The following is a 62,319-nucleotide window of genomic DNA, read 5'->3' on the forward strand; positions in this document are numbered from 1 at the left end:
GTAATGCAAGATCACCATTATCCATCCTTCTCCTTTTGCCTATATATATAATCTGATTCTTCCTTGCTTTAGATTATGATCTTCTTTGAAAGCAACTGCTTTGTTCCAGGTATCTTTTGGCTTCTGCTTTCAGCAAAGTGCAATTAATTTTGATAAAATTCTCATCTTCTCTTGGAATTTCAAGTGCATTATCTGGTGAGATGTCAAATACTTATTAACCAAGGAAATTGCCATCCAACAAATATTACTTTTAGCTGAAACACATGTTTAAAAAATTGTTTGCAAAGTAACTTCAATAGTTATTTAGTTAAGAAAGCGATTCAGTATGCTGGTATGGTAGTCTTAGGGGTCAGATTCTATGCACTCAATGTACACTGAACACTACTGGTTCTTCATAATGTACAGCATTTTAAAGTTTCAATGACTTAGAAGTGGCTGAAGTCCTCTTGGTCCAGATTTTCTATGGAGTGACCATCTCACATAAATTGGTACCCTTCCCCACCTTTTAGACGAAGAGGAGCATCTGTATTTCAGATAGCAGATTCCAATCAGGGCTCCTTCAAAAACACGGAGCTATACTTCCATCTAGTGCCGAGCTGTTTGAGGAAGACAAACTACCACCTCTTTTCACAGCAATCAGCTGCTAGATTCTAAAATGTAAATGTCCAGAACCACAGATACGGTCAAACAGTAAGTACATAAGATCAATCTGAGGTTAGGGTACCAGGAAGAGAGAGTGCTAGATGGTTAGGGGGTTACAATTCTGGTTAATTACAGTGCCAGGTCAGAAAGGGTGGCAATTGGTTAGGAAACCAGTTGGCAAGGCGGCTAGGTAGGCGATGCCATGTCTCAGGTACATTGAGGTGTGTGGGAAATTTTAGAATCAGTGGTAGCATGGAGGGCAGGTTCAGGGTCTCAGTAGGAGAGTTTATCCTTAGGTCTGGTGGCTGGGGAATGGGGGTTCAGTTTGTGGATAGGGTAGAGATGGATTGAGTCTGGCTGGGAGAGGTGGGCAACAAAGTCTGTTGTGGAAGGGGAGGAGTGGGCAGGTGAGGAATTGAGTCTACTTCTTTATTTCTCGATTCTCCTGCCCCCCCCCCCTCTAATCTTTATATGTTTGCTTTAATCCTTGAGTTTCCACCACAACCTTAACACATAGCATAATGGGCATGAGATTTTGTTGTTTTTTTCTGGAAATCTCACTTGGCATTACATTGTGTTCTAACCATGAAATGCTGAAATAAGCAGTATTACAGAAAAGTCTCTCTCCAAAAGTCTGTAAAATCCTTGAAAAGATTATAGTTATTCTGTATTGATAATGCATTAGTCATAATTATGTTCAGTACATTATTGCACCTTCAGTTGATAACACCAGGTTCTTCGAACAGGGATTAAATAATCAGAGTGTGAAGATTGATGTAAGTGGAATCCAAACAGTCCCACCTATTTTCAAAGTACAAAGTTGAGTTACTTCTGGTGGACAGAAGTAAAGTTTGACGTTTCATAACAGGTTAATGAATTTGTTTCGAAAGCACTGCAGAGCCTTTTATGTCGAAATACTTCGTGTTCATGGCGCGGGGGAGTGGGGGGGGAGAGGGAATGTCTGTTGTTTACGGACTGGCCTTACTCATAATCCAGAAGGACAGCAGTTTTTGTTTTGAAAGGGGAGCACAGTTCTTTCAGTGACAGATTTTGATAAATGTCACCTCTAGCGTTTATAAAGTCTCCTATCGCTCAGAACGCTTCACGGTCAATCTCTGAGGAAGGGTCGCCGGACCTGAAACGTTAACTCTGATTTTTTTTTCTGCACAGATGCTGCCAGACCTGCTGAGCTTTTCCAGCGACTTCTGTTGTTCCTGTTTTACAGCATCCGCAGCCCTTTTTGGTTTTTTACGGTCAGTCTCTTGCCTGGAGAGCAGTGAGTCAAACACAAGCACGCAAACACCATTACGTCTCTACACACACAAAACAACCGCCTATTTACAAAACAACTGCCTTTTAAAAAGAAAACAGCTGCCTCTTTCAAGGACGCTTGCAGGTCAGTAGCCCTGTAACAGCAATCTGCTTTCGAGACAAAGGTGCTTAAACTATATGAAGCAGCACAGTATAATTGCCGCCAACACAGTAGTGCGGATCGATGACCAGCAAGAATGAGAAACAAACCCAAGAAGCTGCACATGAATTCCACCTCACCCCCTCCCCCAGCAAACACAGAAACTGAGCTCATCTTGGCTTTTGTCTCTTGGTCTCTCACTGAGCTGAGCTGTGAGGCACATCACTGAACCCATGAGCTGCACAAATACCTCCCCACCCACCCCCACTCTCCCATCCCAAAGTTTCCAAAGGGTCGGAGAGTAGACTAAATAAATACGGGGGAGGGGCGGCTTGGGGGGTGGGGGGGACAGTAAAGCAGACAGCGGGCAGACAGCCAGACCAGGGCTGCCCGCACTGTTTCTCCAGCAGGAGTTGCGCAGTTTTCACAAACAGAACAAAAACGGCCACAGACTAGTGATAAACATCCTAATTCTCATCATTTCTCTTTTACACCGACACCATAACCACTATTTTAAAAAAAATCTCGGCAGAATATTGCGGATGCTGAACATCTGAAATTTAACAAGAAAAAGCAAGTGCTGGCACTGGGTCTGACAGCATCCGTGAAAGCGGCAACAGAGAAAAGGGATGAAATTGGATTGAAAACGGGTTTCAATGCAGCCAGACCTGATGAATTTAGCCAACATTTTCTGTGACTAGTTCAGAACACCCGGGAATTCGATTATTATGAATTAGCTCCACCAATACCGTGCTATTTTCCACAAATTTATAGCGGTTTATAAAACCAAGAGAGACGTAGACAAGACGAATAGCCAAGGTCTTTCCCTCCGGGGCAGTGGGGTCCCAAAACCAGAGGGCATTGCTTTAAGGTGAAAGGGGGAAAAAAAATTAAAAGAGATCGAAGGAGCTACTTTTTAACACAGAGTGGTGAGGATGTGGAAGGAGCTGCCAGAGATAGGAGCGAGTACAATTAGAACATGTAAAAGGCATTTGGACAGGTACACGGATAGGAAAGGTTGAGAGGGATCTGGGCTTAAACGCAGGCAAATGGGACTAGTTCAGTTCAGGAAACCTCTCCAGCATGGACGAGTTGGGACGGGAGGGGTCTGTTTCAGTGCTTGCCTGGCTCTAAGACTGATGATTCTATTGAATCAACTTACGTTTGTTTTAAACACTTTACTCTGCATGGATTTAAAGTAATACGATTTCTTACCAGTGTTGAGAGCTGAGCTGGTGGAGAGCAGGGCGACCCCCAACACAAGCTGAACTGTCCAGCCCATATCCGAGTGGAAGTTGCTGTGGTTCTCTGTACAATCCGGAGCCTGGCTTTAGATTAGTACCGTTACTGCTCCCTCCGAGCGAGAATCTCCAGACCAACTGATGAGGCGAGAGTCCAGGTGATTCCTTTTCAAAAATCTTTTTGCTTTCAGTGTGGACTGGTGTGGAGTTCCAGCTGCTGTTAGCTCTGTCAGTCTGTGTGTGTTTGGGGGGGGGGGGGGGGGGGGTGCTCTCTCACACTGTTCCTCTGTCACCACCACGCTTTGATTTCATAACTCCGCTATTTCCGGCAGATTGAAAGGAATCCCACCTCCCAGATTCCTCCTCCTCCTCCTCCTCTAGCAGAACTCATAACTCTTTCCAGTCAAAGCAATATAACCGAGACTAAAATATGTCTGTGTATATTTTTTAAATCCTGCAACTTTCAAACTGCAAAATACCCAAAGTGGACCTGCTTTAAATGAATCAGTGTCAATGTGGAGAAGACAGGTACATCTTTTAAGGAATCCTGCTCCATTTCCATGAAGCATTTCATCAGAAACTGATTCGTCAGGATTTGTGTCCTTCCCAAGTCAGATCCCATGTTAGTCAGCCTCACCCCTTTCAGAGCACAGATCTGCCAGTCCCGCTGATTCCTCTGTGGGTAGATACCTGTCAGGTTGTAACCATCCAGACAAGAACTAACCACAATTTTTCCATCCGGTTGAATGTTTGTCCCGCACAGAGACGCCGTTCAGGGATTTTTCTCCCTGAACGGAGCAGCACAGAGCTGGGAATTCCCGGGTTCCATGTTCACCTTTATACACTGAAAGGACGGGATCCTGCACAGCCTGATGAGAGGAATCATATCGAAAGGAGAAGGGTGACATCTTTATGGAAATCCCCAAACCCTGCACAGAGCGAGGACGGGCACAACAGGCTAAAATTAATCAAATAACTGCGGGTGCCGAGGATCTGAAACAAACCAAGACAGAAATTGCGGGAGAAACTCAGCAGGTTTGTCCGCAGATACTGCCAGTCCTACTGATTTCTCTAGCAGATACTGCCAGTCCTACTGATTTCTCTAGCAGATACTGCCAGTCCTACTGATTCATCTGTCTGCAGATACTGCCAGTCCCGCTGATTCCTCTGTGCACTGATGCTGCCAGATGTGCTGAGTTTCTCCAGGCACCTATGTTTCTGTTTCACTGCAGGTAATTGCCTGGTTCTGTCCACGAGATGCTGCCTAGTTGCTGCTTTATGCCTTTAAATCCGCTGCTATCTTCCTAATCACATTACTCATTAATCACATGGGAAAACCATGATTCCTTAACCAATATCACTAGATGCAATAAACATTCAAGTTCCTGTTTATACTGGGGAAAAAAGCCAAAATCAGTAATTGCTGGAAAACTTCAGCAGGTCTGGCAGCATCTGTGGAGAGAAATGAGAGTGTATGTTTTAGATCCAGTGACCCTTGCTCAGAACAGGTTTATGGGATTTAGTTGTGTAGGAATTGGCTGCCATGTCCATCTGAATTACAACATCCACTTTCACTGATGAAACAATTTGCAAGTGTAACCACTGGTGCCACCAGAGGTACAGTAAGTGAGAATTCTGGAATTTGATAGCATCTGATCAGTTCCAGTCATCTCAATTACATCAGACCGAGCAGGTTAGGACAACGGCCACGCCACCCCCCAAAGAAATTCCAGCCAAACTGGATTTTCCTGACATTTCATCATCAGAGGCCCCAGTGTGTAAGTCTGCCAATATTTAAACTAATTTATTTTAATCATTTTAGGAGGGAGGGCTGGTGCTCATTCTGGCCATGGTGGGCATTGCAGGGTCAGGTCAAGGGCTATGTTTAGTTTAGTATGGTCGGGGGCACTGGGTGTTGGGTCTCCAGTGGGTTGTCAGGATTTTGGGAGGGTAGATAGTTCTGTTGTGAGTTAAGTTGTTTGGTCTAACAGTCGTTCAGGAGTTAGTGTCGATGTTTAATTTTTTAACAAGTCCTGTGCTGCTATTAAGCTTAGTGAGCCAGATACCTCTAAAGTCTCTGACTTTCAGGGCCTTTTTTAGAGGGCTCCAGAAGGAGGGAATCTGCCATCAGAAATAGCAATTTGCTTGGCAATTCCCTGGAATTCCACATAATTCTGATGTGTAATTCCAATGTACACTGCTCCAATGACTATCTGGTCGTCAGAATATCAACACCTCTCATTCGCTGCTCCCAGTAATTGAGTTGAATGCCTTGATCCATTCTCCCTTGAATACACAGATTATGTGGAAATGTTTTTTTGAATGATTCAGGAAATAAGTTACTCACACTCTTTTCAATTGATTGTCTCTGGTAGGTTACCTCTAGATGGCCCAGCTCTATTCTGGTAACATTGCTAAAGGTCACGCACAGTTACCTAAATGCTAGGCATCTTGAAAGCTGTTTGAGTCATTTACAATGCTGTTGTTCAGTCTTTTTAACCTTATCAAATGGTTTCCATCCACTCAATAAAGAAAGTTATTTTCAATATCAAACACAGGATTCATGTCACTGAATGATATAGGTAGTGATGAGCCAGTAGGAAAAATATCACAAAAGGTCAGAAAAATAAGATACTTGATGTCAAAATAACACTAAAGTCCAATTTTGCACCCAAAGTTTAAATGTTGAGATGAGAATCTCGCTGGTGGGTGGTGAGAGGGCCAATTTCATGCATTGAAAGCTCACTATTACTAATTCTCCCATCACTTACATGCAATGTACTTTTTGCCCACGTGGCAGAGAAACAAAATGATCAGATTTCCTATTATGAAAGTCTGAGCAGATGCCTAGTGGCCCCAGTTTATTGTTTTGCTGTTCGGGGACTCCATCAGGTAGATTGACCATGGTCAGAGCTAGGGGCCTGTTCTCTGTAAGTCAAGAGGTGTCAACAGGAGCCAGGGCTGTGCTGAGGATGCTGGGGAAGTCAACTGTTAGGATTGGAGGCAGCATGAAGGGAGGATGATAATCATAAAGAGTGACAGCTCAACATATGGGGAGACAATAAAGCATATACAGAGCAAGAGGTTCTGCGTTCGATAAGAATCAGTGCAGAACTACGTTCGACGTAACAAAACTGTATGCCTGAGATACAAAGTGGGAAGATGATCAGTTAGATGATTTGCTTGAGTAAGGACATAAGGAAAATAAGCTAATGCGGTTGACAGTGAGAGCATGGATAAAAGGAACACTGGGGGGGATGTCAAGCTGGACTGAGAGGCTGAGACTGCAACTCATTCCATGAAGGGCTACCCGTGTTGCATTTCATCCTCATTCAAATTGCAAGTGTGCAGTGGAAATGGAAAATGGCTGCCACTATAACCAAAGTGTCTGGCATATGTTTTTCTCTCTCTGGGAGAGGGACCTCCATATTTGTGTGATTTGGACCTTTCAAGAAGCAACAGCATTTAACAGATATCCACGCATCTGTTATCACATAGCACTGACCATGGACTTCTGTATTGACTGAAATCCTGGCCATGAACAATCTTGATCGCCTCATTCTACATTGTAAATTAATCCCAGTCATGGCTTTGAAACCCAGGTAATGTCAGGCGAGTTGTGTAGATGCACCTTAGTTCCAAGACTTACAATCACCTCCCAAGGTTTCACAGTCTGCACACGATCTGAGAGCTGCTCACTTCACACCTTGGACTATAAAATGTCCACACTGCTATCCTATATGTAAAGCTGCCTTTCTTGAGTAATGATGGCGTTGAGGGTGAGGGAGAAATTCTCACTATATGCTACCACACATTGTATCTGTGCCAAATGAGCTGTAGACATGAGGATCAGGTCAAGGTCCATGTAAAGGCTTTGCTGGCTTTTTAGTTGGGGTTCCCACATCCCAGTGTTTGGTGGATGCTGTTGAAATATTTTTTGTGATTGCTGCAACAGCTGAATGATTGAGGAGCTGCTTTGTATCTGATATTGCCCACAGCGGCTCATTGGGACCATCTCCAATGGATCTAGGCACAGAAGAAATGGTCATCGGTGTGGTTGTAAGAGCTGTTAGAGGAATGAATGAGAAACACATGGGTCTGAAGCTCAGGACCACATTGACCCCCAACAGAGGTTGAGCTGCCTCTCAATATGAGATTCCAGCTGTAGGTGGCCTCATGATGTGATGAAGATGAAGGAAACCTACAGTCACTGGTCTTCGATGGATTGCCGTACAGATGTGGGAGGGTTGGTGGCACCATACCCTGCTTAGAGATGGCAGTCGGAATGGCACGTCACGATGTGCAGTGTATCTGTAATGGAACACCTTCCTGCACTAGGATATCCTGTCCACAGCAGCATCATGTGGGTCATGTCTGGGGATTAGTACCGTATTGTGCAGATACAGTCATGGAGTCATAGAGATGTACAGCATGGAAACAGACCCTTTGGTCCAACCCATCCTTGCCAACCAGATAAGCCAACCCAATCTAGCCCCACATGCCACCACCCAGCCAATATCCCTCCAAGCCCTTCCTATTCATATACCCATCCAAATGCCTGTTAAATGTTGCAATTGTACCAGCCTCCACCACTTCCTCTGGCAGGTAATTCCATACACGTACCACCCTCTGTGTGAAAAAGTTGCCCCTTAGGTCTCTTTTATATCTTTCCCCTCTCACCCTAAACCTTTGCCCTGTGGTTCTGGACTCCCCAACCCCAGGGAAAAGACTTTGTCTACTTATCCTATCCATGCCCCTCAATTTTGTAAACCTCTATAAGGTCCCCATCAGCCTCTGACTCTCCTGGGGAAACAGCCCCAGCCTGTTCAGCCTCTCCCAATAGCTCAAATCCTCCAACCCTGGCAACATCGTTGTAAATCTTTTCTGAACCCTTTCAAGTTTCACAACATCTTTCCAATAGGAAGGAGACCAGAATTGCACGCAATATTCCAACAGTGGCCTAACCAATGTCTTGTACAGCCACAACATGACCTCCCAACCCCTGTACTCAATACCCTGACCAATAAAGGAAAGCATACCAAACGCCTTCTTCACTATCCTATCTACCTGCAACTCCACTTTCAAGGAGCTATGAACCTGCACTCCAAGGTCTCTTTGTTCAGCAACACTCACTAGGACCTTACCATTAAGTGTATAAGTCTTGCTAAGATTTGATTTCCCAAAATGCAGCACCTCGCATTTATCTGAATTAAATTCCAACTGCCACTTCTCAGTCCATTAGCATATCTGGTCCAGATCCTGTTGTAATCTGAGGTAACCCTCTTCACTGTCCACTACACCTCCAATTTTGGTGGCATCTGCAAACTTACTGTGCCTCTTATGCTCACATCCAAATCATTTATGTAAATGTCAAAAAGTAGAGGACCCAGCACCGTTCCTTGAGGCACTCCACTGGTCACAGGCCTCCAATCTGAAAAACAACCCTCCACCACCACCCTCTGTCTTCTACCTTTGAGCCAGTTCTGTATCCAAGTGGTTAGTTCTCCCTGTATTCTGTGAGATCTAACCCTTGCTAATCAGTCTCCCATGGGGAACCTTGTCGAACGCCTTACTAAAGTCCATATAGATCACATCCACCACTCTGCCCTCATCAATTCTCTTTGTTACTTCTTCAAAAAACTCAATCAAGTCTGTGAGACTTAGTCCATGGAATTTCTGCTCTGGAAAACCAGAGGACATACCAAGCAACTTGATGGACAATGATGATCTGTGAGAGCCGCAGCATGGCGCTGGGTCAGAAAATGAGGACATTCTTCAGAAGGGACAGCAACTTCAGCCTCTTACAGGGCATCCGGCAAAGTGACACAGGCAGAAAGTCTTCGTGATCCTCATTGAAAGGAGCTGAGTTGTGTGAAATTATCTTTCACTGACTGTAAGTGCTTTGATGCTGCAGAGGCTAGTGTGCGCTGTGCACTTACTGGTCTGATCATTTTATGCTTTGTATATTGTTTAATGATTCTTGACTGGAGGCATATGTAGTGAGAGAAGAAGGTGGCAACTAAGCACTGCGGAGGACCTTCTTCCTGCCTTGCTGGGTGTTCACCCAGACCATGGGCACCACAGTGACCTGGCGGGGCTGGCAAGGTCTGGTGCTGAGGTCCCCTCTGGTGGTCCTGAGGAAAGAGGATGCCCCTCCTCTTCTCCACCTCATCCACCAGGACCCCCAGGTCCCTGTCTGCAAATTGAGGTGTCAACTTGCTTGTGTCAGCCACCTCCAGGTCAATTCTTCCCACAAAAGGCAACTCCTGACCTGCAGCATGTGACCCAGTGCACAGCAAGGCACTGAATGCCAGAAGGTGCTGGCATTATTAAGCAGTGATCCACCATTCCTGAGCTGATAACAACGTGAGTGCAGCACTGTCCAAAGGTGATGGGTACAGATGAGGTGAGCAGCAGAGTATTGTACAAGAAAATTTGCCTGAGCTCACGGAGAGAAACCCTCAATGGAATGCGCCGAAATTGCCACTTAGCTGATTTTTGGTGAAGTTCAGGCCACAGTTTTGAAACATTAACAAATATTAAATGGACTAAGATTTCTCACTTCATTCACTTGCAATTTGATTTAATGACAGCCAGACTTTCCTGCAGCATAGACTTTGAAACTGTGTCTTGAATAAATAGGAAGTAGACTAATGAGTGGCGCAGGAACAGACTGTTCTTCACGCAGTATGTAAACAAAACAAGAGGCCGCAAATGAGCAAGTAATGCATCAATAAAAATATTATTGGTACAAAGCATCTAATGTTTAGAAGGAGCATGATAGAAGTAAGAAGGATTGCTTTTTTTTTTCTGAAGGCCTGGACTTCTAATCTAAAAACAAAGTGCTGAACTGACTCACCAAGTCTGGTAGTGTCTGTGGAGAAAGGAGAGTTAACGCTTTGAGTCAAATACTCCTGTTTAACTGAAAACATTAAATCTGCTACCCATTCCATCAATTTTGCCAGTCTGCTGAGTCCATTTCTAATTTCCAGCATCCATATTCTTGTAATTTTATTTAAGGTTTGTAATAAACAATATAAAGCAAAATATGATAATAATCAAAGACTATGATTTGGGTGAAGTAATTTCTCCCCATCTCCTCACTTCTCTAATTGATTGATCTCTGATCTCTAGACTGTGCCCCCATATTTTATAGTCCTTGATGAGTAGAAGCAATCTTGCAGCATTAGCCCTGTCAAACCCCTTCAGAATCTTGCTTTTTTTTAAAAATGAGGCTGCCTCTGGTTCTTGTTAACTCCAGACAGACCCAACTTACTTTCATCACAGGACAACCGAGTCAAACCAGGGATCAATTTAAGGAAACTTTGCTGTCCCGTCTCGAAGGCTACCTTACCCATACTCCTGTGAGGAAGCAGTTGGAGGAATGGACACAGGGAAGTGGCAGCGTGGCCATCTGCTTTATTTTAAAGACCAACCCTAGACGCATTAGCAGGTGGATTTTAAGATTCTTCCCACTGAACTAACCAGCAACACTCACTCAGAGCTGTGTGGCTGTTCTGAGGTGCTGTGCATACACTGTGCTGACTTCAGAACACTATGTTGCACATGGGGCTTGGTGGTCAGTGCACCAAAAAGAAATTTAGAGGGAACATTGATTCCTAGGCTGTCAGAGAAAAACTCAAAGAGGAATAAACAGACTGATCCAATAACTGCACAAGTAACAACCCCACAATGGAATCTAGTTGCAATCATGTGGTTTATGAGATTGTTACACCTTGGAACTATCACTAGTTTAGTGTAAAAAGAGTTTCATAACCTTTTCTGAAGTCTGCACGACATCAGCTTTGGGTGATATGGCTGTTAAAAATTGTTTCATTGGAAGGTTAGTGTAATGGGTTCACTCTAGAAAATAATGGCAGCAGCATTTGTGTTTACAGTGATTAAACTGTTAGTCTCTAATATCCCAGGAAGGTGTTGAGAAGTTGAATAGCACACAGTTACGCTTTAAGTTATCTGTTTATTCCCAAACCAAATGAAAATTGAACTTTAAAGAATCGCTAATCAGCATTTCTAGCTGGATACAGGTTCCATGTGATTCACATGGTTGTGGAGATGGTTTCTAAGCTCACTGTCAACCTTTCAGACATAGGCAGCCTTACAGATCTTGGCTAGAAGCAGCAGCAAGGAATTGAAAGTCTGTATGGAGGCTGTGAAGAAATGCAGCTGAGTGTGCTGATGATAAAGAAAGCATTGCTGGATTTGGAGATGGATAATAAACAAACATATATACATCAAATATTCTCTTAATGTTCAACTTGTCAGTTTTATCTCAGTATGGAAATACACTCACACTCACTGGGCAAGAAAATGTATCCTCATAATTGCTACTTTGGAAATATCCTGATATACTCAGTATAAATCAGCTTTCATTTCGTTTAGTATTGTCGTTCAACAGATAAGCATTGGTTTCAAATGACATGATTTGTCCCAGGTAGAGATTGCATTTTTATGCTTTTCCTTTCTTTGTTTCCAAGAGCAGAAAGATGTCTTTTAAAACTGTTTTAAAAGTTGTACTTCCTTATTCAGCATTTAAAGTTGACGTTGTCAGACTAAAGTGCAGCCACTGCTGATCACATGATGCAAACTGACAACGAATATTTCAACAGAAATGACCAAAATAGAACTTAGTCACCGTCAACCTCAGACTCACATCCTTTCATTGTGTGGACATTGCAATCAAGAAATGAAAAAGAAGAGAAGACTGTCTATCTCCCAGCAAGGAGTGATAGGAAAGGGAGAATCATCAAACCGTATTATACCTGCAGAGGTGGAAATAGACCTGTCGACCTCCGAAGGTGAACAATGGACCCTTGGCCAAATGGATATAGATTGATTGGTCAGTTGAAATGACTCCCTAATGGGAGAAAATGAAGACTGTAGATGCTGGAGATCAGAGTCAAAAAGTGTGGTGCTGGAAAAGCACAGCCGGTCAGACAGCGTCTCAGGAGCAGGAGAGTCAACATTTTGAGGATAAATTCTTCATCAGAAATATGAAGAGAAAGAATCCTGATGAAGAGCTTATGCTTGAAACATCCACTCTCCTGCTACTTGGATGCTGCCTGACTGGCTGTGCTTTTCCAGCACCACATGTTTTGACTCTGACTCACTAATGGGCCTGACAATACACAAAGTTCTCTGATTTCAGAAGAATTTAATTGTAATTTCTGGACCAGTTTGCCTCAGTCTGCAAAGTATCTAGACATGCATAATGTAAGTCTGCCTTATGTCTGAATCTGCTTTTAACACTGGAACAGCAAACAGCCAGACTCCAGGTTAATATCTGAGCTTGCTTCAGGTGTGTGGAGACACTGACCTAGTGGTATTAGCAGTGATAAGCAATCCAGAGACCCACATAATATCCTGACATCTAATCCCACAATGGCGCATGGCAGAATTTGGGCTCAACAAAAAAAAAAGATTTCTAGGAGATAATGATATTAAGATTATGGAAGGAAATGGTAAGTGGGGGTGGGGGGGATGGGGGAGGAAGGAATGAGACTGGATGGACTACATGGCATCATCTAAGGCAGCAGACCCAGCAAAATCTTCCTGACTAACATCTGGGAGCTCGTGCCAAAATCTGGCGAACTCTCTCACAGGTTGGTCAAGCAATGGCCTGATACAGTCATACTCACAGAATCATACCGATAGAGAATGTTCCAACCATCACCAACATGGTATGTCCTAAAGATGTGGTGTCAAAGTGGTATACAGTCAGGAGAGAGCTGCCCTGAGAGTCCTCAATATTCACTCTAGACCCCATGATGTCTCGTGTATTAAGCAAACATGAGCAATGAAACCCCCTCCTTGCCACATGCACCCACCCCCCCTGAGCTATTCATCCATGTTGAACAGCAATTTGAGAAAGTGCTGAGGTTGGGAAGGGTGCAGAATGTACTCTAGCTGGGTCTTCAATATCCACCAGAAGGAGTGCCCCATTGGCAGAGTTGCTGGGTCCTGAAGGACATTACTGCTAGACTTGTTCTGAACTCGGAGGTGAAGGAAGCAACGAGAAATAAACCATACTTGACCTCACCCTCATCAACCTTTTTGTCACATATTTATACATTTATAACAGTATTGGTAAGAGTAAACACAAGTGTCCTTGTGGAGACAAAGTCCCATCTTCATCTTGAGAATACCCTTATTGTTTGAAGTGGTAGTATTATTTTGCTAAATGCAGAGATGCTAATCTAGCAACCCAAGAGCAGGCATTCATGAACTGCTGTGTGTCATCAATAGCAGCAGAATCTAACACAATTCACAAGTACATGGCCCTGCATATTCCCACTGTACTGTTGCTATGAAATCAAGGTATCAGCTCTTATTTAAAGACTGCAAGAGGGTATGTCAGGAGTAGCACTGAGCATTACTAAAAATGAGGTAAAAACAATGATTTCCCCTTCCCCCACCTCACCCTAGTTCCAAACTTCCAGCTCAGCACTGTCCCCATGACTTGTCCGGACTTGTCCTACCTGCCTATATCCTTTTCCATCTATCCACTCCTCCCTGACTTATCACCTTCATCCCCTCCCCCACTCACCTATTGTACTCTATGCTACTTTCTCCCCACCCCCACCCTCCTCTAGTTTATCTCTCCACGCTTCAGGCTCTCTGCCTGTATTCCTGATGAAGGGCTTTTGCCTGAAACGTCGATTTCGCTGCTCCTTGGATGCTGCCTGAACTGCTGTGCTCTTCCAGCACCACTAATCCAGAAACTAAAAATGAGGTGTCAATCTACTGAAGCACTACCTATGTGCCAAACAGCATAAGCAACAAGTGATAGACAGGACTAAGCAATTCCATAACCAGAGCAACAGATCTAAATTTTGCAATTCTGCTACATCTAGTTGTGAATGGTGGTGAGAAATTAAACAACTCACTGGAGGGGAAATCTCCATAAACATGCCCATCCTCAATGATGAGGGAGCCTAGCAATGTAAATGCAAATGACAAGATTGAAAGATTTGCAACAATCCTCAACAAGAAGTATCTAGTGAATGATTTGTCATAGCCTTCTCCAGAGGTCCTCAGCATTGCTAATGCCAACCTTCAGCAAATTCAATTCACTCCTGGTGATACTAAGAAATGGTTGGAGGCATTGGATGTTACAAAAGACTTTGGGCCCTGCCAATATTTTGGCAATAGTACTGAAGACTTGTGCTCCAGAACTTGCTGCACTTGTATCCAAGCTGTTCTAGTACAGCTGCAACTACAGTTGCAGGAATCTACCCGACAATGTGGAAGATTGCCCAGGTTGGTCCTGTAAACAAAAGGCAAATCAAATCTAACCAAGGCAATTGCCATCCCATCAGTCTATTCTCTATCATTAGTAAAGTGTTGGTGTTACCAACAGTGACATCAATAGCTTGTTCAACAATAGCTTGCTCACTGATGCTGAGTTTGGGTTTCACCAGGGCCACTCAGCTCCTGATCTCATTACAGCCTTCACTCAAAAATACTGCCCAAAACAGCTGAACTCCTAAGGTAAGGTGAGGTGAGGCGAGAGTGAGTTGAGAGTAACTTGCTGTTGGAATTACACAAATGTCAGTTGATGATCATTTCCACGTAACGTTTCATAAAATTATCAAGCTAAATCACCCACTATCAACATCATGAGGTTACCATTGACCAGATGCTATACTTAGGCAGTGTTACATGAGCAAATCAGAGGCTGGGAATCCTGCAGTCTTCCCAAACCCTGTCCGCCATCCATAAGACACAAGTCAGGAGTATTATGGAATACTCCCCACTTGCCTGAATGGGTGCACCTCCAATAACACTCAAGAAGCTTGACACTAAAGCTGTCCATTTGATTGGCACAACCTCCACAAACATTCGCTCTGTCTACCACCAATGCTCAGAAACAGCAGTGAGGAACATCTACAAGATGCATTGCAGAAATTTGCCAAGGCTCCTTCAACAACAACTTCCAATTGCATGACCACTGACATCTGGTAGCAGATACATGGAAGCAACACCAACTGCAAGTTACCCTCCAAACCACTCACCATCCTGATTTGGAACTATATCACTATTCCTTCAATGTCGTTGGATCAAAATCCTGGAATTCCCTCCCTAACTGCATTGTGGGTCCCCCTACGGCCACATGGACTGCAACTGTTCAAGAAGGCAACTCACCATTATCTTCTCAAAGGCAACTAAGGTTAGGCAATATGTGTTGGTCCAACCAGTGAGCTCCACATCCCATTGGTCCAAGTAAACCTCCTCAAGATCTGGTTCCAAACAAAATGTCATATTCAGCAGAAAAGTGGACCAAGACACTTGACACTAATTCCATGTTGCTGTGCCATTGCAATTTTAAAATTTATTTTGTAACTCCTGAATGTTGCTTCCCTCTGGAAAGGACCTCATCGGACACTAACCTTCTCAACTCTGACAATTGCATGAATTAATGTCCAAATCTTTGGTTTTAGTTATTCTTAATATTTAACTCTTTCCATTCCTTTTTCTTCCTTATATACGTATATATGTGGATATGTAGGGAAAATCATTCTGATATTGGTGACTTGGTTTCGTTGACTTTGGGACTGGTTCTAAAGTGTGGAGTAGGCTTTACCAGATTTTTCACTGATGTACATTTTCACTCTATCCAGTGATCATCCATCATCCTCATTGAAACTTCTGTTGCACATGTTGTATATTGGATTTTCCTCAGATAAATGCAGAGTTCACATCGGGGTCTCATTTAGACTTTTTCTTACAATGTTATAAAATATCTATCTTCTCATGCTTCTGGTATATTCAACTCCTTCTGTAGTACTTTGCTCCTCTTCTCATACTCATACTTAACTAATCAAGCATGGATCAGTTACCAGACACACACTGGGCAGCACAGTGTTAGCCCAGCTGCCTTACAGTGCCAGAGACTGGGGTTTGATTCCAACCTTGGGCAACTGTCTATGGAGTTTGCACATTCTCCTCGTGTCTGCAAGGTTTTCTTTAGGTGCTCTGGTTTCCTCCCTCAGTCCAAAGATGTGCAGGTTAGCCATGAGAAATGCAGTGTTACAGGGATAGTGTTTGGGGGCTTGGTCTTTGGAGGGTCAGTGGATGGGCTGAATGGTCTTCCACACTGTATGGATTCTATGATTGTCAAATGCAGAACAATTGATCGCTGTGGCACGAACACCATTTATGCCCAGAACTGGTAAGAGACAATTGATTTAGGAAGTTCAGACTACAATGCATCAGCTATAAGAGCAGGCTTCTATTTCAAGACAGTTTCAGTTTCATCAGTACAGGGCTGAGCTATGACTTGTATGCAACACAGAGATAAAAAATAACAGGAACTTTGCCAGTAGTGCCACAGACTACTATTCATTATGTGTTCTGTATCCTTGGTAGAATAATGCTAAAATGAGTAGATAGTAAACAAAAAAAACCTGAAGAACTGTGGATGCTGGAAATCAGAAACAAAAAGAGAAATTGCTGGAAAAAATCAGCAGGTCTGGCAGCATTTGTGGAGAGAAAACAGACAGTATTTGTTTCCTAGAATGAAAACCAAATAAAAAATTGGAAAGCGTTCGCAGGTGAGTCAACATAACAGGAGGGAGAAGCAAGCTAACAATTCAGGTTAATGACCTTTAGTCAAGTTAGTGATGAAACAGTTTGCAATGTAAGCAGGTACAGATACAAGGAAAGGAAAAAAGGGCAGATGAACAAAATTAAGATCTGTGATAGGGTCAAAGAAAAGAGAAATTAAATGATGAAAGGATGAAATTGGCATAAAAATGGGATTTTAAAAAATAACTGTTTCTTATAAAGGTTTCTTTCTTCTAGATTTCCTGTTTCCATTGCAACTGTTCACTAGGTTTCTGATATATGTTACTTTCTCCTCAAATGGGAATTACTTCCACCTGGATTGCATGGCTCTCAATGGGGTCAATCCTATTTGCCCCATCATTGCTTCCACCCTTCCTGTCCTCCACAGAATCCCTATTTCCCACATCTTCTATCTGACAAGCCTTCATTTTCAATGGGTCTTCTTCCCCCATTTCTGTCAGTGCCAGCCACCACTTTCTACCCTCTCTCTGTGAGCAGTCTGAAGGGACTGTTTTTTCCACGACACATCGGTCCTCTTCAATCACCAGCTCCCACTCCTTTTCCCGTAACACCATTCCCTACAAGTGGAAGCAATGTAACACCTACTCTTAATCCTCTCTTTTCTCATCTTCCAGTATCCCAAACATTGCTTCCAGGTGAAATATTTCTTCAAGGTTAGTACATTATATGCTCTGCTTTCAATGCAATCACATATTCAGTTGCAGATTCAATACTTGCATTTCAGAATACTTTAAGTTGGCCTGTACGCTGCTCAGGGCTCCCAATTGCTTATCATTCTATTCTATCACACTCCTACCCACACTCTCAGTCCTCAGCCTCCTACACTGTTCCAATGAAGCTCAATGAGTGCTAGAGTAGCAGTATTGTATCTGTTGATTGACCATTCTACAGTGTTCTAGGATCAACTTCAGCACGCTCAGATCATAAACAGAATGTTATGGTGATCATTCTGCCATTGCCTTTCACGGCCCCTTTAAATCCTTTGTTGTTTTGCTTATCCCATGATCAACTTTGACCTTGGGCCATCATTTGTCATTTAGGCAGAATTGGCCGTGGCTTCAATACGAACAGTGAACTCTGAGTCAGATCAGAAATAATTGAAGACCTTTCTAAAAAGAACAGTGTCAAACTCTGTGTGTATGTGAGTGCATTGGAGTATTATATTCCCGACCACTGAATAAGATGTTTCCATGATTTCATGAGATTTTTAACTGATATGATCTGTTACACTGGAAAAGGGGGAGGGAAGAGGGTTGTTCCCTTTGGGATTGTTTATCAGAGGAGGATGTATTTATATTACATCCCCCCCAAAAAAAATCACAATCTGTTCAAGTCAGGTGTGACAAAAGGCAGAGAGATTTGTTTTGAGATTTGCAAGCTTTCCAAACTGTCTTTGCATTTCACAACATGTCTTTAAAAATAAAGTATCTTTGCATTTAATCAATTGTTCAGATCTCCCTCAGGATTTCTGCCAATCAGCCAATCTGGTTATTGGGCAGCTCTGTAGTCACAGTATTAACCGGAATCAGTAGAAACCAGTCCTGGGACTACTGTCAGTCTCCACATAGAGGTGAATGTATCTCTGGATTTCAGCTAGGTCCAGGGACTTTAGGCACCCTCACTGGTGAGGGATAGGGCAAGAAGGGGGATGAAGGATTATGGCTGATGGGAGTTGTGGCAGGCAGTAGGACAAGTGTGAGCTTTTTGGGGAGTGTGTGCCGATTACTATATAAGGCACCACCAAAAAGGCATGCCTCCCTGCCACATCCTGAGTGACAGAATCAACAAGGTTTAATCAGAATTTCCAAAACCTGTGGCCAAATCAGAATTGCCAAATTTACCAAAAATCTAACCGTAGAGCTGTACAGCTCAAATACACAAGGCCCATGTAGATGATATGCTTCATTTTACAATAAGTAGTGGAGTGGAAAATAAAATACAAACACACTCAGGCTGACTTAAAACATGCTATGACTTCCCAGACTCGAATTCCGTCTGTCTGTCAGATCATTTCAATTAATAAACATGTCAAAGCATCTTATAAAGTGAACTGGAGTAGCTGTATTCTCAATCAAACTCTACAAAGATGTCTTTGTAAATGTGTAGAGGGGCTACTCTAAACATCTGCGGAGTTAGAAGTACTTAATTGTTGAAAAACTTCCTGAAACCAAATCCTGAGGGAGATCTGAACAATTGATTAAATGTAAAGATACTTTAGTTTTACAGGCATGTTTGAAATGCAAAGATAGTTTGGACAGTTTGGAAGTCTCAAAACAAATCTCTCTGCCTTTTGTCACCACCTGACTTATTAGCAGATTTTGATTTAAATGTTCTCTATTTTAAATAGAGCGTGTATATCTCCCTCAATCAGTTCTGCTAGTGAACTCTGAATTTGTAAGGGTGGTGGCATTGTCAGTCTATGTTTGTAGCTGTGTTAACATCTGAACTAACTGCTGTTGCAAACATCAATGAGATCAAGGGGCTGACCAGTAGTCTAACTCCATGTTCATTGGCCCATATCTCTTAATACCTTTGCTTAACAAAAATGTATTTATTTGAGATTTAAAATTAACAACTGATTGAGCATCAACTGTCGTTTGAGGAAGAGAGTTCCAAAACTCTACCACCCTTTGTGTGTAGAAGTGCTTCCTAAAATCTCTTCTGAATAGTCTGGCCTTAATTTTCAGACTAGAGTCATGGAGTCCTACAGCACAGGGACAGGCCCTTTGGCCCATACTGGTCCATGCCAACCAAAATGTCCTTTTGTGCTAACCCCATTTCCCTGCACTTGGCCATATCCTTCCATTCTTTTCCTATCCATGTATTTGTCCAAATGCCTTTTAAATGTTGTTAATGTACCTGTCTCAATCACTTTTGCTGGCAACTCATTCCATATGTGTATCATATTCTGTGTAAAATAGTTGCCTCTCAGGTTGCCTTTTATTCTTTCCCCTCTTATTGTCGTCCTGTTGCCCCCGTCTCAGTCGAAGCAAAATGCTCAGAGACACAGTATAGTTTGACCTCCTTCATCTTTATTCTGGGCCCTGGAAGGAGAGAGAACGATTGCCCATGTGCACAAGACATGGGTTCCTGGTTTTCTTTGGAAGAGCGATTGCTTAAGGAATTATATAATCACTTACAGGGAGCAGCAACCAAATAAGATAACATCTACATTGATTAGGTGACAGTTACAATCAGCGAGCATCAACAGCAAAGATTAAGCCATCTGCTGTTACGCAATGAATGTTCTTAACCTCAACTGGCTTCACATAATGACTACTTTTCACTTTGTTAAACTGACCTTACATTACTGAAGGCTTCCAATATTGTTAAATGGCTGTACATAATGAATGCTTTTCCACCTTGTTAACCCATTACCCTTGCCTCCAGCACCCCATTGTTAACTGTGAGTTCTTATATGACCTGAGTCATGCTCAGCTGAACCTCTTGTTTCACAAAACTCTTTCCCTGCCTGCTCATACCCTATACACATTCTCATTTCCTCCTTTTATCATTTCATGATAACCACCAAGATGGCACTACCAGCTTTCATAAGACTCTGATAGCTAGTATTTAAGCAAGTTGTTGACACACAGCATACAATAATTATTATAACAAAAATTCCTAGTCTGTTACAGTAATTAGAGTTTGAAGAATCCTCCCATGTAGAAAAAAAAGTCACCAGTCAAGTTCGTAAATCCATAATCCTAAGTGACTATTCCACCCCCTCCAAGTCAAGTGGAAATGAGCCAGTTCTCCAAAATCTCCTTCAGTAATGTTCAACCTGAAAACAAAATCCTGACTCTCTTTGCATCACTCCACAGACAAATTTGAATTCTTGGATAAGGGCAGTTAAATACTTAACAAAGCTGATGAGACTGCCATCCTTACGGAGATACATCAGATGGAGGATCCCAGCCCGTTTGAGTGTGCAGTGCAGCAGCTGCAGCTGCAGGCGAGGTGAATGCAGCATTCTTTGCTGCTTCTGCTCCCACTCTGCTGTTAAATGTAACAAAGCCAACTGGCTGTTGTGATGTTAGCTTGATCAGTGAACCTTCATATCCCTTAAATGATCGAAAGAGAAGATAAAGCTCACGTGGTTTAATATCCATAGAAAGACCACTAACAAAAAGCGTAGAGACCTCCTCTTCACCATTATTAGCTTTTTCACTTTTTGTGCTCATGACTGGGGAGCTGATTGAATCCATTGGATCAGGTTGTGGAGAGGTGGGCAGTGGTCTGAAGGTGTGTTTTACCTGTGAATGGAGAAACTCTAGAGATGATGTTAGCTGCTGAAAGTATCTTTGCATATCTCCTCTCATTCTTTCCTTGCCAAGGTGGTTATTGGTATAAAGACACATTTAATTGTGTCTGCCAATTTCAACATTCTCAGTCATCTTGAAATCTTTACTCTGTTCACTATTTATGACATTAAAAGGTTTATACAATCCATAAACTTCTAAACTATACTGCCTAAAGAGTTCAGTCAATTGTAAACAACAATCAATGGTCCCAAAATCAAACTCTCAGGTGCCTTATTCAGGTTACTCAAAAATTATGTTCCCTTAACAAATTGAGACTTGGCTAGTGTGAAAGCTGTCAGGAAAAGTATTTCCAAAATCTAGAACAGCAAGAAAACAACAAAATGTTTCCTGTGCATTAGCAATTGAAGGGACAGTTTCAGTCCTGATTTAAATCTTAAATATTTGTGGAAAACAAATGCAGAATATATTAAAATATGTTCTCCAAATGAAACTTCCCAAATAAACAGTCGGAATTACAGTGGCAACTTTGATGGCGATCAACATTCTTTGAATTTGCAATATGAAGGGGGCCAATTAAATCTTAACAATAATTAATAGAATTTAAGCAGCTCAGCCTCAAGTTCTTAACAAAAGCCTCAAACCTTAACAAGATATCAAACTCAAAATGCACTCTTCTTTTTGTGAACACTCTGCATTAAAAACACAGCAGCAAAGATATTTTAATACAATACTCTCATCTGGCTAAAGCATGACCACTGACACAGCACAGAGGACTTGAACCCCAAATCAGCCCACCCAGGGGACTCGAACCCTAGTACCGCGCAGAGGGCTCAAGCCTCAATCACACCCCCCTGGGGACTCGCACCTCAGTACCATGCAGAGGGCTCAAACCTCAATCACACCCCACTGGGGACTCGAATCTCAGTACTATGCAGAGGGCTCAAACCTCAATCACACCCCCCTGGGGACTCGAACCTCAGTACCATGCAGAGGACTGGAGCCTCAATCACACCCCCCTCCTCCCAATGCAGTGCAGAGGACTCGAACCTCCATTTGTCAGCACGCTTGCTAAACTGTGCCTCTCGACTAAACTAATTACCGTTCGAGGAATCCGTAGAATAGGCAGCCATTGAGCGAAGGGACCATCTCCAGCACACAGGAATATCGAGAGAGACCAAGGTTTAAAATCTTACCTTGTGGGCTTCTCCATCTCTAGACACTGATGTTCTGGGCATCCACTGACACCATCCAATTGTAACTATCCGTTTGGATCCTGCTGACTGCGCCAATATTGTCATCCCATTTTGCTCCCCTCTCAGTTGAAGCAAAACGCTCAGAGACACAGTATAATTTTACCTCCTTCATCTTCATTCCAGGCCCTGGAGGGAGACAGAACAATTGCCGATGTGCACAGGGACATACTTCACGGTCTTCCCTGGAACAGCAGTTTCATGATGAATAATATAGTCATTTTACAGGGAGGAGCATCCAGATAAGGCCACATACATATTCAATGGGTGACCATTACAATCAGCGAGCATCAACAGTAAAGATTAAGCCATCTGATGTTACACAATGAATGTTCTTAACCTCAACTGGCTTCTCACAATGAATACTTTTCACCTTGTTAAACCATTACCCTTGCCTTCAGCACCCTATTGTTAATTGCAAGTTCTTATCTGATCTGAGTCATGCTCAGCTAAACGTCTTGGTTCACAAAACTCAGAACTTAACTCTTTCCCTGTCAGCGTATACCCTATACACTTTCTCACTCTAACCTTAGACTGATGCCCTTAAGTCCTCGATTCTCCAATCCTGGGAAAAAGACTGAGTGCATTCACACTATCATGCCTCTTCATGATCTTATACACCTCTACAATGTCCCCCCTCAATATTCTATGCTCTAAAGAAAAAAGTCCTAGCTTGTCCAAACTCTCCCTATAATTCAGATAATTAAGTCTAGGCAACATCCTTGCAAACTTCTTTCCAGTTTAAGAACATCCTTCGTATAACAAGGTGACCAAAACTGGACACAATTCTCCAAGTGCAGCCTCACCAACATCCTGTATAACTGCAACATAACTTCCCAACTTCTATACTCAGTGACCTGATTGATGAAGGTCAATATGCTAAAAGCTTTCTTCACTGCCCTGTCTACCTGTGACCCCACGTTCAGAGAAGTGTGAACCTGACCTCCAAGATCTCTCTGTTCCACTACATTCCTTAAGGCCTTACCACTCACCATGAAACTCCTATCTTGATTTGACTTTTCAAAATGCAAGACCTCACCCTTATCTATATTAAACTCAATTTGTCATTTCTCAGCCAACTTCCCCAGCTGATTAAGGTCCTGCTGCAATTTTTGAGAACCTTCCTCACTGTCCACAATACCTCAATTGTCAAAACCACAATTTTAGTGTCAACAGCAAACTTACTAATCATGTTTTGTACATTCTCATTCAAATTATTGACATAGATAACAAACAATAATGGATCCAGCATTGACACCAGAGGCACTCCACTAGCCACAAGCCTTCAGTCTGACAAGCATCCTTCCACTATTAACCTCTGCTTCCTACCATCAAGCCAATTTTGTATCCAATTTGCCCGCTTGCCCTGGAATCTATGCAGTCTAACCTGCCAGAGCAGCCTACTATGTGGAATCTTATCAAAGGCGTTACTGAAATTCATTAGGACTATGTCTACCGCCCAGCCCTTGTCAACCTTCCTGGTCACTTCATCAAAGAACTCTAACAAAGTTGTGAGGTATGATCTCCCCCTAACAAAGCCATGCTGACTACTCCTAATCAAACCCTGTCTTTGCAAATGCATATATATCTTATCCCTCAGAATCTTCTCAAGTAACTTACCCACCACAGATGTTAAGGTTTATGGTTCCCAGATTTTTCTTAGCAGCCCTTCTTGAATCATGGCACAACATTGGCTACCCTTCAGTCTTCCGGGACCTCACCTGTGGCTAACGATGATGCAAAAATATCAGCCAGGGCCCCGGCAATTTCTTCTCTACCCTCTTGCAGTGTTCTTGGACATATATGGTGAGGACCAAGTAGATTTATCCACCTTCATACATTGTAATACATCCACCTCCTCTCCTGAGATATGGACTGTCCCGAAGATATCACCATTAACTTCCCCAAGTAACCAAGTCTTCATGTCTTTCTCCATGGTAAACGCAGAGGAGAAATGTTCATTGAAAATCTTGCCCATCTCCTACGTTTCTACACATACATATCCACTTTGGTCCTCGAGGGGCCATTTTCTCTCTCGATTAATTCTTTTTCCTTTAATATATTTAAAGTGCCTCTTTAGATTTAGTCTAACCTTCTCAGCCAAGGCTATCTTGTGCCCCCCTTTTGCCCTCCTGATTTCCTTCTTCAGTAAACTTCTGTATTCCCTGAATACTTCCAGGGATTCCCTTGAACTCAACAGCCTATACCTGCGCCATGCCTCCTTCTTTTTTCTGGGCAAAGCCAAATTATCTCTTGTCATCCAGGGTTTCTTCTTCCTGCCAACCTTGACATTCACTATGTCCCCCATTTCTAGAACCTCCAACAAACAGATATAGTTTATCTTTATCTACCCTGTCTTTTCCGTTAATATCTTGAAAACTTGGATCAGATCATCCCTTAACCTTACAAATTCAAGAAAAAACAGGCCTCATTTGTATAATCTCTCCTCCATATCTTAATATCATTCTTGTAGATCTATGTTGTACTCCCTCTAAAGTCCTTCTGAGGACCGAATCAGCTCACAGCACTCCAGGTGCGATCTAACCAGGGTTTTGCACAGCTGCAGTATAGTAACTCGGAAACTTGCAGAGAAAATAGACTCATGATGGTAACCCCTGAGCCCTTTAGCCACAATAGCTATATCAACCTCCCTCTTGAAAATACTTAATGTTTTGGCCTCAACCACTTTCTGTGGTACTGATTTCCACAGGCTCACCACTGTCTGGGTGAAGAACTTTCTCCTTGTCTCAGTGCTAAAAGGTTTACCCCTTGTCATTAAATTGCAACCCTTGGTTCTGGAGTTCCCTACCATCGAGCACATGTCAAAACCTTTGCTGCACTCCCCCAATAGTAAGAACTTCCTTCTTCAGATAAAGAGATAAAACCACACACAATATTCCTGGCCTGGCCTTGCCAATGCCCTGTACAATTGCAGCAAGGGATCCTTGTTTTTTCACTATGTAGATCAATATACAGTTTATCTTCTATACTGCCTGCTACACCTGTGTGCTTACTGTCAGCAACTGGCGCACAACAATTCCTAGGTCTCATTGAAAATGCCATTCTCTCAATTCACAGACATTCAAATAATGATCTATCTTCTTATTTTGCGACCAAAGTGGATAACCTCATATTTATCCACATCTGTTATATATTTGCCCACTGACTCAACCTGTCCAAATCTCACTGCAGCATCTCTGAATCCTCTGCCCAGCTTATGCTCCCACCCAGCTTTGTGTCATCTGGAAATTTTGAGATATTACATTTACTTCCCTCATTTATTAGTCATAGTATTGAGTACAGGAGTTGGGAGGTCGTGTTGTGGCTGTACAGGACATTGGTTCGGCCACTTTTGGAATATTGTGTGCAATTCTGGCCTCCTTCCTATCGGAGGGATGTTGTGAAACTTGAAGGAGTTTAGAAAAGATTTACAAGGATATTGCCAGGGTTGGAGGGTTTGAGCTGTAGGGAGAGGTTGAATAGGCTGGGGCTGTTTTCCCTGCAATGTTGGAGGCTGAGGGGTGACCTTATAGAGGTTTATAAAACCATGAGGGGCATGGATAGGATAAATAGACAAGGTCTTTTCCCTGGGGTTGGGGAGTTCAGAACTAGAGGGCATAGGTTGACGGTGAGAGGGGAAAAACATAAAAGAGACCTAAGGGCAGGTTTTTCACTCAGATGGTGGTGCATGTGTGGAATGGGCTGTTAGAGGAAGTGGTGGAGGCTGGTACAATTGCAAAATTTAAAAAGCATCTGAATGGGTATATGAATAGGAAGGGTTTGGAGGGATATGGGCCAAGTGCTGGCAAGTGGGACTAGATTGGGTTGGGATATCTGGTCGGTATGGACGAGTTGGACCGAAGGATCTGTTTCCACGCTGTACATCTCTATGACTCGGTGACTCCATGTAGATCATTAAGATATATTGTGAATAGTTAGGGTCCTCATTCCAATCCCTGCAGTACACCACTAGTCATTCAGAAAAAGACCCATTTATTCCTACTCTTGTTTCCTGTATACTATTCATCTCAATACACCAACCCAGTCCCATGAGCTTAATTCTACACATTTTCAGGATGATGCCATGATGTCAGGCAGGCACTGGGCTTCATACTAGAGAAGTTGGAGCAATACAACGACACATTGTCTGTCATATCCCTTACTTTGCATCAATGCAGCCAGTCTGATGACCTGCTACTTGCCTACATGGATAGGTTTCACAGTCAGGAGTGGCTGGAGAGTCGCTAACATCCGGACTCCATCATCCCACTCATTGGTCCTCAGGATCAAGGAGGGCTGAGTGTGTGTTGGGGAGCCTTGGGCATACTCCAGATGCCCCTCCTCACACGGAGACTGGGCAGAGTCAGGAGGCACCCAGGCAGAGGAGGAGCCACACATAGGTCCCATGACAGTGTCCACTCAGGAGACCTTCATCCTGCCTGCACCCCTTCTCCGACTGTTGGAAATTCCAGACGAGGAGGTCTTGCTTGTCTCGACACAAGTGACTCCAGGGTCACATGATCAAACCTCCAGGGGCAATAGGCTCCAGTAAAAAGCAGTCTCCATTCACCTCTTCTATGGAGCATTGTAGCTCAATGCATCACAATGATAGGGAGAGAACGAGAGAATTGTACCAAGTATAGAAGGGGAGCTCGGCTAACAAAGTGAGACATATGGTTTATTTTGCACACAATGTTGTATCAATTATTTGTTTCATAAAACTTCATTTTTCATTGTTCATGAGGTTGTCCCTGTCTCCGTTTATTCTCTAGACACCGAGCATCACTCTTGGCCATGCATGAGGAGCAATGTTTGAGGATGTATGATACATCAGGGGGAGCAGGAACAGCAATGTGTGTACATAGCATCAGCTCACTCTGACAGCTCAGGTACCCTCCCTCCACCATTCAACACTGCTTACTGTTCCACTGGCTGTGTGTGTGGGAGGTACATCAGAGAGAAATCCCCAGCCATAATGGTGACATGGAGGAACAATGCAAAGAGACAGTCAATGTTGCAGGATGGCCAGGGAGTAGGAATTCTGCACGCCCGTGTTGCCAAGATACGGTAAATGCTGTTCCCCTTTGACTGGTTGATGATGCAGCCCCTCACCCCTTCCCCACCAGCCTCCTTCACTCACATATCCAGTAACTTACTCTCTCCATTTTGAGTCCATTTACAAGCATTCTCCTCACCATTGTACACTATGTTCATTGTACATTCTACACTTTCACAATTGGCACAAGATTAAGTGGTCCTCCAGAACCCTGGCTGGCAGACAAGTATCTTCCAGATGGCACAACTACCCCCAGCTTGGCTCATAAGGAGAAAAATGACTGACCATGACCCAATTTCCAGAGCAAAGAGACACGGCCTCTTTGTGTAACGCCACCCTGACCAGATGCCTGACTGTGGCTGAAGCCCGGGACTGGCATGAGACTTGACTAACTGTGCTGGGTCTGACAAATGGGGTGTGCCGACGGACTGCCAAACATTGCTGGTTGCTGGTGTACCCACCTTGACCAGTGTGTCTTTGCAGGCACAGTGTCAATACATTGGAGGATTCCAGGATGGTGGTGATGCCTCACTGAACATGAAATGCTAATGTATAGGGTAAAAGGGTAGATGTGGCTGATGCTGCTGGGTAATGCCGTCCTTCTCTAGCCTTCCTACAGACAGTATGGAGGTCCTTTGGAGGAGGCAGCACATTGTACCTGTCAAGAACTGCTTTGGTTTCCATGGCAAATTGACATGGTGAGTTTGGTAAGATTGCAACCTATAATGAGTTGAGCTGTTAACAAGGTATTTAAGAAGCAATGAGGAGCACGAGTAAGGAACTTGCTGCTGGCTAGCAAGCATCTCACTATGCCGCTTGAGAAAAGGATATAAGACATAATGAGATGTCAACATCGAGATTCTTCTACTCATCTCATCACAACCCACATTGCTCACAGCCTAGTAAGAATGCCTGTTATTTCCATTTTACTTCGGTATTTCGTGTGAATCGTCCTGATGAGAGCAAAACAAAAAGCTTTGATGAAATGCGTCTATTTTCAGCAAAACTGAAGTTAATGAGCATTAGGGGAAAACTGTTGTTTGGAGTCATACCTGGCACATGTGAAGATGACTATGGTTGTTCGAGGTCAGTCATCTCAGCTCCAGGACATCTCTGCATAAGTTCCTCAGGGTAGTGTCCTAGGCCCAACCATCTTCAGTTGCTTCATCTATGATTTTCCCTCCAACATAAGGTCAGAAGTGGGGAGGGTCACCAGAGATTGCACAATTCACAAGTCCATACCGAAGCAGTCCATGTCCAAATGCAGTAAAGGCTTGGGCTGATAAGTAGCAACCCCACCCCACCTACCACCCACCAACCTCAATATACATCGTATCATCCGTCGTCATTTCCGCCACCTCCAAATGGACCCCACCACCAGGGATATATTTCCCTCCCCTCCCCTATCAGCATTCTGAAAAGACCACTCCCTCCGTGACTCCCTCGTCAGGTCCACACCCCCCACCAACCCAACCTCCACTCCCGGCACCTTCCCCTGCAACCGGAAGAAATGCAAATCTTGTGCCCACACCTCCCCCCTTACTTCCCTCCAAGGCCCCAAGGGATCCTTCCATATCCGCCACAAATTCACCTGCACCTCCACACACATCATTTACTGCATCCGCTGCACCCGATGTGGCCTCCTCTATATTGGGGAGACAGGCCGCCTACTTGCAGAACGTTTCAGAGAACACCTCTGGGACACCCAGACCAACCAACCCAACCACCCCGTGGCTCAACACTTCAACTCCCCCTTCCACTCCACCAAGGTAATGCAGGTCCTTGGACTCCTCCATCGCCAGACCATAGCAACATGATGGCTGGAGGAAGAGCACCTCATCTTGTGCCTAGGAACCCTCCAACCACAAGGGATGAACTCAGATTTCTCCAGTTTCCTCATTTCCCCTCCCTCCACCTTGTCTTAGTCCCAACCCTCGAACTCAGCACCACCTTCCTAACCTGCAATCTTCTTCCTGACCTCTCCGCCCCCCACTCCCACTCCGGCCTATCACCCTCACCTTAACCTCCTTCCACCTATCGCATTTCCAACGCCCCTCTCCCAAGTCCCTCCTCCCTACCTTTTATCTTAGCCTGCTTGGCACACTTTCCTCATTTCTGAAGAAGGGCTCATGCCCGAAATGTCAATTCTCCTGTTCCTTGGATGCTGCCTGACCTGCTGCGCTTTTCCAGCAACATATTTTCAGCTCTGATAAGTAGCAAGTAAATTTACATCAGAGAGAATCTAATTAGCACTCCTTGATATTCAGTAGCATTACCATCACTGAGTACCTCACTATCAATATCCTAGACATTGCCTTTAACCAGAAATTGAACTGAAGTAGCCATATAAATGCTGTGGTTACAAAAGCAGGTCAGGTGCTAGGAATCCTACAGCAAGTATCTCACATCCTGTCTTCCTAAGCCTGTCCACCACATATGAGGTACAAGACAAGATATAAATATAATTCTTCGGACTAAAGGGACCAAAGGATATGAAAAGAGAATGGGAACAAAACCTCAGTTAGATGAACAACCATGATCATGTTGAATTGCACAGCAGTCTCAAGGGGCCAATCAATTCATGAGATTTTATATTTAATGAGCTACACCTATCCAGTGTGGTCAAATACTGTGGACTGAATCTTAACAGAAACTTGCTAAGTGTCATTTTTGTTCAGTCTCATGGAGGATTTCTCTTCATGAGGCCTGGCAGGTTTTTCACACTATCATCCCAAACTCAGCTCATTAATTATGTACAATGCCCCTGTGGCACCCATTCATTTGATACTAGCCCAATTCTCCCACTCTCCATAGGTGGAAGTACTCGACATAGCCTGGACATCCCAGAATTCCTGGCACAGGCACACCTTTAAAAGACCTGGTCAAACATTGGCAGCCCAGAACTAATAACATGAGAACTCAGAACAGGAGCAGACAATTCAGCCCCTCAAACCTGCTTTTCCAAGGCTGATCTCAAATTGGCCTCAACCCCACTTTCCTGTCTGCTCCCCATATCACTTCAACCCATTACTAATTAAAATCTGTATTTCTCCTTCTTCAATTTGCTCAATCTCCCAGCATTCAGCATACTGTGAAGGAGTGAGTTCCACAGATTCATGACCTTGTGAAAGAATATATTTCTCCTCATGTCTGTTATAAAGCTGCTTCCCTCTAACCATGACCTTTTGTTCTAGAATAGATTAGATCACTTACAGTGTGGAAACAGGCCCTTCGGCCCAACAAGTCCACATCTACCCTCCGAAGAGCAACCCACCCAGACCTATTCCCCTACATTTATCCCTTCACCTAACACTATCGGGAATTTAGCATGGCCAAATCACCGAACCTACACATCATTGGACTATGGGAGGAAACCCACGCAGACACAGGGAGAATGTGCAAGCTCCACACAGACAGTTGCCTGAGGCGGGAATTGAACCCAGGTCTCTGGCGCTGTGAGGCAACAGTGCTAACTACTGTGCCACCGTACCGCTCACCCCTCATGAGGAAACAACCTCTCTATGTTTACTTTTTCAAACTGCTTTCGCATCTTACAAAGTTCAATTAGATCTCATCACACTATTCTAAATCCACTATTCTCAATCTGTCATTAGAGTAACTCCTCATCTCTGGAATCAATCTAGTGAACCTCTTCTGGTGCAATCACATCTCTCTTTAAGTGAGGCAACCAAAACTGCACACAATTCTCCAGGTCTTGCACAGTTTGGACCATTTATCCCCGAAATTGCAGATAAGGAGAAATTGCCATGTCACTTCACAGACATGGGGCCTGGGGGTCCTGAAGGACAGTGTAGAGCATAGGAGACCTGTCTTTTTCTGCAAGGAGCAGCCAACAAGGCTACACCAGGCCCTGCCAGGCTTGTCCAAGATTGGCATCCAGATCAGTGTGGTCTCAACTGTCCAGAAGAACACCTAGCAATGTTACTGAAGGTCAAATTCTTTCTCTGCTGTGCAGGGTAAGTAATGCCATCTCTCTGTTACCTTACATTCACTCTATCTCTGCTACTTCATCCATTTCCCACCAAGGCACATACTGTACCACTCTCACTGTCACATGTAACATCTTCCCTGACTTGCTGTTATTCATTCCAACCCCCATGCCACTAACCCTGCACTACCTCTGGTGCTTCTACCCACTTACTCTCTCACTCGGGACACCTCACCTTCTTTCCCCCACTTGCACCCACATTAATAGCTGTGGCAGCCACTTGTCTCCCTTTGTCTCATTGCAGGGGAAAACAGCCCACAAGAGGGTAGAAGGACCAGGATGGTTGGTACGGTGCTGGACATTTAATCCCTCATCTCCTATGAGAAGAGGATCCTCACTGTGGCTGCCTCAAGTGCTGACCGTGCCCAAAACCCTGCACTGATATTGGATGCTGCTTTTCATATACTGTCCTGGGAGCACTTGCCCTTACTGAAGACTACTACCCTTAGACTTTGAGATATTTGGTTGAAGCACACACAGTGTGTTTGACATACACACAGTTGGCACATAATGCAGGTATGAGATGTACATATAATGCTGCTGTACAGCAACATGTCCATTCCCGTGACTGATGACAATTGACAACTGGGGCAGCACGGTGGCTCAGTGGTTAGCACTGCAGCCTCACACCACCAGGGATCTGGGTTCAATTCCAACCTTGGGTGATGTCTGTGTGGAATTTAAACATTCTCCTCGTGTCTGCGTAGGTTTCCTCCCACAGTCTAATGATGAGCAGTTTAGGTAAATTGGCCATGTTAAGTTGCCTATGATGTTAGGTGCATTACTCAGAAGGAAATGGTCTGGGTGGGTTACTCTTCGGAGGGTCAGTGTGGACTTGTTGGGCCAAAGGGCCTGTTTCCACACTGTAGGGAATCTAATCATCTTATCAACTGCTTCTCTTTGAGTCTGTGCTAAAGCCAAGCTAAGCTAAAAGTGAGCCTGTTAGCACTGAGGCAGAATAACACAAAGGTTAGGCAAGGCAAGGATGCCATGAGCATTGAAGCAGATCCAAACTGCATGAGTGCCAAGAGAGTAAGTGAAGATCCCAGAGATGGAGCCAATCCAAACCATGAGCTGGGGGTCTTTGCAGCAACATTGGACTGCACTGATACTTCTCATTGCAAAGTGCAGTGTTGAAGTGCAGAACCTTACTATAACTGGATTGGAGAGGTGCAATGACAATGTATTGAATACAAAGGCCTGTGTGAGGGTTACATGTAGTTGATGCTCATGGACCATGCTCTGAGATGCTGGTGCCAGGTGTCCAAAATGGAGGAGCAGAGGAGCAAGCAGTGAGCTGGAGTCGACAGGTAATAATACTGATCTTCATATTAGGAATCATCGGTGTCCATCAATGTGGTGAGATGAAGTAATAATGAGGCTACTGAGAGATAATCCATGCAAATGGGCCTCTTGCTGCTCACTGGCGAGAATGGTGCCTTTTGTTCAAAGCCTGGACGGAATATGTGATATTTTACTCTCAATAAACTTCTCGCAAGGCAGCTCACCTGATTTTTCCAACCATGCTCACATTGCACAAGGGCTGGGTAGATACCACCCTACCTCAGTAAATCACAAACAGAAAAGCAAAGTAGTGCAGATGCAAATCTGCTGATGTACTTAGCAGGCCACATGGAATTTTCAGGCAGATATAGTGTTAGCATTTCAGGTTGAAAGCTTTTCATCAGAACAAATCTCACATTGTACAGAAGCTCAGACAAAACCATAATATTATTGAAGTGTCATTTTATTTCCTTTTGTAAATACCAGGTTTTGGTATTGTTTAATTTTCAGCCTGTAGGTTTGCATTGTCACTGCTCTCTGGTCATTGTACAATAGATTTCTGGTGACAGTCTGTATCTATTAAATATTTTAGATGCAGAGCCTTTGTAAGTTACTTTGCATATTCCACATCAAATGAAAACTTTCTTAATTGATTCTGAGTAGGAAAAGTCATCATAGTCCCAGAGGACCATGGGGAAGCTATTTCATTAGAAAGACCTTAAGACCATAAGGAACAAAATTAGACCATTCACTCCACCATGTCTGCTTCACTATCTGACCAGAGCTAATATGTTTATTAACCACATTCTCCTACCTTTTTTTAACCTTTTATCCCCTTACTAAACAAGAACTATCTATCTTTGTCTTAAATACATTCAATGACTTAGCCTCCATAATCTTATGTGGCAATGAGCTCCACAGATTCACCACTCTCTGGCTGAGAACATTTGTTGTCATGTAAGTGCTAAAGGGTTAGCCCTTCACTCTGAGGCTATGCCCTCAGGACCTAGTCTTTTCCACATGTGGAAACGTTTCCATGTTCACTCTATCCAAGCCGTGCAGTGTTCTGTATGTTTCAATGACAATGGTGATTTAATCGCAGGAATCACCATGCCTCAGACAAGGGGCGAGGTTGAGAAACTAGGACCTTCATGGTGACCTCAGCCAGTACTGGAATTGAATCTCTGCTGTTAGTATCACTCTGCGCTGCAAACCAACCATCCAGCCAGTTGAGCTAACGGACTCAGAATAAAGACAATACTGAAAAGCCAAGTGAAAAGAACGGTTTATTTCCATCAAAACATAAAGTGAGTGATTTTTGCAGCTCATGAAATTCATGACTGAATTACAATCCATATGAATCACAAACTTAAAAGGATGGCAGAATGAAGACACACAACAGAATGGAATTTACGTGACCACAGCTTTAAAAGCAGTATCATGAGCAAACTACACTATGGTTAACTTCCCTGTTGTTCTTAGATAGCAATTTAATTTGGTTCAGTCTGTGGGTTATTACTTTGTGGCATATGGGCAAAATGCCTATAACATCAGCAATTGTCAATAATTGAATTACTCATAATAATGTGGTCTGAATTTAACAGAGGTATAAGCCAAACTTGTCAAGGTTAAAACACAGAGCTTATTAGAATCATCACAAAATTAAGTCTCAAGTTCATTCAGCGATACTTCTAAAAGCTATGTCCACAGGTACACACAGAGAAAGGAGTATGAAGAGCAACACAGATGAATTGGACCTCTTCCAACTGCCCAATGCTATCCATAAATCAATTTTGCTTTGTAACATTATCAAAAATAAATTAGCACATATACATCATTTGATTAATTTGTGTTAACAACTTTAGTGTAATGACAATGATTGGGAATTGCTTGTCTTTTATTTTGACTACTGTTAGACTCCGTAGGATAAAGGAGATTTTGTAATCGGCTCTTAAAGATTGATGAGGCATAGTAATAAATCAAAGGGTCAAGGCAACAGCTAATACTGCCTATAGACACACACAGCATGTATGCAAAATAGAGCGAATCACTTGCTGCAAGATAAAAATGAAGATAGTGTATGAGCAAGATGATGTTCGTTGGCGCAAAGCAAACAATAAACACAGAAAGCACAATTATTGCAAGAAAAGAACCATGTGACTTTCCAAACTGGATTGTCTCATTTGCTGAATGAAGGGTTGAGATAATACATATATAGCAGACTGAAGTCACAAGCAGGGGAATTACAAACAGCAGAAAACACAAAGTGGGAAAATAGTAGACAGAGTAGCTCTGTAAGGTGGAGAGGGGTAGCACATCATGGCAGGTTGTAATGCCCAGCTCAGTGACATACACTGTTTGCTCAGTAAGGAATAGTGGGAGGACACCACCAATAGCTACAAGCCACACCACAAGGCAAATTACAACTGTACGCCCCCGGGTCCTCCAGGTAGCAGATCGTATTGGATAGACTACAGCGAGAAATCGGTCAATACTTATGCACATCATCAGCAGCACTGAACAGTACATATACGCATAAAAACCACCAGTAACCAATCGGCAGAGGAAAGAGCCAAATCCCCAGTTATTGCCAGAAAAATGGTAAGTGATCTTTAGAGGCAGCATCAGCACAAATAACAAATCTGCTGATGCCAAGTTCATCATGTAAATTACAGCTGGCTTTGTCAATTGCATTTTCAGGGTGAATATTAAGATTGCCAGTAGGTTGAGAGGCAAGCTTGCAGTAAACACAAAGGTATAAACAAAAGGAATCACTATAGTTGTCCAGGAACCCATTAGGTACAGTTTTGCTGTATCAGAAACTCTCACTTCGATGACTGAAGGTTGCGAGAGGTGCGTAATATTAAGTCCATTTCTTGGTAAAAATCCTGATATGTTCTGCTGTGAATTATTGATCCTGTTCACATTATTGTTCCTCTGAATTCCAAATTTACCAGCAAAGCTTTTGGCTATGTTGTTGACATTATGTCTTGATATCTTATCTGAAAAATAAGAGAATATTAATTAAGTATTCAATTTAACACTCTATTAAGGAAAGAAGAAAGAAGAGCAGGAGAAGATCTCATAGCCCCTTATGCCTGCTCTATCATTCAATGGGATCATGGGATGAACCTTTATATTAATATTTTGTCCTGTTCCCACTGCTATCCACCTCCCCCACCCCCACCCTGCCTGTGTCCATAATGCTCGAAAATCTACTATTTTCAGCCATACTAATCCTTACTGTCCGAATGTTCACTGTGCCCAGACCTCTGCCATAAGAGTTTAAAAAGGACCACAACTTTCTAACTGAAGACATTTTTCCTCATCTGGACTCACAGCATTCAGCCTGTTACTACCCTTTTGTGAGCTTTATTTCAATGAGATTGCCTCACTGTCTTCAAGACTTCACATAATAATACAATCTCTTTGACAGAATCACCGCACATTGCATGAACATTTGTGTTGCAATCACCCGCAATGGAAAGTATATCCTTCCCTGGGTCGGCAAGGCAGAGGCTGGGTGGTGCAGTAAGTAGCATTCCTATCTGTGAGCGAGAAACTTCTGCTTCAAGTCCAACATCAGGACTTGATGATCAAGGATGGTGCCTTCATAACACAGCCAAATAGATGGCGTGTCAACGAGCAAATCCTTCCAAAGCAGGCAATAAGAACAGGAGAGATTCCTGGGGTGTATAGTGGAAAGAAATTGGAGCCTCGACCACCACTATCCATTATTATCTGTTTGTGCAACTAATTCATCCAGTTTATTGTGATGCCAGATCTTGAGTTGTTAGATCTGCCATTTAGTATGGTGATAGTGGCAGATAACATGGTGGAGAGCATCAATGTGAAGACAGGACATCATCTCCACCAGAACAGTGGTGTCTCTTCCTGATGTTGTTATAAAAGGTGCATCAATAGAAGGCAGGTTGGTGAGGATGTGATGAAATTTCTTCATCAGACAGTGGCGAGCCCATGGAATTTTCTACCACAGAAAGCGGTTGAGGCCAAACCATTGAATATTTTCAAGATGAATCTAGATCTAGTTTATAGGCTAAAGGGATTAAACAGTATGGGGTGAAAGTGGGAAGAGGGTACTAAATTAGATGATCAACCGTGACCATATTGAATAGTGGAGCAGATTCAAAGGACTGAATGGCCTATTCAAGCTCCTTTTTTCCATGTGTTTCCTTCTTGTTGGTTCCTTCGCCACCAGTTATAGACTAGTTGAGCAGAAAGGTAATTTAGGACTGCAACAGCCCAATCAACAGTAGTGCTGTCCAGCTGCTCTTGATGATAGACATTAAAATTCCTCATTCTCTGCCCTTGAGTATATTTTGTGCCCTTGATATCTTCAGTGCTTCCTCCACATGCTGTTCAACATAGAGGAATACTGATTCATCAGCCGAGGGAGGTTGGTAAATAGTAATCAGCAGGAGGTTTCCTTGTCCATGTTTGACTTGGGAGTCATGGGGCTTCATAAGGTCCAGAGTCAATGTTGGGAACTCCCAAGACAACCCCTCTCCTGACTGTATACCATTGTGCTTTCACTTCTGCTGAGCCTGTTCTGTCAGCGGAAGTGGTCATATGCAGGTATGGTGATGGTGTTGACAGGGTTGTTGTTTCGAAGGTATTATTCCATGTGTACAACTTTGTCAGATTTTTGTTTGACCAGTCTATGGGACAGCTCTCCCAATCTTGGCGCTAGATCATAGATATTAGTTATGGGGACTTTCTTGAGACTGTAGGACTGTGTTTGCTTCTGTTGTTTCCATGTTTAAGACCTTTTAGCAGTGAATACAACTGAATGGGTTGCTGGGTCATTTCAGATGTCTGTAAAGAGCCAACCGTATTGCAATGTGGTCTAGAGTCACATGCAGGCCAGACCAGATCAGGATAGCAACTTGTCTTCGCTCAAGATAAGAAATTAGTAAAGAAGTAATGATTAAAACTATGAATTAATAAAATGTTTTGTTTCATATCCTGGCTTTTTTTGAAAGCTCCTTCCCATCAGTTGTGGTATATTTTAAAATGTCTCATTTGTTGAATCAATTCAGCTCAGTCCTTGAAGTAACAATTGGAAGTTTGCTACAGCAATCCAAAACGAATCCCATTGTTCCATTCTCATCCTGTAGCCCTGTATTATCTTCGACTTGCAATGTTTATCTGCCCAGCTCTCAAAAGATTCACTGGTCTCCACCCCTGTGACAAACTGTTCTGGAGTCTTACAATCGTGCAGAAAAAAAAAAATTCCCGTCTCCTCACTTTCTCACTGGCTACATTAAATTGCTGTTGCTTCATCACTAACTCCTCAAACAATGAAAATTTTCTTTCCCTATTCATCTTACAATTCCTCAATATTTTTCTAAACCTTGATTCCATTCATCTATTATGACAAAAGTCACAATATTACAAATAAGTCTCAGGAGTGAACTGACAAGACATACCAGGATGTGGAACATACAAACTTAAATATTTTGGGGAATAATTTCTCGCCAACTGCTAATACAACTTGCATGAACATGCACCTGTGCAATATATCATGGCAACTATTGACAGACAAATTCCAAACTGTGAATAACCATGATCAAAACATTTTTGTGTAAATGCAGGGAGTAGCTGTATTAGTCTTACGTTTAAAACAATTAGGATTTGCCCATCTATTCCAGAGTGAGTGAAATAGAATTGTACAATTTTTTGAAGAGGCCTATCAAAAGATAAAAGACAGGGAAAGCGAATAGCTTTAGTTGATGTGCTAGGCACAATGAACAAAAGAACAAAGAACAAAGAAAATTTACAGCCCAGGAACAGGCCCTTCAGCCCTTCAAGCCTGAGCCAATCCAAATGTACTGTCTAAACCTGTTGGTCAATTCCTCAGCATCTGTATCCCTCTGCTCCCCACCTACTCATGCATCTGTCCAGGCGCATCTTAAATGAATCTACCGTGCCTGCCTCTACCACCTCTGCTGGCAATGCGTTCCAGATGCCCACCATCTTCTGTGTGAAGTACTTGCCGTGGGTATCCCCCTTAAACTTTCCACCTCTCACCTTGAAGTGTGACCTCTCATTATGGAATCCTTCACCCTGGGAAAAAGCTTGTCTCTATCCATCCTGTCTATACCCTTCATGATTTTGTAAACCTCAATCAGGTCCCTTCTCAATCTCCTTTTTTCTAGTGAAAATAAACCTAACCTACTCAACCTCTCTTCATACCTAGCACATTCCATAGCAGGCAACATCCTTGTAAACCTTCACTGCACCCTCTCCAAAGTGTCCACATCCTTTTGGTAATGTGGTGACCAGAACTGTACACAATATTCTAAATGCGGCCGAACCAATGTCTTGTACAATGTTAACATGACTTGCCAGCTTTTATACTCAATACCCCGTCCAATGAAAGCAAGCACACTATATGCCTTCTTGACCACTCTATCCACCTGTGCAGCAACCTTCAGGGCACAATGGACCTGCATTCCCAGATTTCTCTGCCCATCAACTTTTCCCAAGGCTCTGCCAATCAATAGGATCACTGCTCTAGAATTAGACTTGCCTAAATGCATCACCTCACATTGCATGTAATACCTCTTGTGCTGCCAAGATTTATTCAGTAAGTTGGAGTATTCTTGCGAGAAGGTTTCTCACAGCCCATTTCAAGGTTTGAAACTGGAATTGGTATCACTTCAATGTAGTGCTGATGGACTGCTAAATTATCAAAGTTGCCACATTTTATATAAAACATTAAACCAACTGATATATGTGTCTTCCTGTAAATATAAAACACGGTAAAGTGATATCTAGAGAAGAGAAGGGGAATTCTGCAGTGTTGGGAACAACCAACACCACCAAACTGGATGAAAAGAATGTTTATCTGAATGCAGTCACAGCATCATTGTCGCATAAATGGGACTACAGAAGCCTTTTAGCCCCATGGGTCTGTTCCACCATTCTGTGAGATTATTTCTTACATCCCTTTTTGCCCCAAATACAGTCTTAGAGTTATACAGCATAGAAACAGACCCTTTGGTCCAACCAGTCCGTGCTGAACATAATCCCAAGCTAAACTAGTCCCACCTGCCTACTCCTGACCCACATCCCTCCAAACCTTTCCTATTCATATACTTATCCAAATGACAGAAGTTCACTCCATACACGAATCGCCCTCTGTGTAAAAAAAATTGCCTCTCATGTCTTTTTTAAGTCTCTCTCCACTCACCTTAAAAACGTGCCCCCTAGTCTCAAAATCCCCATCCTTGGGAAAAGACAACTCTCACTAACTCTATCCATAGCTCTCATTATTTTACAAACTTGAACTCTACAAATATTTTGGGTTAACAGTAATTGATCAATCTTAGTTTTGAAATTAACAATGCACTCACCATCAACTGTCATTTATAGAAGATAGTTCCAAACATTTGGGACTGTTGGTGTGGGACTACCTCCCACCACCTCCCCCCCCCCCCCCCCCCCCCCAACTTTAGTCCTGAAAGGTCCTGAGATCCTTGAATAATGGAAATGGTTTCTTTCTCTTTTTAACTTATCAGTTTCCCTTAACATTTTGAAAACTTTGATCAAATCAGCCCTTAGTCCTTCTAAGTTCCAGGAAATATGGTACTTAGTTGTGCAATGTTTCCTCAAAGGTTAACCATTATGGTGGCATTGCTTACTTCTCATGTTCATCAACAGTGACTGCTCTTCACATGTTAATTAATTAGCTTAAAATATTGGTGATAGGCCTGTTGATGAGCCTGGCAATGTGAATGCAAAACTTTGAAAAATATCTATGATTCTTTGAGATTAACGTGCTTCTGAATGATGTTATCAAACATAAATATAAGCAGGAATGTTCACAGCAGACTAGTCCAAAATATTTCTCTGCTTTCTAAGGATGACAGCTAGGAGAATATAGGAATATTAGAACAGAAAGAGGCCATTCAGCCCATTAAGTCAGCCCTGCCAATCAACAGGATCACTGTTGAGCAAACTCTTCAATATCTTTTACCCACTCAAACCTCATAACTTGAAAACTACTGGTATCAGAAATCTGTAAGGCCTTACATTAAACATACTCCAAGGCTGAGTTCCCACAGGCCTCTGTGATACAGAACCCCAAAGGTTCAGGTTCGTCTGAGAAACTGGTGAGCATTCCATGAACTCTCCAGTAAACCATTTATCACAATTTCAGTTCAACTCTTAGCCTAACCTGTGCTAATCACGGGCAGCAGAGAATAGAGAACTGTCTTCTTTCAACAAAAAGAAAATTATAGAAAAACATATGAAGCCTTTAGCTATCAGTAAAGATTAGATTACTTACAGTGTAGAAACAGGCCCTTCGGCCCAAACTTGCAAAAAAGTCAACCCACCCCCCTATATTTTACCCCTTCACCAAACACTACAGGCAATTTAGCCTGGCCAATCCACCTAACCTGCATGTTTTTGGACTGTGGGAGGAAACCCACGCAGACACAGGGAGAATGTGCAAACTCCACACAGTCAGTCACCTGAGGCGGGAATTGAACCCAGGTCTCTGGCGCTGTGAGGCAACAGTGCTAACCAATGTGCCATCGTGCCACCCAGAAGAGTCCAAGTGCTTCCTCTGAATTTTAGAATTAAAATTAGAATTCCTACAGTGTGAAAACAGGCCCTTCGGCCCAACAAGTCCATACCGACCCTCCAAAGAGTGGAAGATCAGTAGAGAAATTCTGTGGTATCAGTTAGATTTGGAAAAGCATTTTAAAAGTTATATCACATACCATCTTGCACCAGAAATTTGTAAATTTCCTTCAGGTCTGGTACCTGTAATGACTGTAATGAGGGCAGCCACGTGGACCTCTCAGAATTACAGCTCCTTGATTGAGGCTGTTAATCTGGTCCAATTAGGGAGCCCTGGCTTACAGATAAAAACAAGAGTGTCAGAAATTCTGTCCACTTTTGAGAGCTGGTTCTGAGGGAGCAGACCAGTGTTAAATACTACTTATGTGTAAATAAAGGACGACTTGGTGATGGGATACCAGGTTCTGTGGAGTTATTTCAGTACCTCAGGGCTATACTATGGCAGGATACCACCCCACTATTGTGCCCTCTTTCCATGCTGTTGTCATGCAATTCTATTGGGGCAATTTAGTTAAAGATTTGATTCCAGTTTTGAGTTTGTACACTCTCTAGCCTGGTTTTTCGTCCGCTGTATTTCTAACTGCCCATCCCCGCAAACTTGCAAATAAACAGGTGAAAGGATAATGTCACCCGAACCTACTATGTAAAACAAAACTCAATTATTTTTAACATATTTTACAAGGAACCTGGCACCACTGAGAGGGGAAAGCTATAAAAGAGACCTTTCACGCAGAGGGTGGTACGTGTATGGAATGAGCTGCCAGAGGATGTGGTGGAGGCTGGTACAATTGCAACATTTAAGAGGCATTTAGACGGGTATATGAATAGGAAAGATTTGGAGGGACATGGGCCGGGTGCTGGCATGTGGGACTCAATTGGGTTGGGATATCTGGTCAGCATGGACAGGTTGGACCGAAGGGTCTGTTTCCATGCTGTACATCTCTATGACTCTATGACCAGTAGACAGCATGAGCATAAACTAATTATAAAGTCCTGGTTACTTTAAACTTTTCTGTGTTAAATAAACTGGGACTATGATGCTGACATAAAGAGTCATTTTCAATCTGTAGTCTGTGATATAGTACACGGAAGAAAATATAAAGTATGAGATGATAAACTCCCACAAAGGGAGCGGCTGGTTCTGGTCAGTAGACTTTGCTTGTCTCGGAGCTAATCTGATCCTGGTTTTCTGTCCCACTAACTGTGCTCAAGTACCAGATAGATCCTGGCCCTGTTCCTATCCCTTCTGCCCTCCCCTCAGACTGATTTCCTACCAGTGTTGAGAGCTGAGATGGTGGAGAGCAGGACGACCCACAACACAAGCTGAACTGTCCAGCCCATCCCGAGTGGAAGTTGCCGCGGGGTCTCTGTACAATCCGGAGGCCGGCTCTCCAGCCGCCCCCCTCCGAGCCTCCACCACAGGGTCTCCCCTCTCTGGGAGATCAGTTAGAACTTCAATATCAGGAGGTTGTCAGGCGAGATCTGTTGGAAACTTTTCCACTCTGAAATACAATTGTGGGCTATTCCGGCACTTCCTGGGGCACGGCTAAATGAAGTGGTAATTAGGGAGTGTTCTTAAAGGGGCCGTACCTAGCTCGCCCAGTGAACCATCCCATACTGTAACCACAAATAAAACAAACGGTTATAAATGCACATTTTTTTCAATGTATTGTTAAATTCAAAGAGAATCTACACTTTAATGACTAAAATGCTCGATAAAATACTTACATGGCCAAGGATAAGTCATCTCAAAGGGCTTTTGTAGTGAAATGGCTGTGTCCCTACCTCTGAGCCTGTTCAAGTCCCACCTGCTCCAATGGTCTGTCATTGCAACTCTGATTATTTAGATTAAAAGGCAGTTAGCCCATTACAGTGAGGTACATAGTGACGAGGACCACATTCATCATGAGAGACCACCCAACAATGACAAACTGCATTTTCCCGTCGTTAAATTGCAGAGAGTAAAAGGATAATCTGGTATGAGTTTTTGTTTTAAATCCATTTGGGAAATGTAAACATCAATAGCTGGGCCAGCATTTATTGTCCATCCCTAATTACTTTGGAGAAGGTGATGGTGAGCTGCCATCTTAATCCACTACAGTTCTACAGTGGGGACTCCCACAGTGGAATAGGATGAAGGGGCTCAATACTGATATGCCCCTGTGGATTTAAGGATGAATCCTGAAATAACCCTTTCCCACATCATCCACATTGTGTACTAACATCTCCAACTTCAAAATGGCAGAAAGCCCAGCTAGGTTTTCTCATGTCCAGATACTGCACACATGTATCAGATGCATGTTCTTTCTGTGCTTCTTTAACACAACTAATGTCAGCATATTAACCATATGTAATGTGGGTCCAAACTTGCTTTAATTGTCACGGTGCAACATTATCATTCAGTTTAGCAGGGAAATAATTACAAAGCTGTTGTGAGAAGAATTGCAAGTCAACAGCACAGTAAGAATGGCACTTCCATTGGCTATTAAAATGACCGTGACCCTCAACTTGAATTCTACATTTTCTTTTCACAGCTAGAACAGGGGAACTCCTACATCATGTGGACTGCAGCAGTTCAAGAAGGCAGCTTGTGAGCACCCACTCAGGGGTAATTAGGGATAGGCATTGGATGTTGGCAAAGCCAGCGACACCACATCCTGTACATTAATTTTAAAAAGGTGAGTCATGCTTGTTCTGTGACATCAACACTTCTACCTCTTTTCCCTGAAAACAAATGGAAAAGGTGTTGGATTTCATAAATCAATGAAATTGCAGAATTCGTGGCTGTTAAGGCCCTAAGGCACAAGGCAAGTGCTGACACAATTAAACATGCCTTTCTATCATTTTGCATGTATTTGTTGAAAATCAGTGACCCAGTGATTGGTGTGAGTGGTGAAAGAATGGTTTTCACTACTCACCACCTACACTGTCTCTTTCATTGGAGCAGAAAATCAGACATTTAGCAAGATTTGCATTACAGACATGCAGGCAAGTGGATCTGTTTAAAGTCAATGTTCTCTGAAGGGATTTGTGGCATCAGTCAGCAGAAAAAGGACATTTTCAATGTAATAAAGAAAACACTGAGACATGCAAACTACAGAGCAAGAGGTAGGAAGCAGAAATTATGTGTAAATCATTGGACAGGAAGTGAAATAAAGATCAGTTATACACATGGAGTTATAAGAAAGACATAAAAATAGCAAAATAGGGAAAATAGTTTTTGAAAAATTTGTAACCTTAATTTTTTTTCTTGGGAAAGATGGTACCATATTTTTAAAGGTTCATTTTTCAGGGCCAGAGAGGTTGTGAGGTGACCTTATAGAGGTTTATAAAATCATGAGGGATATAGATAAGGTGAATGGCAGGCATCTTTTCCCTGGTGTGGGGTATTTTAAGACCATAGGACATAATTTTAGTGTGAGAGGAGAAAGATTTTAAAACGACATGATGGACAATTTCCTTACAGAGAAAATGGTTTGTCTATGGAATGAACTTCCAGAGGAAGTCATGGGTGTGGGTAAAGTTGGAATATTTAAAAGACATTGGATAAGCATATGAATAAGAAATATTTGGAGGGATATGTGCCAAGTGCAGGCAGGTGGGACTAGTTTAGTTTGGGCTTATGGTCACAGGGACTGGTTAGATTGAAGGGTCTACTGTTGTGGTAAAGCATATGGAAATTATGAAGAAAGAGATTGACCTTCTTGTGATTTTTACTGGCCACTCCTCTGGACTGTGTAAAGAGCAGTGACTTAGATAGCATGTTCAAATCAGGCTGACAGCATCTGGTAGCGTGGTCTCTTCAGCTGTTTCTGAGAGAAGAGAATGGGATCTTCTCTGCTCCATCCCATTCACAGGACCTCCCAGTCACTGTTTGCAAAGTGGGGTGCCAATTTCCCTCTGTCTATTATGCCTGAAGCAATTGACATGAATGGCAGAGGAGGTTCATCAGGATGTTGCCTGGTAAGGAGGGTGCTAGCTTGAGGAGAGGTTGAGTAGATTAAGATTATTTTCATTGGAAAGAAGGAGGTTGGGGACCTGATTGAGGCCTAAAGGTGGATAGCAAGAAACATTTTCCCAGAGTGGAGGACTCAATTACAAGGGGTCACAAGTTCAAAGTGAGAGGGGAAAAGTTTAGGGGAGATATGCGTGGAAAGTCTTCACACAGAGGGTGGTGGGTGCCTGGAACACATTGCCTGCAGAGGTGGTAGTGGCAGGAATGATAGCATCATTTAAGATGTATCTAGACAGATACGTGAATGGACAGGGAGCAAAGGGATACAGATCCTTACACAATAGGCAGCAGATTTAGATAGAGGATATGGATCAGTGCAGGCTTGGAGGGCCGAAGAGCCTGTTCCTGTGCTGTCATGTTCTTTGTTCTTGGTACATTGTTTCTTCAGGATTTCCACAAATCATCTGCCAATTCCAGTGGATGACCTGAAAACACTCCACTGGGACTCAACTCTGGAAATGGATAATTCAGCTGATGGGAGGCAATTCCTAAAGACTGAGATTAGATGGATATGCACACAGAGTCACAGCATTCATGGTGAAGCAGCTTCACCTGTTTCAAATGGCGGCAGGAATTTCCAGGAATACGTTAATTGGCCAGATGCTATCAAGTAGCTTATTGAGAAAGGTTATTAACACTAAGATTGTGGGTTCATTTTCAGTTCACATTAATCCTCAAATGTCAGGTATTGGCATAATATTGTAATATTAACAACAAACAATAACTTATAACTGATAGATAAATATTCAATCATGTTAATACTTCAGTTTATGCTTTAGGTATTTGTTTTGTCCATGGTAATAGAAATAACTGAACTGTGTAGTTTTTATTCAAATATGAGCAGTGGCCTCCAATTACGATGTATATCACTATAGTAATGGAGGTTTCCTAAGCATTATAGGGAAATATCAGGAAAAATTGACAGGTTGGTCAAATGGGTAAATGCCAGGCAGAGAAATGTGAGGTAATATATTTTAATAGAAGAAACACAGAGAGACAGGCTCAATGGAACGACTTTCAGGGGAAAAGAATCTCAAGGTTCTTTGATGGTAGCCAGGCAAGTTGTTAAGAAGGTTTATAAATAGATGCATAGTATATAATTGAATTGAATTTATTGTCACATGTACCTGAGGCATAGTGAAAAGTTATGTTTTGTGAGCAATACAGACAAATCACAGAGTTAAGTAGCATGGCTAGTAAATAATAGGTAAACAGTGGCCAAAACAAAAACACAGGGTCAGGTGAATGTTAAGAGTTTGTGAGTCCATTAAGTATTCGAACAACCATAGGGTAGAAACTGTTGCGAAGCTGGCTGGTGCATGTGTTCAGGCTTCTGTACCTTCTCCCCGATGGTAGAGTTTGTAGAAAAACATTGCCAGGGTGGGATGGATCTTTAAGAATGCTGGCAGCCTTTCCTTGACAGCGGGCCTGGTAGATGGATTCTATAGATGGGAGGTTGGCCTTTGAGATTGTCTGGGCTGAGTTCACCACTCTGAGTAACAGTTTCCGATCTTGAATGGTACAGTTGCCATACCAGGTAGTGATACATCCAGACAATGGATGCTCTCAATGGTGCACCTATAAAAGTTGACAAGGGTATTCGCTGTCATGCCAAATTTCCTCAGATGCCTGAGGAAGAAGGGACATTGTTGGGCCTTTGTAACCAGTGTGTCCACATAAAGAGTCCAAGAAAGCTTGTTGTGGATGTCCACTCCCCGGAGATTGACACTCTCCACTGTTTCCACCTCTGTGCTGTTAATGTGCAAGGGGGCATGAGTATCATCCTGCCAAAAGTCAATAATGAATTCCTTTGTTTTGCTGGCATTGAGAGCTAGATTGTTGTCAGTGCACCATTCTTCTAGGTCTTCCACCTCCCATCTGTAGTCTGTATCATCGGCATCTGAGATTCGACCGACTGTGTTGGTGTCATCAGCGAACTTGTAAATGGCTTTAGTCTGGTATTTGGTGACGCAGTCATGGGTATACAGTGAGTACAGTAGAGGGCTGAGTATGCACCCCTGGGGGGCTCCAGTGTTGAGTGTTAGTGAGGATGAAATATTGTCTCCAATCTTCACTGATTGTGGCCTGTGGCTCGGGAAACTGAGGATCCAGTTGCAGAGAGCGGGGCTTAGTCAGAGATCACGTAGTTCAGTAATCAGTCTGGAGAGGATAATAGTGTTGAAGGCTGAACTGTAGTCAATGAGTAGGATTCTTACATAGCTGTTCTTGGTGTCAATAACACCAAGGAAATGGTAAATTTGAAATGTTTTGAGGGGGTCTGGCCTGGTCCATAACAAGTGTAACAGGGAGAAAATTCTTAGAATCATAGAATGTTACTGTACAGAAGGAGGCTATTCGACCCATTGTGTAAGTACTGGCTCCTAAAAGAACTACCCAGCTAGTCCCGTTCTCCAAATAGTAAATTTAAAAGCAAGGAAATATGCTACACCTCTACAAATCATGGGTCAGACCGTGGAATGGGAGTATTGTGTTAGGTTCTGGGTATTTTATGTAACAAAGAATATTAAATCCCTGGAGAGAGTGCAGAGGAAGTTTACTAGAATGATACCAGAAATGATAATTTTAGATACAAGAAAAGGTTAGAGAAATCAGGCTTATTATCCTTGGAGCAGAGAAGGTTAAGAGGAGACGTAATGAACGATTTTGACAGAGTAAAGAAGGATATTCTGTTTCCACTGATTAGTATGTCAGTAATGAGGGGTCACAATTTCAAGGTTGTCAGCAAGAGAGCTAGGGGTGAGGTGAAGAGAAATTTGTTTTCTCAGAGAGTTGAAAATGTGTTGCTGGAAAAGCGCAGCAGGTCAGGCAGCATCCAAGGAGCAGGAGAATCGACATTTCGGGCATGAGCCAAATTGAAAGAGGTACAAGTGAAACACTGCTTAATCTGAAATGAGTGTCTGGGGCCTTGGATGGTGAGCATGGAAGAGGTAAAGGGGCAGGTGTTGCACCTTCTGCAATTGCATGGGAAGGTGCCATGTGTGATGGGAGAGGTGTTAGGTGTGATGGGAAGGTGCCGTGTGTGATGGGAGAGGTGTTAGGTGTGATGGGAAGGTGCCGTGTGTGATGGGAGAGGTGTTAGGTGTGATGGAGGAGTGGACTAGGTTGTCCTGGAGGGAATGATCTCTGTGGAATGCAGACAGGGGGAGGGAAGGGAAGATGTGTTTAGTGGTGGAGTCGTGTTGGAGTTCGCAAAAATGGCGGAGGATTATTGTTTGCATGTGAAGGCTGGTGAGGTGAAAGGTGAGATCAAGAGGGACCCTATCCTTGTTCTGGGAGGGGAGGGAGGGGGTGAAGGTCATGGCGTGGGAGATGGACCGCAAGCTGTCGAGAACCCCGAGGTGGGAAGCCACGGTTGGAGAAGAAGGAGCACATATTAAGAGCACCACTTTGGAAAGTGGCCTCATCGGAACAAATGCAGCGGAGGCGAAGGAGCTGAGAGAAAGGGATAGAGTCCTTACAGGACGTAGGGTGAGAAGAGCTGTAGTCCAGATAGCTGTGGGATTCAGTGGGCTTGTAATGGATATTAGTGGATAGACTATTGCCGGAAATGGAGACAGAAAGGTCAAGGAAAGGAAGGCAAGTGTCAGAGATAGACCAAGTGAAGGTGAAGGAGGAGTGGAAACTGGAAGTGAAGTTTATGAATTTTTCCAGGTCAGGATGAGAGCATGAAGCCGCATTGAAATAGTCATCGATGTACCGATAAAAATGTTGTGGGAGGGGACCCAGGTAGGTCTAGAACAAGAAACGTTCCACATACCCCATGAAAAGGCAGGCATAGCTAGGACCCATTGCTACACCTTTGATTTAGAGAAAATGGGATGAGGTGAAGGAGAAGTTGTTGAGAGAGAGAACAAGTTCAGCCAGGCAGAGGAGAGTGGTGGTGGATGGAGATTGTTCGGGCCTCTTTTCGATAAAGAAGCAAAGAGCTTTCAAGCCATCTTGGTGTGGGATGGAGGTGTAAAGAGATTGCACATCCATGGTGAATAGAAGGTGGTTAGGGCCTGCGAATTGAAAGCTGTCAATGTGTCGCAGGGCATCAGAGGAATCCTGAATGTAGGTGGCGAGGGAGTAAACCAGAAGAGTAAGGATGGAGTCAAGGTATGAGGAAATAAGTTCAGTGGGGCAGGAGCATGTGGACACAATGGGCCTGCCGGGACAGTCCTTCTTGTGGATTTTGGTGAGTAGGTAGAAACGGCTGTCCGGGGTTGGGAGATTATGAGGTTGGGAGCTGTGGGAGGGGAGGCATCTGGAGGAAATGAGGTCAGTCACAGTGTTGGAGACAATGGCTTGATGCTCAGTGGTGTGGTCATTCTCCAGGGGGAGGTAGGAGGAGGAATCTGAGAGTTGGCGCTCAGATGTTGCGAGGTAGATGTCAGTACGCCAGACGACAACAGCACCCCCTTTGTCAGCAGGTTTGATGACAAGGTTGGGGTTGGACCGAAGGGAGCGAAGGGCAGAAAGTTCGGATGGAGAGAGGTTGGAATGGTAAAGGGGCAGAGAAATTCAGGCGGCCAATGTCCCGTCGACAATTGTCAATGAAAAGATCGAGGGCAGGAAATTTCCTGGCGGGGTGTCCAGTTAGAGGTGGAATGTTGGAGGGATGTAAAAGGATCTGTGGAGCGGGGGGAGGACTCTTGCCCAAAGAAGTGAGCACAAAGGCGAAGGCGACGGAAGAAGAGCTCAGCATCACGTTGAGCCCGGAATTCATTGAGGTGGGGACGTAAGGGTACAAAGCTGAGTCCTTTGCTGAGAACAGCATGTTCAGCCTCAGAGAGGGGAAGGTCAGAGGATATGGTGAACACACGACAAGGACTGGGGCTGGAAGAGATGGGGTTTGAGGGATTGGGACTGTTGGAAGGTGGAGGGTGGGCAGGGGTGTGGATGAGAAGATGAAGCTTGCGTTCCTTAACATCTGCAAGAAACAGGAAAAGTTTGGAGTTAAGGATAATACGAAGGATGAAATGAAACTGTGGACCAAGACAGCTTTGAGAGAGAGTAGGTTGGTGCTGCTGGAGAGAGGTGTCGCGTGATTTCATGTGGCGGCGCATGGCCCTGAGTGTGGCTTTTAGGATGCGGCGAGAATAGCAGTTGGAAAAATGTTGTATGTCGTGCAAGTAGCTGTAATCCTGGAGGCTGCATGCAGGGTGGAATTGGAGTTGAAATCCACGTGGAGTAAGTCGGAGGTGACGACAGTCACTGAGGAAGGAAATATGAACAGCAAGTCCTGATAAGCCAGAAGGAACACCTCAGCAAGCCCTGTGGACAAGGCGAATTCAACTGTCTTCCTAATGTTTCTGTCCACTCATGACACTAGTTTTCTTTGTCTCTATCTGTGTCTGCCTGAATGAATGTGTAGGCAAGATTTATATAGGAGTTAAAGTTTTAATTAGTAGAGTTTTATGTTGACAGTTCACAGCCATTATCAAGTCAAAAGATGGAAAATTATAGGCCAATTAGCCCAACCTCGGTTTTTAGATTAGATTAGATTCCCTACAGTGTGGAAACAGGCCCTTCAGCCCAACAAGTCCACACCGACCCTCCGAAGAACAACCCACCCAGACCCATTCCCCTATACCTAACACTACGGGCAATTGAGCATGGCCAATTCACCTAACCTGCACATTTTTGGACTGTGGTAGGAAACTGGAGCACCCGGAGAAAACCCACACAGACATGGGGAGAATGTGCAAACTCCCCACTGACAGTTGCCTGAGGCGGGAATTGAACCCGGGTATCTGGGGCTGTGAGGCAGCAGTGCTAACCACTGAGCCACTATGCCGCCCCTTTTGTAGGTAAAATTCTAGAATCCATCGTTAAGGATGAGATTTCTAAATTCTTGGAAGTGCAGGGTCGAATTAGAACAAGTCAGCATGGATTTAGTAAGGGGAGGTCATGCCTGTCAGAATTCTTTGAAGCGGTAACAAATAGGTTAGACTGGGGAAACCCAGTGGATGTTATCTGCCTAGACTTCCAAAAGGCCTTTGATAAGGTGCTTCCCGGGAGGCTGCTGAGTAAGTTGAGGGCCCATGGTGTTCAAAGTGAGCTACTGGCATGGATTGAGGATTGGCTGTCTGATAGGAGGCAGAGAATTGGGATAAGAGGTTCTTTTTTTTGGAATGGCAGCTGGTGACAAGTGGTGTCCTGCAGGGTTCAATGTTGGGGCTGCAGTTGTTCACTTTATATATAAATGATCTGGACAACAAGACTTGGGGCATTCTGGTGAAGTTTGCTAATGATACAAAGTTAGGTGGACAGGCAGGTAGTTCTGAGGAGGTGGGGAGGCTACAGAAAGTTTTAGACAGTTTAGGAGAGTGGTCCAAGAAATGGCTGATGAAATTCAATGTGAGCAAATATGAGGTCTTGCATTTTGGAAAAAAGAACACAGGCATGGACTATTTTCTAAACAGTGAGAACATTCATAAAGCCAAAGTACAAAGGGATCTGGGAGTGCTAGTCCAGGATTCTCTAAAGCTTGACTTGCAGATTGAGTCGGTGGTTAAGAAAACAAATGTAATGTTGTCACTTATCTCAAGAGAGTTGGAATGTAAAAGCAGTGATGTGCTACTGAGACTTCATAAAGCTCTGGTTAGGCCCCATTTAGAATACTGTGTCCAGTTTTGGGCCCCACACCTCAGGAAGGACATACTGGCACTGGACTGTTCCCAACGGAGATTCACACGGATGATCCCTGGAATGGTAGGCCTAACATAGGATGAATGGCTGAGGATTCTGGGATTGTATTCATTAGAGTTTAGGAGGTTGAGGGGAGATCTAATGGAAATTTACAAGATAATGCATGGCTTAGAAATAGTGGAGGCTGGGAAATTATTTCCGCCAGACGAGGATACTAGGACTCGTGGGCACAGCCTTAGAATTAGAGGGGGGTCAGTTTAGAACGGAAATGAGGAAACATTTCTTCAGCCAGAGAGCAGTGGACCTGTGGAATTCATTGCTACAGAGCACAGTGGAGGCCAGGATGTTAGATATCTTCAAGGCAGAGATTGATAAGTTCTTGATCACGCAAGGAATTAAGGGATACGGGGAGAGTGCGGGTGAGTGGCGTTGAAATGCCCATCAGACACGATTGAATGGCGGAGTGGACTTCATGCACTGATTAGCCTTACTTCCACTCCTATTTCTTACAGTCTTCTCTGTAGCTAGAATCTATTTATTTGTAATAAATTGTAAGTTAAGTACAGAAACCTGGTCCATGCCTTCTGTTAATCTGGGTTTTAAAGAACATGTAAATTGGGGAATTTTGTGCACTTTTATCAAATCTTTAACTTTTGTGTTGACTCTTAGAATGGTGAATTTTGATTTCCAGCATGTTACCCCAGTGAGGTGTGACATTACCTAGATCATATGTGAAGCAAATTAGAGCAATCAATCCAGACCAGTGAAATTCAATCCCCTCATTAACCGAAGCAGAGAATTTCTGTTCCACGTCATCGCTGACAGATTAGGTACTGGTTCTCTAGCATGTTGTGAGAGGTGCACTTAAACATTTTTCTGGGCAAACTAATGTGGCTGACCTCATGGTCAGAGAGCCATTTATTGATAAAGTTATGTTAAATCCCAATTATGTTCTTAGATTCTAATGTAGCAAAAGTTCAACGTAGCTTGTTGGTGATCATTGTAATGAAAAAGATTTATTACTTTAATTATTGCTACTGCAATGGTCTTGCCCCACCAACATCTTAACAGAGTGACAATAATATGAAAGTATGCTAGGGAACATTCAAATGAAGGTGTGAAAAATCTTTGACTGGTGTGCAATTCTGCATAAAACAAAGATATAAGCAGGCTACCACAGTATTGTGGTCAATACTCAATGGTGTCAAGCTCACATTAACGGTGAGAATAAAATTAGCCTTATCCTTCCCGTGACATCTGAATTCATACCCACAAACTGCCATTTATCAAAAAGAAATGGTTAATAAATAATAAGAGATTGCTGTTGACCCAGTGTCTATTTATTGTAGCATTATATCCAAAGGTGTTCAATTGGTAATTGCATTGCCTAAACTAGGATTGTACCACACTGAACAGAGACATGCCAGTCAGACAGGCAAAAGTGAGGACTGCAGATGCTGGAAACCAGAGCTTAGATTAGAGTGGTGCTGGAAAAGCACAGCAGGCCAGGCAAAAGCCCTTGGAGGAGGTGGAGGGCGTGGGTGGTGTCTCAAACGTGTGTGGGGAGTTCCTGGACTAGGGGGGATAGGACGTATCGAGCTAGGTGGAGATGAGTTCGGTGGGGCAGGAGCAGGCTGAGACAATGGGTCGGCAGGGGTGGTCAGGCTTGTGGATCTTGGGAAGGAGGTAGAATCGGGCGGTGCGGGTTTCCCGGACTATGAGGTTGGAAGCTGTGGGTGGGAGATCTCCTGAGGTGATGAGGTTCTGTATGGTCTGGGATTTAATGGTTTGGTGATGGGGGTGGGGTCATGGTCGAGGGGGCGGTAGGAGGAGGTGTCTTCCAGTCCTCAAAGACTGTTCCCTCCGTGACTACCTGGTCAGATCCACTCCCCCCCAACAACCCACCCTCCCCTCCAGGCACCTTCCCCTGCCACCGCAGGAATTGCAAAACCTGCGGCCACACCTCCTCCCTCACCTCCATCCAAGGCCCCAAAGGAGCCTTCCACATCCATCAAAGTTTTACCTGCACATCCACCATGGTCCACATACTGGCAGCACCAAGCCTGAAGGTTTCTGTCACCTTCAATGTCCTCCTACCGCTTAGTTAACCTTGGGATCAGACACTGGCATGTCTCTGTTCAGTGTGGTTCAATCTTAGACTAGACAATGCAATTATCAATTAACTCTGTGGAGCACTGGAAAGTAGGATTGAAAGATGAAGGGGGAAAGTAGAATTGAAGGTGGTTTAAAGGGTGGGAGAGGTTAACAATAAAAATGCCTCAGACCAAATGGCAAAGTGATTGCAGTAGAGGAACAAAACATTGGCAAGAGCAGATGTTAATGGGAGATAATGAACCTCTCTGTCTGAAAGCAATAATATGATAAACAAAGCAGACTCTTGGCAAAAAAAAAGTCAAAATGTAGGACAGAGCTTATAGTTTGAAGTTGCTGAACATAACATTAAGTTAAGTTTGTAACATACTAGTCATAGAATCCCTATATTGTGGAAGCAGGCCATTTGAGTCCACAAGTGATGGGAGTATGTTGCTGGAAAAGTACAGCAAATCAGGCAGCATCCGGGGAGCAGGAGAATCAATGTTTCAGGCTGGAGCCCTTCATCGAGGCTCAGGGAGGGAGAGATAAATAGGAGGGTGGGGGGGGGGGGGTGGTGTTGGTGGAGCTAGGGAGAAGGTAGCTGAGAGTGCAATAGGTGGATGGAGTAAAGGTGATAGGTCGGACAGGAGGGTGGAGCGGATAGGTGGGAAGGAAAGATTGACAGATGGGACAGGTCATGAGGGCAATGCTGACCTGAAAGATTAGAACTGGGGTAAGGTGGGGGGGAGGGGAAATTAGGAAACTGGTGAAGTCCACATTGACGCCCTGGGGTCGAAGGGTCCCGAGGTGGAAAGTAAGGTGTTTTTCCTCCAGGTGTTGGGTGGTGAGGGAGTGGCGATGGAGGAGGCCAGAACCTGCATGTCCTCGGCAGAGTGGGACGGGGAGTTGAAATGTTGGCCACAGGGCGGTGGGGTTGATTGGTCAGGGTGTCCCAGAGATGTTCTCTAGAGCGCTCTTGCAAGAAGGCGTCCAGTCTCCCCAATGTAGAGGAGACTGCATCGGGAGCAACAGATACAGTAAACCACATTGGTGGCTGTGCAGGTGAAACTTTGATGGATGTGGAAGGCTCCTTTGGAGCTTTGGATGGAGGTGAAGAGACAGGTGTGGGTGCAGGTTTTACAGTTCCTGTGGTGGCAGGGGAGGGTGCCAGGAGGGGAGGGTGGCTTGTTAGGGGGCATGGACCTGACCAGGTAGTCACGGAGGGAACGGTATTTACGGAAAGCGGATAGGGGTCGGGAGGGAAATATATCCCTGGTGGTGGGGTCCATTTGTAGGTGACAGAAATATCCACGGATGATACGATTTATGTGGAAATTGGTGGGGTGGAAATTGAGGACCAGGCTCCAAGGGGAATCTGTCCTTGTTGCAACCTTAGAGAACATCTCCAGACACCTGCACCAATCAACCCCACTGCCCCATGGCTGAACATTTCAACTCCCTCTTCCACTCTGCCGAGGACATGCAGGTCCTGGGCCTCCACCGCCACTCCCTCACCACCTGACGCCTGGAGAAAGAACACCGCCATGGGACTCTTCAACTCCAGGGCGTCAATGTGGACTTTACCAGTTTCCTCATTTCACTTCACCCCACCTTACCCCAGTTCCAGCTTAGCACCATCCTCATGACCTGTCCCACCTGTCAATCTTCCTTCCCACTTATCTGCTCCACCCTCCTCTCTGACCTATCACCTTTACCCCCACCTCCCTCCACCTATTACACTCTTTAGCTACCACCTCCCACCCCTCTCTCATTCATCTCTCCACCCCTGAGGCTCCCAGCCTCATTTCTGATTAAGGCCTCTGGCCCGAAATGTCGATTCTTCTGCTTCTCGGATGCTGCCTGACCTGCTGTGCTTTTCTAGCAACACACTCCCGACACTGATCTCCAACATCTGCAGACCTCACTTTCTCCCATTTGAGTCCACTCACCAACCCTCCAAACCGCATCCCACCCAGACCCATCCCCCAATGTCCCTGGAGCCCTGCATTTCCTGTGGCTAGTCCCCTCAGCCTGCACAATAGGGGCAATCTAGCATGGCCAATCCACCTAAACTGCACGTCTTTGGACAGTAGGAGGAAACTGAAGCATGTGGAGGAAATCCACACAAGACACAGGGAGACTGTGCAGACTGCACACAGACAGTCATCCAAGGCTGGGGTTGAACCCAGGTCCCTGATGCTGTGAGGTAGTAGTGCTAGCCACAAAGCCACCATGTCACCCTGTTGGCAAATGAGCTTCTGTTCCTCAGCTTTGCATTGAACTTCACTGGAACATACACATGTCTGCACTTCAACACAGGAATGATGCTCTCTGCTTATAACATGCTGACATTCTGCAATGACTAGGAGTAATGAGATGCGGTAGTAATACAGAAGCATCTTTGGGGTCTTGAGTTCTGTTACTTGTACTGCAGCCACTCAATCCACAGCCTTCATTCCCAGCAACTGTACTAATGTGCAGTATTCATTACACTTAAGTGGTTCTTGCTTTGTGAGTCATAAAAGCTAGACATGTGCCAGTCATCGTCTGACATCATAATGATAGAATCTGAGGCCGTAATTTGTGGCCTGATCGTAAGCAACATGAAATCTGCTCAATTCTTGTAAACACAATCATGGAAAAGTTATTTTCCTTCAGATGTTTACCAAATGTGGCTGAAATTACTGTCATAAAAAATGTTCCAAAAACGTGATTACCATACAGACTAAGCAAAAGATTTTTAACAGTAGTTAATATAATTTCAGATCACATGTAGTATTTCAATTATCATACACACTGTACCATTTATGAAGTAAAACAATGTATAAAATCTCCCACTTACTTTCCTTTCTTGAATAAATGTTGATATAGAAAAAAGCAAAACTCACTAAAATATGCAGTATGTGGTTTGAAACAGGTTGCCCAAATATTTATGCGGAAGGAACCTCCTGTTTAATTAATATATTGCCTGGAGTCTTCTGCATTTCATTACAAATGACAGTCGGATCAGTTGTAACCTGAAAACACCAAGCAGGAGGTATGACTATGCTGTTTTCCCACTGTCCATGGTGTGAGGGGAGAGCTGTGTTGTGGGTCGGATCTTGGTTCAGTGTCATTGGTAAACAATACCTGGCACCTTCTGCCCTTCTCAGAAACAGTCTTGGCTTGTGGCCATTTCCAGGTCCCAGCCACGCACTTGCTTCAGGGCTTTCAGTAACTGGGAGATCATCCCTAATCCCAAATTAAGGAGTTTTCTTTGGATCCGGCACCCAATAAAGGGTCCTTGTGGTTGCAAACTCAACTGGAAGACCCACAGCCCTGGAAGCACACCAGACCCATTATTGGAGGAGGATACTGCTGCTCACTGCTACAGGATGGGAATTACAAGATGGCCTCGATTTTGAGGCACCCTTTGAAGGTGTATTCAATTTAAGAAGATGATCAGTGGATTGAGCTGGCAGTATATCCCTATTAAGGGGTAAACCCGCCCCGGAACGCCGTGGCATATACCACAGCTTCCTGACGTGTGGTTCTGAAGAGCAGGACATGTAGCAGGCCTTGTTGACCCCTTCCAAATCATCCACCAGCAAGGCCCCACCAGGCCCCATCCCTATTGGCTTGGCCCTCACTGGTTTCCTCTGGGGAAATCCTGGCGGTGCTCCCAAACATCCCGGAAAAGGCAAGTTCATTGTACAGATTGCTGTACAGGAAATCTCTGCTAGTGATGAGCTTCCTGCAGTAAGATGCCCCAGAAGCAAGAATAAACCAGTCAATTGATTCCATGTTTTGTGAATTTTTGTGATATTTGCCATTCAGTTGCACACCCCTGTGAGTATAGGAGGATTCTGCCCAAATGCTCTGTTTTATGACAGGCTGGGAAATTACCAGTTAAAGTCAAGACAAAGGGAAACCTCACAGGAGAGAATGAGAGTGGGTAGCAGGGTGGAGTGGTGAAGGCAGGTTAGTGACTACTGACCTTCTTTTGAAAGCAGGTAAGGATGTCCCAAAGTACTGACTGAGTACTCTGCATTTGACATCTCTGAAAAAGACAGTGCTGCCGATGTTATAATACAGGAGAAGATAATAGAAAATTAGGTAGAGTGAAAATAGATAATAAGATGCATATACAAATTGACAGCACTCAAAGAACAAGGGATCTGGGAAACAGGCTTGACCAGATCAAGATTGATGAAGTTGATGTGCTGGACATTTTGGCAAACATTAAGATTGATAAGTCTGCTCCAGGAAGCGAGAAAGGAGGTTGCTCAGCCGCTGGCAAAGATCTTTGCCTCCTCACTCTCCATGGGAGTCATACCGGAGGATTGGAAGGAGGCGAATGTTGTTCCTCTTTTCAAGAAGGGAAATGGGGAAATCCCTGGCAATTACAGACCAGTCAGTCTTACGTCTGTGGTCAACAAAGTTTTGGAAAGAATTCTGAGGGATAGGATTTATGATGATTTGGAAAAGCATTGCATGATTAAAGGGCTTCTTCTTCCTGAAGAAGGGCTTATGGCCGAAACGTCGATTCTCATGTTCCTTGGATGCTGCCTGACCTGCTACGCTTTTCTAGCAACACATTTTCAGCTCTGACAGAAGGTAGAGAGTGGTTGTAAATGGAAGGTATTCTGCCTGGAGGTCAGTGTTGAATGGGGTCCCGCAGGGCTCTGTTCTTGGGCCTCTGCTCTTTGTAGTTTTTATGAAGGTCTTGTTTGAGGAGGTTGAGGGATGGGTTAGTAAATTTGTTGATTACACAATGGTTGGAGGTGCAGTTGATATTATTGAGGGCTAGTGCAGACTGCATCGCATCATAGACAGGATTCAGAGCTGGGCTGAGAAATGGCAGATGGAGTTCCACCTGGATAAATGCGAAGTGATGCATTTTGGAAGGTCAAATTTGAATGCTGAAAGAGGATTAAAGACAGGATTCTTGGCAGTGTGGAGGAACAGAGGGATCTTAATGTTCATAGGTCCCTCAAAGTTGCCAACAAGTGGATAGGATTGTTAAGAAAGCATATCGTGTTTTGGCTTTCATTAACAAGGGGATTGAGTTTAAGAGTTGTGAGGTCTTGCTGCAGCTCTACAAGTCCCTGGTGAGACCACACTTGGAATATTGTGTCCAGTTCTGGTCGCCCTACTATAGGAAAGATACAGAGGCTTTGGAGAGGGTGCAAAGAAGGTTTACCAGATGCTGCCTGGACTGGACGGCTTGCTTTATGAAGAAAGGTTGATTAAACTTGGAGGTTTTCTCTGGAGAGAAGGAGGAAGAGAAGTGATCTGATCGAGGTATACAAGATAATGAGAGGAATAGATGGAATCAATAGCCAGAGGTTTTTCCCCAGGGCAGGATTGACTGGCACGAAGGGTCATAGTTTTAAAATATTAGGAGAAAGGTATAAAGGGGACGTCAGAGGAAAGTTCTTTACGCAGAGAGTTGTGAATGCATGGAATGCGTTGCCAACGGTGATGGTGGAAGCAGAGTCCTTAGGGACATTTAAGCGACTGTTGGAGATGCATGGGGATAGCAGTGAGTTGAGGGGTGCATTGCTTAAGTTATTTTATTTTACATTAAGATTAATTCTCGGCACAACATCGTGGGCCAAAGGGTCTGTTCTGTGCTGTACTTTTCTATGTAACAAATGTTCCGATCTGTACGGGATGCTGAGGGAAGGAAAAGATAGTAATGAGGAAGGTCTGGCCACAACCTTTCAATCCTCTTCAGATATGAGAGCACAGCCAAAGGAGGAGCATTGGAAATATTACATCCTGTTCATGATCTCATTAAATGGCAGAACCGTCTTATCCGTCTACACCTTATGATCTTACAGAAAGAAGAATTCTGTGTAATAGTGAGAAAAGATATTGGTGCAAGAAATCTAGACATGGAATCAGTCTGAATGGAACTAATAAGCAATGAGAATCAGAAAACATCAGTTGTAAATGTCTACAGGTCTCCAACTTACAGTAAGGTCGAGGCAATCTTACCTTGGAGAAGCATGCGCAGGTTACTGCGCTAATAATGAATGATTTAATCAATATATAAACAGACAAACTACATTAGCAATAATACTGTGGCCAATGGATTCCGAAAGCATATACAAGATGAATGTTTGGACTAGTATATTGAAGGATGAACTAGAGAACCGACAATACTCGGTTTGGTCTTGTGCAGAGAAGGCATCAGTTGTTGTGAGAGATCCTCAGGAAAAAGTGACCATAACATGATAGAATTGTTCCTTGGAATTGAAAATGAAGTAGTCCAATCCAAAACTAAGACCCTAAGCCTAAACAAAGGAAACTGCAAAGGTATGAGGGGTGATCTGGCAGCGATAGACCAGTTAACTTCAATAAAGTGCTTGACAGGGAATAGGTAACGGTTAATATTTAATGAACAAATTCTTACATTGCAATGGATGTACAATCCAGAAATTTATAGAAAAACTCAGCAGGTCTAGCAGCATCTGTGAAAAGAAAGCAAAGTGTGACCCCTCTTCAGAACTGTAGCCAGGAAAAGATTGCTATATGTGCTGAAGGTGGGGTCAGGGGACAAGTAAACAATTGGTGGAGATGGAGCCCAAAGAGAGAGAACAGTGACTGGGCAGACGAAAGAACTGACAGGTCTAGACAGATTGAATGCAGGGATGTTTCCCCTGACTGTGGGGTCCAAAACAGGGAGTCACAGTCTTGGAGAAATGTTTTCACTCAGAGGATGTTGAAGCTGTGGAATTTCTTACCACTGAAGCCTGTGGAAGTTAAGTCACTGAATATAGTTAAAAAAGAAATCGACTTCTGAAGGCTAAAGGTGAAAAAGCTTACCATGCTGAACTGCAGCGCAGGCTCGATGGACTGAATGGCCTAACCCAATACTTCTCTGTCTCAAAGAGAATGTATTTGTTTTTTTGAATATATGCACCTTCAAAATGGATTTGATAAACTTAATATTGTTGACTTTTGAACAAAGTTATAGCGCATATTTTTAATGGGCCAAGGCAGTACGATTAAAAAATGTTCAAGAAACAGGAAGCAATTGTTTAAAAAACTGGAAGGAAGTGTAGAATAAATTCCAGTCAATATTAAGATCCACTTCCCTTTACAATAAATATTGATGACCTGGGTTTAGATAAATAAAAGATCATTTCAAAGTAGGGAGATAATACAAAACTTGGAAATTCAGCAAGCATCAAAAAGGGTAAGCAGATCTCAGGATGACTGCTTGGTGAAATAGGTGGTCATACAGCAAATGCAATGTAGTGTAAGGGGAGGTGAAGTGAGGTATTTTAATAATAAAGATGAGATAAGGCAATTCAATTATAAACAAAGTGGACCAACAGAGAAACTTTGTGCTGCACGTAAACAAATCATTGAAGTTGGCAGAACACATTGAGAAGACTGTATAAATAAAAAGTTTATCAGATCCTTGCTTCATAATCAGCATGTTTAAGAGTGAGGAAGTAAGGAAGAATTTGTAACTGAGTTCTGAAGAAGGGTCGCTGGATTTGAAACTCTGCTTTTTCTCCAGAAATGCTGTTGAGTTTCTCCAGCAATTGCTGTTTTTGTTTTGTTTGTAAATAATTGGTTGGGCTATATGTGAAACATGGAACTAATTGTATAGTTCTTTCAAAGAACCAGCAGAGACTTGATACAGTACAGAAGGAGGCCATTCTATGATTGCACCTGATCAGTAAGTGCTGGCAACAATTCAACTGTGAGCAACAGAGTTGGATCCATTCCTTACTTTCTGAGAAAGCAACGTTAAAGGAAATGTTAAAGTTACTGAATACAAATGTAAAACAGGGCAGATGGAAGAAAATAAGCAGGAAAATAAAAAAGCATCTGTAAAGTGTGTATGACTAAAAGACATCAAAAATCAAATGAACGATTTGAATAGTTGGTGGAGTTACAATTCTTATATTACTTCATACTTGTGTTTGACTAGATCAATGTGCTGTGGTTTCTTGACAAGCAGAGAAATCAAAAATACAATTGCAGTGGTTGTGATCTGTTTTGATGGTGGTTAGCTGGGAGTTAGAGTACTGCCTCTATAACTTAGACTAACTACAGACACATGACTAATAACTGAAGGAATGGGAGGATGTGGGTAAGTGGGAGTGGAGGAAAAGAGAAATTGGTGGGTGCATCTTGAAAAGAAACAGGCTGACTCACGTATGTGAGAAGGCAATGCT

At 43.5% G+C, this 62,319-nt stretch overlaps 2 protein-coding genes across 2 annotated transcripts in view; both read right to left on the bottom strand.

Annotated features, from left to right (window-relative positions):
- Positions 1 to 3,550, bottom strand: part of LOC140453178 (proteinase-activated receptor 1-like) — a 5,740-nt gene extending 2,190 nt beyond the window's left edge. The window contains exon 1 of the mRNA XM_072547671.1: positions 3,269 to 3,550. Within this exon, the coding sequence (XP_072403772.1) occupies positions 3,269 to 3,335 (67 nt within the window). The 5' untranslated portion in view covers positions 3,336 to 3,550. The remainder of the gene's footprint in view (positions 1 to 3,268) is intronic.
- A 30,486-nt stretch (positions 3,551 to 34,036) lies between these two features.
- On the bottom strand, positions 34,037 to 42,909 carry LOC140453183 (proteinase-activated receptor 1-like). The gene is made up of 2 exons (XM_072547682.1): positions 42,651 to 42,909; positions 34,037 to 35,765 (listed from the first exon to the last, which is right to left on the bottom strand). Exons 1-2 carry the CDS (start codon positions 42,715 to 42,717, stop codon positions 34,606 to 34,608), a joined length of 1,227 nt encoding a protein of 408 aa, XP_072403783.1. The 5' UTR covers positions 42,718 to 42,909; the 3' UTR covers positions 34,037 to 34,605.
- Between the last annotated feature and the right edge of the window lie 19,410 nt (positions 42,910 to 62,319).

The sequence above is a fragment of the Chiloscyllium punctatum genome, chromosome 2 (assembly GCF_047496795.1).
Source record: "Chiloscyllium punctatum isolate Juve2018m chromosome 2, sChiPun1.3, whole genome shotgun sequence".
In the NCBI taxonomy this organism is placed as follows: Eukaryota; Metazoa; Chordata; class Chondrichthyes; order Orectolobiformes; family Hemiscylliidae; genus Chiloscyllium; species Chiloscyllium punctatum.

What these genes read in the sequence shown, in the direction of transcription:
- LOC140453183 (XM_072547682.1), bottom strand. Translation starts at nt 42,717, where the DNA reads ATGGGCTGGACAGTTCAGCTTGTGTTGTGGGTCGTCCTGCTCTCCACC. An exon ending in CATCTCAGCTCTCAACACTG is followed by an intron (nt 35,766 to 42,650) that starts GTAGGAAATCAG and finishes CTTATTTTTCAG; the next exon opens with ATAAGATATCAAGACATAAT.